Raw genomic sequence first — 71,450 nt, 5'->3', positions numbered from 1 at the left:
CAACGAGCTTGTCCATGGGTATCATGACTTGTAGCTCTTTTCCAAATGATCCAGCTCTGGGAAAGGAAAATGTCTCACACTGATGTGAGCTCAATGATTTGGGGATTTTGCTGTACTTAATAGCTCTGCTAATTGAGTTGAGTGGATAGACCATCTCCCTTCTGCTTCTGCTCCTCCTGTTCTTTCCAGGCCCAAAAGGAGGAGGTGAGGGCACAGCCCACCTCCTGTGCGAAGGCAAGTGAAAAGGGGAGGAGAGCACTCTCTCTTGCTTGTGTCTCCCATGACCCTGGCACTAGCAGTGCGGAGCTCGCGTTGTTCTTCCCCCTCCCCAAACCCAGCAATATTTCTGAGACACATTCTGCTCACCCAGATTTAGGAACTCCACACAGGAATAGATAACACAAAAAGAGTGCAACGGGGCTAAATTTAAGGGATCTTCAGCTTCCCCCCACCCCCAGTTTCTCAAGTTGGGACTTCATCCCAGATCATTACATGCTTAGCCAGGCATAGCAGAGATCAGCTCTTCCTTCCTGTTCATGCAGCCCTGGGCAAACTGGTTGTACTTTGTTCAGAAGAATAAACAGCAAAGAGCATCACAGTTAGCTTGTTTCTACCGTCATCACCGATCTCGATCTGTCAACTGCTTTTGCTGCTTCTTATTTGTTGGCAAAGACACTCAAGCCAAAGGTCCTTTGGGAGATGCAGAGACAATAGAAGGAAACATTTGCCTGATGTCTGATGTTACCGCAAAGGGCTGGCCAGTGCACATAAAAATATTGGATTTATGATGGAAAATTTCATGGGAAAATTGCAGGGATAAGACCTGTGCTTCTAAGGACCTATCTGCTCCCTGATGCATGCTCCAATTCTGGCTGGAATCAGCCTTTCTCAGCAAACTCCCACCCCTAAAGCTGAAAGGCTTTTGGGCTCAGGAAGGGCAGGGTACTAGTCACAGCAGCTCCCCGAGTCATTCCCTGTTTTCTATTCCCAATCCCATCATGTCATCCAGATTTCCAAAAAGGGACAGCTGTTCCTATCTGACTAGTCCTGATGTGGAGTACAATTTAAACCAAGACACCAACTGTCCAATCCTTCCTGGAGTTCTTCCTTTGGTTGCATTGTCGCTCTTCCCTCTTGCACCAGAAACACCCTAGTTCAGACACAAGCTGCAACTGTTCTGTGCAGCTGCTGCTTGTTATCGTGTCAGGTCCTTTCGTATCAAAGGAGATCCTGTCTATGCGTGAAATGAAACCTAGTTATAAAAGAAGAGAAAAATGTGGATTCCCTGGGGTTGGGGACGAGGCTGTGGGACTGTCTTAAACCCTGGGAGATTAATTTCTGGTTCTGCAAACAAGGTCTGAGTGGGAAACATTGCCTGCTGGAGCCAGCTTCTCCCACTACAACTAATGCATTGAGACTCAGCGTATGTGAAGATTGCATCTCTGGGAAGTACTGTGATAGACCACCGTCAGTGCAGGAAACCTACAAAACACTGCATGGTCAGCAGGCGTAAATTGGACAAGTCAGACTGTCTTCAGTGGATTTACTGTAGATTTAGTAACATTTCATTGTTATTTTATATATATTCAGATTTACTGATTAGTCATCCGAGCAAAGGGGTTTGCAATGGAAGCACCTGCAGATCAGGAGGACAATGTGTGTGAGTACCAGCAGAGCTCATGTCACAGCAGCACCAAACACAAGGTTACGTAATTTGGAAGTGTGGGTACCTGTCTCTCACTCTCTTGCACTAACCTGAATTTGTTTTGCAGAGGAGCACATACAGGAAAGGTCTGCACGGCTGTTTTTGAAGAGGAAAGAAAGAAGAACTTGTTGATAGCACAAGGACAAAGGCACAAACACACTAGAAAGGGTGTGCACGGAGAATTTAAAGATGGGTTCAGCAACAGATATTCAGATGTGAAGAAGAAATTCTGCAGTAAGCACAGGTAAGACAAGCTGTTCTATACAGGGAAAATCTAAGAAAAAAATGGGAGTTGAGAGTAACAGCACAGAAAGTTTTTTTCCAGAGATTTGGAACTAAAGGAGAGGAATTTGATATAGGAAAACCCATGGGTATAGAGCTGTCAGTCTCCTCCAGGCCAGCATTGCCACAAAATGGCATTTGGAAACTAGACAGATACCAGAAGCTTTCTCAAATACTGGGAATCAGCAAAGAGATGGCCACAAAGCTAATTTCAAATGTATCCAGGATGCTGTTCACATGGACAGTGAGGATACAGAGCTGGAAATTTGGGGTGCAAATATATGGGTAACAGGACAACGCAGTGTGCAAAAAGGACCTAAAAGAACGCTGCAAACAGGCTTAAAAAAGACATGGTAATGTACTGATCTCAGGGTCCAGAGGTGTCACTACGAAATAATGAAGTGCTGTCGCAGTTTTGCTGACTCGAGAACACACATGCAAATTACTCCAGGCTGTATTAACAAGCACGTGTGGACCTGGGACTACAGCAATGCATAACACATGCCAAGCTAGCAGCCAAATGTGGGCTCAAGAGTCACAGGGGGTGTGGGAAGACTCCGGGGCACAATAAGCTATGAGACCTTCTTGTTGTGAAAAGATGAGCAAAATTGGGAAGCACAAGAAAACTGTTAGCATTTTGCTGAGTTCTCAGATCTGAGCCTGCTAAATTAACGTTTTAAGTAAAATAACAAGATTTTATAATATGTTTCCAACTAGTCATTTGACAGCTTTCCACAGATGGTCTGAAGTATGTATGAAAATATAATACAAGTGGAAAATTCCTCGTCTAACTTTACAGCATCCTTATGTGCTCTCTCACGTGCACACCTTCTGCATGTCCTGCAGCAACAGTCTAAATGTAAAGACTTCATGACCATGGGTGGTTTTGAGGTGGTGAGATGAGGCTGGAGAATTGGAAGCAGAAGAAACCTAGCAAGAAAGAGTGATGTTCCCAGTAGGAAAACAGAGTGTGGAAATGCAAGGGACTGGCAAGGAAAAGCGAGGGGATCAGTGAAGGTGGTGTTACCAGCACTCAGTTTATCTAGGAGAGGGTAGAGGTTGGCTGACACACATCAGGAGTGGGGGCCAGCACAACTGTAGGTGCTAGCTGAAGCCCTCTAGGCAGATGAGATGGTCTCCAAAAGGTGTCCCAGGAGACATCTGTGTCCTTCACATGGGAGGAAGGAGAGGGCAGGGGTGCTGGAGACTCCCAGGTGGAGAGGGCAGGGCACAGACGGTAGCAAGGAAGGATGAACAGTGTGCCTGGGGTGGGGATGGAAGGAGGACACTGGGGTCCTGGTCCAAGGGGCTGTGTGGAAAGGGAGAAGGTGGCAGAGAGGAAACGCAATTCCGAGAGACAGGAGGGAATATGACTTCAAAAGGAATTTGCAGTCAATGGCATCAAAAGCAGCAAGACAGCCAGGGGGACGGGGATGGAAGAGTGAGAGGCGGTGAAACATGATGGTGCAAGCACTGGAATAAAGGTATAGGCAAGGATTGTTAGGCTGAGGGTGGAGTTGGTTGTGGTGCTGGCTGGAGTTTCGCATTCAGATGACAAGGAAGAAGAAAGGTAGGTCAGGGTGGGATTTGGGGACAGTGAGAGATTATAATGTGCTTACCTTGGAGGGCTTGATGAAGGAGCCTGCAGGAAAGTGAGGATTTGGAGAGGTAAAGGATGGAGTAAGGCTAGAGGTACAAGCTACTAGGAGGTGGGAGAAGATGCAGTTTCTGGGGTATTTGGATAGACAAGAGCAGAGAATGAGAAATGCTGTTGACTGTATGAGCCAGGGAGAGTGCAGGAGAAGAGCAAGCCTGGCTCAGACCCAGCAGAAGCTGGCAGTGCCCTGCACAGGGGTAAAAGAAAGAGAAGGACTGTGTGAAGGAGTAGCCTGAGGTGGTGGGCAGGCGGTCTACGGGGAAGGAAACTGGAGGAGAAGGACTGGCAGAGAGGGTGGAGCAAGAGGCGCTAGGGAAGAGCACAGAACATGTGAGCAGTAGGGAGGCGAAGAGGAAGAAAAGGGTACAGCAGAGCAACAAGGCTTTGTGTGGCTGAGGAGTGCAAGAGAAAAAGGGATGGGAGTCAGAGAGCAGAGCTAGCGTGAAGGTGGAAAGGATGGAGAGATGGAAATGTTCCAAGGTGGGAGGGAGGGGGAGAGACAAATGAATAGGCAAATTATAACTAATGCAATAATTAGCTGCTACAGCAGTAATCTGCTTGTCGCCCCAAAAAAAGAGGATGAGGCAGGGTGTTCGTGAGCGAGGGGGAGGCATGATCAGGCCGGCAGAGCAGGGAGGCAGAGGAGCAGAGGTGGGCCGAGCCTGCCTGGGCGCAGAGGCAGTGCGGCGGGGAGCAGCAGGCAGCAGATGCTGGGGCTGCAGTTCCTATGGCAACATACGCAGGCGAGTGCAACAAGTGTGCAAACGTGGCGGCGTTAGCAGGGGACAGCCTGGCGCGTTTCCATGTCACGCTCCTCAGGGTGGGAGCAGAGCCGTGCACCGTCCCTGGATACCAGGGCTGCATGGTACTGTCCCTGCGGAAACTGGCACAAGTTACTGGCATGTTTTGAGGCCGGGCCCCCTCACTGCTGAGAAATGGATTTCTTGTGCTCTTTCTTCTCGATCCTAGGCATCCCGAAGCCCAGCAGAATGAGAGCTGCTGAGCATCGTGTCAGCAGCGAGATGCATGTGTGCCGCATAGCGAGGAGGCAGCTCTGCAGCGCATGGCCTCTGGAGGGGGTGATGGGAGAGCAAGCATCCCTCCCTCCAGTCCCTCATGCCCATGCACCACGGGGCTGGGGGGTTAAATCTCCAGTGTCCTGGCTCAGCATGGCCTGCTGCAGCTGGCACATACCTCCGGGCACCTACCGTGTGTAGGTGCCTTCTAATGAGGCTGTCATAGCGCAGGGCCAGTCTGCTTATAGCAGGCAGAAATAGCACACATTTTCACAGGCTGGAGCCTTATTCTTCACTCCTCAGTAATTTTTGGCAGAATTTTCCCTTCCTCTCCTATTGTATCTCCTGTAATTAACCAGTGCTTTGCGTGTGCAGCTACTCCACAGCATTATGCTAATGTGCTACACTAAACAGCTTGAGACAGAGCATAAAGGCCAATTTTTCTGTCCAAAGAAGCAGTGTTTCCTCCCAACAGAAAGGACATCCCTGCGGGGTGCTGAGCAAGGATGCTGCTCCTTTTGCCTTCAAGAGGCGCCCTGGCAGAGGAGATGGCTGGCAGGAGGAGGCCAACCCAGCCAGGCCATGTTTTCCGGGCTGCTCCCCATCACCCCAGAGCAGCCTTGCTCCTGCATGAGTTGCAACAGCCCTCCAAAGCAATGCTTGGGCTTTCGGCTGGTTTACAGTCATATTTCGAAGTGCAGCTGCGTGCAACAGCAGAGGGAGCTGTGGGAGAGGAAGAACAGCAGAGGAAGCCCGGCAGGAGCAGCCCTGGGGAAGGAGGGAGGCAGGCAGGGGTTTGGCAGAGGTAACTGCAGGCAGCTCTGCTGCATCAGGTAGGGAGCTTTTAAACAGCGTAAAGGGATGAGGAAAAAAGGGGCCTGAGAGAGGGAGAAGTGGTTGAAAAGCAACCACCATGGAAACGAAATGCCAGAAGAACTTTAGGTATAAAAAGACATGAAAGAGGCAAGCAAACGAAGTGTCTGGCTGTTCTTTCTCTTGTAAGATGTAAGACTTAGGCTAACTTCAAGGTGTCTGGTGCTAAATAGCTCTAAGGGGGAGCAGGGTATCGTAGTTACTCAGGGATTGTTTTTTGTGTATTTAATGTTAAAAACGTCTGGCTACATTTTTTTTTTTCCGAGGACAATGCTCTGTGTTGAGCACTGTTCTCAAGTCAGATTCATTTCAGAAAGTTTCAGTGACATTTTGAGAAACTCTAGTGCCATGAATTCACACCAGGATCAAAGCAAAGCGGTGAATATGCCTTTGTGGCTGTATAAATGCATCCATTGGAAGATGATGGCCATTTCTGCCACACGTGGCAGGACAGGAATACCAACCGGCCACATCACAGCACCTACAAAGCCAGAGCGTGGATATGACTCTCTAGCCACAGAGATCTGAGCAGGAGAATAAGTATCCTGGTCTTTCCATCCCTCATTCCCTGTGGTCCCGGGTGCAGCACAAGAGCAGGCATGATTCATCCTACAGTCTCTGGGCAACCCAAAGGAAAACCGCCTGCTAATTTCAGTTTCTGATGTCAGAACGTATAATTAACCTGACAAAGCAAAACGTTATTTTGGGTTAAGGCGTGATCAGACCTTCCTTCTCCCGCTACCTGTTTCCATGTGGTGATAAAATAAGTTGGAGGTGTTTAGGGCTGGGGGACGTATATGTTTAGTTGTTTTGTGGTGGCTATTCAGTGTTGGCAGTGAATTCACTGCTGTATAATACATAAAAATTCTGTCAGTGCTTTCTCCAATTAATTTACACTCAAGGTACACACAGAGAAAACAGAATGATTGGGAGATTACAGTAACCTGCTTCCCTGCCACCACACATACGTGCAGTACTCCTCCCTTGTATATATCTTTGGAGCAGGAGATGAAGCAGGTTTTAAATGAGCGTGCTGACTACCATGGCAGCTGTGGATAGGAATCACAGGAATTCTTGGGATCTTTAAGGTGTGTCATGTTAGTGGATAGCGTGGTGCTAAACTGACAGTGGATATCTAATTGTAGAAGCTTTAGGGACTGGAATACTTCGGTTTATTGTCATTGTATTTGAAAAAGTATTGGGAAGAGGATTTCAGAGGTGGAGTTATAGCAGCCACATGGTATGTTTTCCCTTGGGCAGAGACTCCAGAATGGAGCGATTGATTTTGTTTGATCTATAATATGTACATGTAACTAGCAGAAGCTGCTGCAGTTAAAGTGAAAAGATTAATCTAGCCATTTCAAGCAAAATCAACTTCTCTTAGTGCTGTGTTGGCAAGCCTGGGTTCTGCAGGCTCCCAGGCACAGACACAGCAGTCCTGTTGCAGTTGTTGAGGTGGGAAAAGAGCTCCAAGTCCCTCTAGGTCCCTGATTAAGGATCCCCATTTTTAAACAAGCTTTCTCTAATCTCCTTCTACAGAATGACTGGTGGTTTCTTTGCTCCATGGGAAAATAGGAAGACAGAGAGAAGATGCAGCATGTAAGAAATAAATGATATATTATTCCCTTACCCCTTTTTTTTTCCTGCTGTTTTTGCCTGCCTGGTATTCCTCAACTTTTTTTTTTAATGGTTCAGCTGGGTGAGTCCTTAATCTTCAGCCATTTGAATGACTGGAGATCAGTCATTTGCAGGCTCTGAGCATTTTGGTCCCGCATATGTTCTTTCTCTTTCCTCCTGCTGCTCAGAAAGCTCTGCCCAGCTGTGCACCTCATTATGCCCTTGTGGCTAGGCTATTTTAAGACAACTTATTCTAAAGGAATAACAAAATCAGCAAGCTCTAACTATTGTAACTGTGGGATTGGGGAAGTAACGGTTAAGTGCTAGCACAGGTATAGCTAAGCACTCTGAAGATAACTGGCTTGCCATTTCTTTAAAGACCACCATTTTCCTAGATCCAGGTAGCACACTTAGGTTTTGTGTCACACCATTTGCACACAGAGCCACAGCCATTTCACTGACAAAGCCAATCGAGATCTGAAGAGGGAAGAAGGGTTTTCAGGTATGATTTGAAGAAAGAAATAACAGACTGAAATGTCCCAGGGGGAGGCAGGGAAATCGTTCCAGCGAGCTGGGCTGGACAAGCTGTGACAGTTGAAAGCTTCTTTTGGTCATACCCTGCTAATTCTGGTTATGACAGGTTTTTAGTTTTTATTTCCTATTCAGCCTCCATGCTTAGCATTTAGTATTTGTGGAAACCAGGGTAAGCAAAAGAGGTAGAGATCATAGAAGCAGTAAAGTGCAAAATTAAGAAAATAGGAAGAGCTAAGTAGATGAAATGGACTAATTCAGTCACAGACTAACCCTCCCTCCCCCCAGCCCTCTGGCTCTAAAGATCTGAAGGTACTCAACACCTCAGTGGTGGTACCCGGCGTGCTGCTGAGTTGGGATCCGAGTATGAAGATGCCATGTTACCAGGCACTACTTTTAACTAACACAGGCTCTATCTTGGGTTGACCAAGCAATGCACAACCTTATTCCTGCTTCTGCCAAATTAAAGCCCTGCTCAGGTGAGCAGCCAGGGTGAAGGGCAGGTGATGGTGTTTGTGAGCAGCACAGCTTCCTGCCTTCCTGCTGTGCCTCCCTTCCACCTCAGATGATGCTGTGTGTTTTGTGAATTTATAGTCCTTCATTGATAAGTACAGAATGAAACAGATTGGCCATCTGTTGGTATATCCACTGGATGAAAAGTGAAAACTCATGAAAACTAGATCTTCTGTGTAACGAGAAGCAGCCAGCAGAAGTTGTTACATCATTCCTGCCGTCACTTGAAAAACTTTGCTGAGCTGCAGCGTGACAACATACACTGCTTACCATGCACACCATGATGGCTGCTTCTCTTGTTGTTTCAAAATACAAAGGTACTTGCTAAGAATGAGGCCTCATCCCTCAAATCTCCATGTCATTTTTAGATGGCCGTATGCCACATTGAGTGACTGACTTTGTATTATTGCAAACAACACAGAAGAACTGGGGAGCACACTGTGGAGTTCTGGATGTAATTCTAAGGGGGAAGAAACTGCTTTTTATCTAACACAGTCATTCTGACATTGTAAGATACAGAGACTCCTCCTTTTTTCAGCACAAAGACAAGGTAAGGAGAGAGCATTTCTAACCAGGAAGTTCAGAAGCTGGGAAAGAGTCGCGGCTCTGGAGCACAATAGGCTGGCTTGCAAGGCCTCCAAAGGTCACCGTGCTTTTAACATAGAGGCTGCTGTGCCAGGTGTTTGAAGACAAGCATAATAGTGAAGCGTCTTCAGAAAAAGTGGTAACATGGGTCTGGATAATTATTCAAGATGGAGTTATAAAGTAGCAAACAAAGTTGGTTGGCATGAATTTAAAAAAAATAAATTGACGGAATTATAAATGAACCTAGCATGGTAGGGACAAAGTTTTGCAATGCTTTTTATAGTGGAAAAACATGCTTCTTTGGTTTTCTTAGATATCTTTGGGATTGTCAGTAAAACTGTTGCTAAAGGAGAATTGTCTGACATAATTTAGTTAGACTTTCCGAAAGCTTTGACTTTGTGTCCTGGTCACGGGGCACACTGAGCTGCAGCAGCCTTGCAGTGCGGACACACAGCCCTCGGGTGACAGGTTTGCCTCTCCTCTCTGGAAGAGCGGCGCCCCTGAGCCCCTCACCCCTGGGCTGGCTCTCCGTGCAACAGCCTCTCCACAGCCAGCTGCGGGCACAAGCAAAGCAGGCCCTTGCCAACATCATCTGACTGCAGGGCAATAAACCAGCTGCCAACACATTGCCTAATTTTACCTGGAAAGCCAGCCTCACCACTGCTGCGGAAGGGCGCGGGGCGCAAAGGTGGCACTAACAGCTGGGTGGGTGGCAAGTGGCAGATCGGGGCTGATAAGCGTGACTGCATTCCCAACCCCATCTTCCTGCCCACGTGTCCTGGATGAGAACCATGGGCTGAACTGTTCAGCACTTGGAAACCCTTTTTCTTGGGAACGGGTGGCCAGTATCCAAGTGAAGTGACTCACATGCATCATCCTCCTCATTTAAACTGGAATCTTCCCCTTCAAGCTTTGCCCGTACCATGAAGCCGAATTGCTGTGTTTCTGGAGAGAGGAAAGCCAGTTCCCTGCCTGTATCTCTCTTCTGTGTTGCCATCTGCACTTCTTCCCGAGTAACTACCTCATCTACCTCTTAATATTCCCCTTCATCTTAAATTTGCTTGGGAGAAAAATTTGTCAGCCCACTCAAAGCCAGGACTGAAATATTTCCCAGTATGGATTTTCCTTGCTGTTTTCCGAGGAACCACTGGCACTCGCTATTTTTGGCACCATCTCTTCCTTATGTTCACCTTCTGCTGGTGTCCCTCCTGCACCTGGCTCCCTTGGACTGAGCCTGGACACCCGCTGGGCAATGTCAAGCAGGCACATCTGAGATGCACAGGATGGCCGTTTGAGTGAAAGAAGGAAAGAACTGGAAAACATCTCAGAGTAAATTGTCAGTTTTTCCACCTGGCCAAAACCATAACTCTATTGGAGGACGGATATTTTCTAAAAATTTTTAATTATACGAGAATGGGGATAATGCCAAGGTAGAAAAAATCTGACATCTTTTGGATAGTCAAGGTTAGGGAATTTGAAAAATTTAAGCTAAAATGCAGTTGTAAAAACAAACAGGATTAATTTATCCTGTGAGGCATATGCATGCATCGCTATTGCTTGTTAATGTAATCACTAATTCAGTCCTCTGAGCCACAGATCAAAATAACAATATCAGTTTATTTTAATTGTAAAGGGCCAATGTCAAAACTGTGCAAGTGGAAAGAAGCCATTTTTCCTCCACTGTCTCTGTTTTTCTGGCATCTCTTTTATCACATGGAGTAACTTGGAGCTGGCTGACTTGTACTTCTGCTGAAACAACCCTATGGACTATAGCAGGTTAACAGAACAGTTGGGACATATATTTGCCCCAAACCGAGCTCTTTCAGGTTTTTAACTCCCCTCCTCTCTCTTCTATCCCACCTCAGCATGTCCCAGGCGGCCAGAGCCAGAAACAGCGATCTAGAAAGAGCTGCCCAAAAGCACTGAGACTTGAGCCCAGAGAAGACCAAACCTGAGACAGTGGGAGAGGTCTCTGCTAGAGAAGCTTGAAAGGAAGGAGCATAAAGAGTTCTAAATTAAAGAAAATTTGAGTTACCTTTAAATACATATCACAACAAGGGGGGAAAAAACCAAACCAAGCAACCCAGCATACGTTCTGTAGGAGGGAAGTCTTTCACATTTGCGTTTGCCCTGTCAGAAAGGGACTCTAATTGGATTTGGATCTACCCAGTTCCAGGTGTCTTCTGCCTCAGGTCTCCAGAGCTATTCATTTGTTTTGCTGGTGTGCCTCAGCTTGGCAAGGTGTCTTGATTGCCAAGTGAATGTGGATTCAGCTAGCTCTGACCAGCTCTGGCATTTGAAAAAATCCTTTTTCTTCCACTTGAATTTCTCTGCCAGCTGTCTGCGAGTCAGGATTTCCCAGCCAGCAGCTCTTGTTATTATCTGTTTTCACTTGCCTTGATGTTTACCAGATTGGACTGCTTTTATCTCTATTAACCCTACATCACTGCGGAGCCCCAGTGTTACACACCCTATGTGGCTTCGGCACTGGGTCAGAGCAAAAATAAAGAAATAGATAATAAATTCACCTTATTGAGGAAACAGTGAGGTCTAAAATGCTGGCCAAAAATAACACAAGTGTTGATGATCTCAGGGAAGAAAACAACTAAAAGGCCAAATGAAGGTTTTAAAAATCAAAGCTTAAAATAATTGACAGCTCATTAGACTAAATCTGAACTCTGCTAAAATTCTCCACCAGATGAAAACTCTGGTATGAAAATAGTGCTGAGCAGCTGAGAGCAGGACAAGCTGGCCTGATTTTCTCTGGTCTCAGAAGCTGAATTGCTGCTAAGAAGTGCTTTCATTTGTAACCTTAGATACATCTTACAGTCACTTAGACCAGAAGCTCTGATTAAAAATGCATCTAAAAATATAAAGGGGAGATTCTCAATCTTTAAAGGGCCATAAAGCTATTGTGAACAAGCACCTAAGGATCATTTCCCGACTCCTCCAGTTCCTAGAATCATGGGGATGAAGCAAAATCTGGAAGAAGATGAGCCAGTATTTTTTTAAAATTCCACTCTTGATCGAGTTCAATGTAGTTTCAAAAGTAATTTACATCCAGTTCTAGTTTAAAAAAAACACAGATCTGGTCACTTGTCAGGTCAGTGTTCAACAAAGACTTCAGGATATTGGTGCCCTTTCAGTTAAAGGAAGAAAAAAAGTTTCTAATGGATTTGGGGGCGAGGATCAGGTTCAGTTCGGCACCTTCCTCAGTGTGCTGTGCTCAGCCTCCGGAGCTGCAGTGGAGGGATCCGTCCCTGCGACCCAAACGGCTGCCACCCCTCCCCCAAGCTAAAGCTGCCTTTGACTTTCTGGTTCCCTCAAGGGCTCAAGATAGATGCAAGAACACTAACTTTTTCCCCAGATAATATTTTAATAATTAAAACACGTAGTTTGAACTTGTCGCTATTTTATTTACCTCACGTACCACATTTCATTTACCTGCACAGCGAGAACGAACCACTGGCTTTGCGACCAGACGTTTCGCTTTTATTGCCGCCGCTCAAACGAGCGCCCTGGGGCAGCGTTTGCTGCGCCCCGCAGACACCGCTCGGCGCCCCAGCACAATCCCCGCACGGGGGTCTGCTCAGGTCACGCTTAACAGCCCCCCCTGCCCCCGGCCCCGCCGCTGCGCCCCGAACCCCGCGGCCGAGCGCCGGCCCGGGCGGCGGCGGCCGCTGCGCGGCGGCCCGCAGGCACCTGAGCGCGGCGGCTGCGCGGGGGGCGAGCGGGCGGGGCCGGCCCGCCCCGGCGCGGCCCGGCCCGGCCCTCACATGCGCGGCGCCGCGGGAGCCATTGGCCGCCGCCGGGCCGCGGGCGGCGCTCTCGGCCGCGGGGCCGGCCCTCGCCGCCGCCGGCAGCAGCCGGTGCTGTCCGTGCGCCGAGCCATGCGGGTGCGCGCCGCATGCGGAGAGCGCGCTGCAGGGCGCTGCTAGGAGCCGAGCCCGCCCGGCCCGGCCTCCCCCTCCCCGCCCGCCGCCCGCATGGCAGCGCCGCGGGAGTGACCGCCCCGGAGGAGGTCTCCGTTCCCGCGGCACGCACGGCCCGGCCCGGCCCGGCCGGGCGGCTCTCGGGGTCCCCCCAGCCCGCGGGGCCGTCCCTGAGGTGAGGCGAGCGCGGGGCCGGCGGGCGGCTGTCGGGCAGGCGGCGGAGGGGCCGCGGGGGAGGGGGCGGCACCGGCACCCCCCGCCTCTCCCTCCTTGCGCCTTCCGTCGCGCTTGCCTTCCGTTTTTTCTTTTTTCTGCCTTCGGAACGGCCCGGGTTGGTGTGCTTGTATTGCTGCCAGCGCCGGTGTGCCTCGGGCGCACCTCGAGCCCCTGGCACAGCTGCTGGCGGGACCCCGAGGAGCGGCTGGGACTCGCCGCGGTGTTTTCGCCTGGGGGTGCACATCCACGCAGGACGTGCCCGCGTGTGCGGGGGGCGAGCGGCGCCCCGTGCGCCGCCGTACCGGGCGGCGGCGATAGCGGGGCCAGCCCCGGCTGCGGGTCTGGGAGTGCAACGTGCTAGTGGGAAATGCGGCTGAAAAAAGCGAGCCCCCTTCCGAGATTGGTGGTATTAAATCCATGTGGGGACCGCCGGCTGTGTGTCTTTTTGTACGGGGTCAACTGTTCTTGGTGTTGCACCACACGCAGATTAAAGGGGCCTAAACTGGTCAATAAAACACATCTTCAGGACAAAACCAGCCCTTGTCAGAGAATCATCTGTGGTTTTTTGAGGCGCGTCTCCTCCCTTCCCCCAGCTCCCCAGTACGTGGCAATACTGACTCCTGCTCCTTGAGGATCCCTGAGCCTGGCACAGCAGCTTCTCTGTCTTGCAACCTCCATTTCCCCCCCGTCCTCGTTACAAGTGCTGCCACTGCTGTTAAACAAACACGAATTCAGGCACAGAAAGCTTGTGACTTGCCCAGCATCCTTTAGGGAAGCTGGTCTGCAGTCAGTGGGGGGATGCAGGCTGTGCATTTACAGCACACCAGCAGCCCGTGGCAGTTTCTCCTCTGGACGCTCCCAGTGTGTAAGAGCCGTGAGGTGGGTTACTCAGACTTGAAAATGGAGGACGGTAGTGGTAACCAGCCTGTTGTTTGGTGGAGTAAGTCTCAGCAGTACTTCCTGTAATGGTGGTGCTGAAAGTGATGTTTTACTTGGCTTAGCTGCTGGTGCAGAGAGCAAAACATCTTCAGTACTAGCTTTGGGGTACCTACTACTCATAAGCATTATCAGTTACAGCTTTTTTTTTTTTTTTTTAATAGTGTAGAGAAGTATTTTGGTTTTTTCAGCATTATGTCTGTCAGCCATGATAGGAAAGGATCATCTTTTCTGCCTCTCAAACTGAAGGTGGGGAATGGCTATGCCCCCTTGCTTGGGAGAGAGGGCTTTAGGATGTGAGAAATTTGCAGGAACAGCACTGAGATTTTGATCCCACAGCTCTGAGCTATCAAAAAAGCACTCTCATCCCAGATGGGGTAGCTAAGTTCCTTTCTCTGTGTCTTCCCCCCGCCCCCCCTTTTTTTTTTCCCTCCCCTCTTGCTGGTGGCAGAGGAAACCCCCTTTCTTCAAACTTAGGGTAATGATTGGTAGTATAGAAGGTTAGTGTTATGTTATTTGCTCTTGATTACCATCTTAAATTAATTCACCAAGCCTTGCTCAGAGGCCAGGATCCTATTCATTCTTTGTGATTTACAAATCCCTTATAAACCTTTTATTGTTAGTTGAAATTGATTTATGAGGTCCTGACCTAGGAATATGCTACTGTGGCTATGTTTTCTGTGCTGTACACCGTTTTCTCCTATGTTTCTGAGCAAGCATTGCCTTTATAGTAAACTCATTTGGTGCTTTGCCTGTATCTTGTTTAGTGTGAAAAACACTTGTCTGTTATGTCTGCTGTATCTGTTTTCTTGCACATAATAGGGAAGGAATATTTAAATAGATACTGTTATTTGCAATCGAGATTACTTTGATAAAGATCCAAAGTTTACAAAGGCTACATGAGGTAACATGCGGAAGGGAGCAGCATTAAGCAGTAATTTATTTTGTAAGATGCAGATGTGCACAATAGATATCCGTACCAGTCCTGACATCCTTGGGGGGACGGTAATCTGTCCAGCGTGTTCAGACCTGGAGGAGGAATTCTAAAGCAGCAGCACTGGCAACAGAGAAGTCTGCGTGCTGCCATCACGGGGAGGTAATTATTAATAGGAACAGACCTGTATAATAACAATGCAAAGAGAGTGAAAGCACTTAGGTGCTTGCTGTGGAAAGATTAACTAGTGTACGTTGCACTAACACATAGCTGCACATGTGAAATATAGTTCTTGTATTCCAGTTCTTTCTTTCTTAGCCCTGTGTTCCTGTTGCCTCAGACAAGCCTCTTTCTCTTCTGTAGCAGTAGGTAGGTGGTGGTATGGAGATATCACAACTGTACATCCTGTATATGGACAGCTTTCTTGACTGTGTGCCTGGAGAGTAAGAAAAAAGCTAATGCTGTTGGTGATATGCTTGCAATAGGTCCTGGCAGTGACAGGAGGATAAGAAAATAAATGCTAGGGGATAAAAGGGTACATACATCCCTGTGGTCAAAAGCACTTGCGGCCATGTGTGTTGTGGCTTGGTGCAGTTTTATAAGAAGTGACTGTACTGAAATTTCCCGCCTTGAAGTTAGTTCTTTTAATTTCTCCAGGTCTTCCCGTTCCTTCTGTGTATTGAGGTCCCATTCAAAGTTTGTTGAAGCCAGTGGGAGTAAGTGGATTTTGAATCGGGTCCTGTACTACTGCCTGAATTTCTTTTCCCCGCTGTGTTCTCTGATGGCACCGGCTGCTGTGTCAGTTCCTCCTTTTGCTGCGTACCGGTGGGCTGGTTGGGATGTGTTGCAGGCAGAGTGCTGACTCGGCAGCTCAGCCCAGGGTCTCCCTTTGCTTTCTCGTGCACCTCTGAGAGCCAGAGGGGAGTTTTGATACAGGTACATGGACACTGTGATCACTGAGGATGAATTAGTGTCCTGAGGCATAAAGCATTTAATCAGTGTGGGGCTGGTTTACTGAGAAGTAGCTTGAGTCACAAATGATGTCATGGGGGAACCCAGTAAGCTAGTTTCTCAACTGGATGCAAACAAAACGGAGTTTCAGAGTTAGTGTTTTACCAAATAATGAACTCTGAAGGTTTTTAATTTCTTTTCAAAAAAGCAATCTTTATCTTCCAATTAATTCATAAAATTGCTGTAGATCCCTAAATATTCATAAAACACAATTAGCAGTATTTACGTTATACTCAAATGTTACTAGATAAAGTGGAAAGAACAAAACATGTTATTTCAGTTTCTGCTGTTTAAATTTCTCCATTTCTTGCTAGCATTGAAACTGGACTACACAGTTATCCTTCTGATTTTTTTTTTCCCCTTTCTTTCTGTTTTATTGTGTTTGTTTATTTGTTTTCTCTTGGTGGTGGGAAGATTATATCCTAGCAAAAAAAAAGAAGCTATTGATGTATTAAGAAAAATGGAAATAAGTTTCCTCAGAAACCTTATATTTAGATAAAGACTTGTCTGTGCTTTTGCATAACTGACATTTTAAACATTTTTTTATAACAAGCAGTCAAAAGTCTGTGGACTTCACCATGCAAAGACTTGTGCACATGACTAATTTTCGACGCATGTATAGTCTCATGAGCATGCATGCATGCATAAGGCTCTCTGGGGTCACGGTAAAGGTGCTTGATCTTGAAAGTGTTTATTCTTGGCTGTGATGTTGAGGTGCTGTGGGCCTACACTTGTAAGTATTTGCCAGACAAGGGCTGAAATATGGAGAAGGATGTTTGTGAAATATAGTTTTCTAGCAGCTACCAGCATTATATTTGTAAGAGCAATTGTAACTACTGTTTCAAAGCTATTCTGTACCTCTTACCTTGAGAACACTTTGAGCCACATTTTTTCAAAGTTTGACTTGCTTGTGTTGGGGATGGGTTTGGCTCAAGATCTTTTGGTCTCAGCAAATTGAGTGCAGTTTTCTTTTAACCATATAACAAAGAATAGGTACTGATTGCTTGCCAAACAATTTTTCCCCTCAGAGATTCCAAACAAAATTAGGAAAGAGCAAAGCCAGTATTTCTAGTGTTTAACTTCTTGAGAATCATCTTGGGGTTTGGCATGTTAAAAAGGAAAGTGCGTCACAAGTCAAGTTGGCACTTTCTAATACCGTCAGTAATACTCATTTCCACATCATTAATTTTAACTGACACTGCTTCAATCTTTCTCTCACCACAAATTTCTTTAATTGAAAGAATTGAAGCTCTTTTCACTTATTTCTATATTCTCTTCAGCTGTATTCTTAGAGTCTTGCAAGAGCAGGTTCCTATCCCCCTTCAGGAAATGGATAGGAAGAGAAGCTCAAAGACCTTCATGTAGCAGCTGCCAGAGTGTTCAGGGAGATATCCTTGGAAGGAGGAAGCTTGTTTTCTTGGAATCAAGCCAGCAAAATGCCGCTTTTGCTCAACACTTGGAGGCAAGCAGTAGTATGGGAAGAGAGTATGGCTGCACCAAGGACCTGTTTGTTGGCACTGTTTTAAAAGAAATACCTTCCCTTTTCTTCTTTCTCCTCTTCAAGTATAAGTCAGGATATGAAAACACGTTGTTCATGTAGTCTCAAAACTGTTGCTACCTATAGTTTTCCTTCTTTCCACTTGAGCTCTTTCCTCAGAGGTGAATTGTTCTAAGACTGAAGTAGTTGTGATAGTCAAGGCTTCAGAAACAATCGTGGTGTAAAATACAGCCACCCTTAGGGGAGGAGGAAAGTTATTTGTTGCTCAGATTTTTTTCTTTTCAGAGAGCCTTTTCTTGGTGAAGGTAACTCTGATGAAGAAGCAGAAAAAATAACGAGGCTAAAAGCATGTGGCAGCCAGCAGTGGGTGAGGATAGCAATCACCTTTATTCACCATGGTCCTGCATTTTGTATTGTGTGATCAATAGAAAAAGAAATGGACCAGTTCTTATGACCTGCCTTGCTCCTTGTTAGTGTTAAAAAAAAGAACCTTCTCTGTATATTGTCTTTTTGTTAAATGTTAGGCATCTCAGGTGTTCTGTCTTATGAAGGTCTCCTTTGAAGAACAGGAAAATGCAATGGAAGATTTCTCAGACCCAAGGGATGAGCATAACAGATAATTAAACGCTGTTGCTATCCTTTTCCTATCAAAATATCTCTTCAAACTGTTTGCTGTGCATTTAAATTTGAAAAAATTGCACAATTCTCAAACTGGAGTTTTAAAATCCCTTTCTATTCACTTACTCTGGATTTTTCTGTCTGAGTCATGTCTCCTGATGATTTCTCCTGTATGTCAAGCCCATGGGTGGGACTGCCTAAATACAGGTGTCTGTTGCTGTTTTAGATGTCTTGTCTGTGACACTCACATGGAGCTGGTAAATACGATGAGACCTACAGCAAACAGTGTCCTGGAGCATCTGCTAGAGACCAGTGATTCTCTAGATGGACCCCTTCCCTAGACTCATTATGTAAAGATGCACACAGAAAGGAAAAAAACACGAAGGCTCTTTATAGCCCTTGCAGTGAAGCAGCGAGGCAGGCTTCTACCCACCCCCATGCAACTTAATGGGTACAAAGCCACAGCCAAGGTGCTGTTTTGTTTTTTTTTTTTTTCTCCCTTGGACTTCATTCTTTACAAGTCAGCACTGAGATAAGTTTCTCTATAAAAGGTGTTCCTGATTGCCCTTGGGTTCTACAGAAGCCAGGGCTACCGCACCTCTAGTGTTTTCAAGTCTGGCCAGTGCCACAGATACCAACATGCCTGCTAAAAGCAGTGTTGTTTTTTTGGATGGACTTTGTTTGAAGCACTTTATTCTTGCTGCAGTGATTTTCTGACTTGGGATTATAGGTCTAAGGAGAAAAGAAGTGCATAGGATGTGTATATGAATATGACATCTGAATATCTACCTCTTCTTCAGCCATCGCAGGATAGGAAGGAAAGGAAACTTACACACTTTCAGCTGGTGTGAGAACTTGTATAAAGAACACCCATGCCTGGAATAACCCTCGTGCAGGCTTGCTGAAGCTGTGTGTGCTAGGGATGGAGGCAGTTCTATAATCTCGCAGTACCTTAAGGTCAAAAGAGAAGCTGGTAACCCCAGGGAGATCTTTCATATACCTTGATGTGTGCACATACAAAGTTGATTTTGTCATATTTTGTCAACAAAAAGTATAGTTTGTTGTTTCTCTCAAATACACTGATTAAAAAACCAAGCTTATACAACACTGATTTGCTAATCATTGGAAATAACCTTTCAGTTCAAAAGCTTCCTGTGTGAATATTAATATTTTATACCGAAGTATTATGTAATAGACATTTTGTCACCTTTGCAGTCCTGCACAGAGGAACACATTGTTAAGCTGATGTCATTTGGATTGTTCAGTATAAATTGTCCACTAAACCAATGCAAATGTCAGTGAATGATAAAAAATGTCCATCTTGCATATTTGTACATAGTGCTTTGTGTACAGATTGTGGAAAGGGAGGATAGGAATTATTTTGGTCTGACAGTCTCTGCATTAAAACCTGAGTGAGAAGTGTGAAAGACAGTGCACTAGCTTGCTTTGTTTTCAAGCACCACTGTGGTTACAAGCACTTTCCACATGCATTAGCAATTGCCTTCATCAAAGATGCACAGAGGAACCAGACTTCACGCTTAATCTGACTGGTGTTTAAAAATACAAACTGAGAAGTCTACATACAGGGTTCCTCTCAATGGCTGCCACCCAGAAACTTTCATGTACTTGCTTTCTGCGTAATCAAATTAAGAAATAAAGCGTAAACTACCTAGCTTAGAAGAACTGACAAAAGGGAAATGAAACTTTTCATGCATTTGAGTTTTTTAAAGTAACGTTTGCTGTTTTATAACCCATACTAAATTTCTTCACTGTTTTACCTCGTTGGCATTGTTAGCAGACAGAAAGGGAAGACTGGCTTGATAGTTTTGCTCCTCTCCTTTCCTATCCCTCTGACAACAAATCTGTTGGCTCTTGAAACAAGGAAGCGGAGGAATGCAGATACACAAATGCTCGTTGGTGCTGCAGAAATTGTGAGCTTGATCAGTGCTAGTGCCCTGATGGAAAGTGGGTAGGAAGGTGTCTAACAAGAGGATAATGGGAGAAGAGTCATTCTTGGAAGAAAAGAGTGGACTGAGAATGAGACAGAAATGTACTAATAATAAATCAGGAAGATGAAAAATGCAGTAGTTTGGACAAGACTATTTTCAGTGGTTGAAATTTGTGGTTACGCTTTGTTTATTTTTAGTGTAATTTGATTTAGGATGTACCTAAATTGAAAGGTGAATTTAAGGGTGTCCTTATTAGCATCAATCAGTTTAACCAAAACAGAATTTAAAGAAACTGCTGGGGCCAGAGTTACTTGAGAACAAAAATAGTAAAGCATGTAGTAAAGCCAGAAAATAAAAATGAGAGGCATGCAAAAATACAAAAGAAAATAGTAACAGTGTGGCAAAGGAAAGGTGATAACAAAATTGTTGAGATACATGTGAGTAAATATAAAAGAAAATCTTAAAGCATGAAGTTGTATGTACTGTTCTGCATGTGGAAAGTGTAGGAATTCTGTTCGTTTGACTGAGGCGCAAGTCATCTCCAGAAACAGGGCTTTCATACTCACAGCTGAATGGCCAAGTTCTCCCAGTTTGCAATCAGCTTGAAAGCATGTTGCAAAGTAACACAGACCCCTCTGTGGACATATATATTCATTATAGCAAATTTAATGGGAACCTATAAACTTACAGGTTGAATTGGTACAAGCCTGGTTTCGGCTGAATAATTTTGCACCTGCCTAATTTGTGTTGTAAAATTGCTGTCTGTCCATGTGCACAGCAGCCCAGAGCAGCCTGGTCACAACCAGTATGCAGCTGGTCAGTGCGAGGAGCACAGAGTGTTCCTCCTATGCTGTTTCTTTTGTGAATGAAGAGCAAATGGCAGCCCTTTGTGCTCTGCTAGCTGCTGATTTCTGTCACCTCATCCATGTTAAGTCTTCTTCATCCTCTGATTATTTACCTGCTTGCTGTCTGGACTTGTAAGGTCTTAGATCTGGCTTGCTATCTGCTAAAGAATGCAATACCAGAGCTACCAGCAGCAGCCTCCTCTCTTATTGCCTGTGGATCAAACAACAGGTTGCCTATAGCACTGGGAGATTTTGCCTGCTTGCCCAGCAAGGTTTGCTGTGTTAATGTCTTGGTTATATTCCTGCCTTCTGCGACAGAAGAGAGGAAGCAGGGAGAAGTTTGCACACAGCCCCGGCTCACAGAGAGGGGAAGAGGAGGCGGCCGCAAAGAGAAGGAAAGAATTACAGGGAGCTCCCAAAATAAAGAGGGTGTTGGGTGGCATGTGAAAAGCTGCAGTGAGGCCCTAGTATGGACAATGAACTCTGCAGGGAGTGGCAGTGGGATCCTGTAGGCTCCCATGGAGTAGGAGCAATGCCTAAGGTGCTTTCCAAAGGGAGTGTGGTTTCAAGACCAGCTGGAGCAAATTTGAGCTCACACTACTGTTGAAAGGGGAAGTCCTGCCTTCCTGCTCACCCGCTTCTGTCTTGGTGGGGCAGGACGCTTCTCCCAGGCACACACCATGGGAGAGAGTGGGAGTGTTAAGCAGCGGGGTGGCCACAAATCAGCTTAAGCTGATTGCAAAACCTCACTCAGAGGTAGCAACAGAATTTGGTGTTTATCTGGTTAGGTTACTTGCTGCTTTTGACGATACTTCTACAGTAGGTTTCTGTGCTGGTTTGGGGTTTTTCTTCTCTCTTGATGGCGTGACATTTTTCCTGTGTGGTGGTTTGTTGTTTTTCTTATGCAGCAACAAGGGAGGAAGATGGCATTTTAACTAAAGTGATTGTCAAATGTCTGCTGCTGGCTTGGTACTTGGAGATACATGTAGTACTGAGAATTATTCAGTTGTGCTGAAATTAAACTTCTGATGACTGGAACTGCTTCACTTATTTTATTAGTTGAGGTTTTTTCCCAAGATCTCTACTTCTTCCGCAAAATACTGTGATTTCCCCCCTTCTTTCTTTACAGAATTCATAATAATTTGCTCTGTAAGTGCATCATCTGATTTTTTTCAGTCTGTTAGCAGTGATTGTTTCCCTGTTAAATGCAGACTCTGTTAAGTGTAACAGAAGTAGTGTTCTCCTTAGTGGCAAAGATGTTTGATCAAGTGACTGTACAAATGAAGGCAGCCACATGTAGGCTACAGTATACAGGACGTGGTATTTGGAGGTTGCACGTGTTATGCCTGAAGTGCCAAGTCCCTGGCTGTGATTCAGATAAAACTGGCACTGGGTGATGCCAACACCCCAGTGTAAATGGGTGTAAGTCTTCCCCTATGCTGAAGGGGCCTGAAAGAAAAGAGAAGGATTAAAGGGAATGAGTGCCAGAGGGGACTAGGTTATAAGAGAAGTGGTACATGTGCTCCTTATTTAATCTCCTCCATACCCACTGTTCCACATACTGACTCTGTAACAGCGGGTATGTATTCTTGTATCAGAGCAGATGTTTCTGTAAGTAAGATGTTGCTTTGTTTTAATAAATTGAGGTTGTCACTTCAAAAATGGGAGGGGGAGCTGAAGGAAGAAGGATAAAGAGAGAATTCTTCAAATGGGATTTGGAACAAAATCCAGGAGGATTTCTGTGGCAAGAACTGTGGGGAAGATTCCTTCACTAGTCTTGGCTCTACCCAGGCATCTACTTATGCACTGATATGATTTATGTGAGAATTTCTGCTTTAGGTTGGTTGTTGGTGGTTGTGGTTTTTTGGGTTTGGTTTTGTTTTGTTTTTTAAACCAAAATCTCATGAGTGTGTTTTGTCATTTGTTTCCCTCCACCTCTCCTCCAGGTATGATCCAACTCATGCTCAGTCTGTTCTGGGAAGGGGAGGATGGTGGTGATGGACCTCAGCAGTCTTTCAGATTGTCATATAGCTCTTGAAGACAAGCTGACCTTTTCTTCCATGCCTTACCAAATGTGGTGGTGGTGGTGCTGTTTGGTCTCTCCTGACACCTTTTCTTAAATGCTGATGCATTTTCAAAAAACGCAGCCCTCCTACTTTGGAGGTGGGAACTGCTTTTGCCTTCTGTTTTCAAAAACTGTTTGTTGCCTTTGGGGTGGCTGCCGAGGAGGGGTTGGAGGGCATGGCGAGCTCTGCTTAGGCCCTTCTTATGTGGGTCTCTGACCTCATGAAAAAAAGTTACAGAAACAGCCAAGGTGAATGGCCCTGTGGCTGTGAGAGTTTTCTGTCGGAGCTCAAGTATGATCCAAAGGTGTGTTCTGAAACCTGCTTGCAAAGACCTTTGTAAAGTATCTAGTCAGAGCTTTTTTTCCCCCGTGTATTTAAAAAAACCAACAGTCTCTGAAAACTCCAGTTCCGGTGATGTATACTGCAAAAAGGGATTTAGTTCTCCCGAGAGCTCTTGACCACCCCGACCCGTTTGAAGGAAGACATTCTTTAAGATGCATATTTTTATTTGTGTATTTGGCAATGTCTTCCCCATCTCCTTATCCTGGATCTCTACTGCTGAGAAGAAACCTGGAACAGCAGGTTCCTGCTGACCTTTAAAATGCTCTCAGTGGAAAGCATGACACAGGGCTTGTTCCTGTGGGCTTCTGAGTGTCAGCAGGTGCCAACCCTGAGAAGGCCTCGGAAAATAAATTAAGAGGGAAGTGTGTGTGTGTGTTGGTTTGGGGTTTTTCTCCTGCAGTGGCTTGCGAGCAGCTCAGGTGGGTGAGCGCACTGTGCTTGGTACTGGGCACAGACCCTAACAGCAGAGCAGCTCTCCACTGCAGCCGCCGCCAATGTGGAAGCAATGGGCTGGTGGCTGAAGCAGGGGGTGCAGCCAGCTGTCCCTGGCTGCGGGGGCGTTCCCCGTGCTGGTGGGCTGCCTCCGTTCCTGTTGAGGTGCTGCTGCCAGCTGGGCTAGGGCTTGCCAGCCTTGCAGTGAGTACCCCGCTGTGCTGGCGTTTGCACCCTGGCAGCAGCGTGCAGGAGTCAGCAGCGCTGGGGAAGGGCTTGGACAAGCAGCAGTGCTGCTTGGGGTGCCGCCAGGGCAGGAGAGGCACGAGAAGGGCAGTGAGGTGGTGGCGGCCAGCCTGCTGCGCATGGAGAGGCGTGTAGTGTCGTGCCTGTTGCTAGGGGACTCATTTCAGTTATGAAGAAGCATCGGTCTACATAGCGGCTTTCTCGGTGTTTGTTGATTGGAGGCAATTACTGTAAAATACTTGATTTATAACGAGGCATACTTAATAAGCAGCAAACTCAAATAAATACTCATGAATTACCTGCTGGAGTCTGGCTGTTCGTTTTGCTGAGTTGTTGCTTTCCATCTGCAGGCTATGCTCTGCCCTGGAGCCTCTGAGTTGCTGGAGGTGAAGGCAGCTGTGCTGGGGTCTTGGCTGGTGGAAGTGTTGGGCTAAAGGAGGAGGGGGGAGAATCCTGTTTCTTCTCCGTTTTGTTCGTCCCAGGGATAGAGGTGATGTCCAGACAGCTCATTGACTCAAGGTGGGCTGCTTGCCTGGCATACTTCTGTAATGCAGCAGTTCAAGTGTGATCAAAGCGGTTGTGTGGAGCACGTGCAGGGTGCAGCTACCGTGTCATTGGGGTCTGGTCTGGCTTTTATGGTGGTGTAGGGAAGCGGTGGTGTAGAAACAGCAGTGCCCTTGGTTAAGTTTGGATGAGCCAGTATGTTTAAGAAAATATGTGGGAAATGGCAAATTGCTAGTTTGAGGGATCTCCGCTCTTCAAGAATAGGACAACTCATTTAGAGTATTTCTGAAATTATTAAAATAAGGGTGTGCTCAGCCTTCCCCAGAGACGAGGCGCTGGTGGCAAAAGGATGACTAATGATCTGCTTCCGTGTTCCAGAGTGGCGTTTCTCTGACACCCCGCTAGTGTCAACACTTTATTTGGCCACTTTGATTCACAGCAGTTTGTTTTTATACAGGAAGAGTCTGTGGCACTTGTCAAAATGAGAAAGTGACCGTCAGCGCCTGGCTTGGTATTCCTGTCACCGGAGCCTCCTGGAGCCAGCGCTGAGCCCAGCTGAAGCCGGAGGAGGAAGGAGGAGAAGCACAGCCTGATCAGGTACTGAGCAAGGAATGGGAAAAGTTGTCTGATGCTGAGTTGAAGTGAAGTTGTGGATGATCATTAGTTATGAAAATAGAGTTCTGTTCCTTAAAAAGTCTTGCTAACATGTGTGATATGATGGTGGCGCAGTAACGACAACCACATCATCTGTGGGCCTGGCATGGGTGCATGTTATATGCTTGAATTCTGTAACAGATCTGAGGTAAACATAAACAAATGCAACTTTGCGTTTTCTGGGGCATTTGATTTACACATCTAATGTGCAGTACAGCACAGTATGTGTTTGCCAATACCTGTATCCAGGCTCCATGTGAATTGGAAAGAATGGACTGGGAATACTCTTAGCAAATGTTTGAATATTGAAGAACAATTTGATGTCTTGAGGAAAGAGTTTTTCATCAGCTTTGTTCTTTGTTCTAATAGGGAGATATAAGTGTCAGCTTTCGAGGAGCACAATGATATGAAGCAACCATAGAGCACAGAAAGGTAGCAGACTGATGGGTTTTAAGACAAAACCAACTGTCAGCTTGCTAGCTGTGTTTTTATTTGCTGAGATTCCCATAACTGTTCCTGGAAACTGGTATTTATTCTTGCATTCACATCTTTCAGATTGTCATACTTAAGAAGACTTACTTAGGTTCATCTTGTTGTATGAAGACAGTCAGAGAAGTTCAAGGTTTTGGTTTATTGTATTTGATTTGTTATTTTTTTCTTACATAACTGTACTTTCCAGTTTATGTGGAACTCCTGCTCTGAGGACCATGTTCTGAAAAGACTTTGCATATTTTTATGCACCTTTAGAGATTCCTTAAGAACAGAGCTACTACTTATGTGTGCTCGCACAATGCTTGGGATGGCAGTGGCCGGCAATTCACTTATAGAAGGAAGCATTCTCTGAAGAGGCACAGTGTTTTTCAGCTCAAGTGATGCTTTCTCTCCAGAAATACCAGCATCCGTCCCTTAGACTGTCTGAATTTATCAGTCGCATTTTGATGTTATTTTTTATTTATTGACCCAGGTGGAAACAGTGGGGGTTTGTTTAGATAATCTGTTAAAGAAAATAATTCCTAATGTTCTAGGGGTAATTTCCAGCTCTATCTGATTATATCTTTCCTTGTGTGGTTAAAAAAGGGAAGTCCTTTTCTAGCATGCATTGGGAATCCTTCACTTTTTTGTCTTGGGAAATAAGAATCCGCATTTATTTGATTCAACAACCAGCTTCCTGCTTCCCAAGGAAGAGATAGTGGCTCATTTGCCTGCAAACATCCCTCCTGTGGAGAGTCTTTGTTGGGGAGTTAGAGGAAAGCTAGCAGCTACTAGTAAAATAGCTGCATAGCAGGATGAACAGGGATTATTGAAGCATTACTAGGAAATTCATGGCTGTGTGCAAGACCCTTATGTACTCCACAGACAAGCTGACCTAAATTCTGCAGCCAGGCCTTACTGGTTTCTTGCATTGATGTGATGTGGCAGGCTGGATAACCTGCAGCAGATCTGGATTTAAAAAAAAAAGGGAACAGAGAAGATTTATATTTGAGTAGAAGCACAGACAGGGCAGTCTTTATAACTGTACTGAATCTGTCTTAAACTTTTTTTGCTGTTTTCTAACCCACACTTCTCTGTTCTTAATATTGAGTACTTTTCATGTAGTCAGGATGAGTCTGCATTATAAGGATGCTCATTAGGAAGAGTGGAGAGGTTGTTTACTCCTAGATGTGGAAATACATGGATGTTTTTACTCATAAGAGGCTTTTACAGATGGTTTGGAGTTGATTCAGGTTTTAGCAAAGAAAGGGTGATAGGTATCTTATCAGTAGGGAAACAGTTAACCCGACTGACACTTGGTCATCTCTTGGGGAGGAATATGATTAGTATCTACTTGACATAAATGGAATGGCTTGCACTTATGTTTTCAGGCAGTCTGTTTCTCAAGATGATACACTACACACAAAACATGACACAAAAACCAAATAGAAAATGAAATGCCACATCTGTCAAAGTAAAGTTGGTCAGTCTGACCTGTGTGCAGAATTTTACTGCTGTTACTTCTTGTAGTAGGATTGTGACTTTGCAGTTTAGTTTCTGCTGCCACAAACCTGGTGTGATGGCAGTTACTGCTTCCTCCCTTTTTCTGTAGATGTAAGCTAGACTGATGCAATGCTCTCCTTTGCCTTCACCCCCCCCCCCGCGTGCACGCTTTTGTTACCCGGTCTTGCCACTTCCTCCTGAGGTGCCCCTACAGCTACGAGAGGAATTTTTCTGCTGGTGCTGCTTAAACCAGGTCCTATGAAAGGAACAGTTTATGCAGGCAGAAAGATTTTGCAGCCACAAGAAGGGCTTCTGCAGTAAGGTTTTTGCTGGCGTAGTTGGGAAGCAACCAAAAAAAAAATTATCTTGGCTGATACAGCTAAATCAGCAAAATGTTAAAGTGTGGCTAGGGGCTTTCCTGTGCAAGTATTCTGGTCTAGTTACTGTGATGGAGTGTGTATGTATATATATAATATATTTGTGTCTGGAAACCTCTTTCTTGGAAGCATAAGCTTTAAGCTATTTTGATATATATTTTTTTTTTAGAGGAATTTATGCAGCTGCAGGATCCTGAAGTGACAGGGGAAACAGTGATATCCTCAAACGTAGCTGGTTTATTTTAGATCACGTTTCACTGATGTGCTTTTGATTTGTTTTGAGAACAACTTGTCTGTATAAGCTATTTGTTTACTATACACACATAAGTGGCAATGCCGACCTCCTTCTGGAAGTAGGAATGAAGGGACCCAAGGAAGGGTGGATTTGCTTGGTTATTTTCTTTTCTTGTGTCCTGCTTTACTGGTGTTTTGGCATGTACCTCCTCTGTGCAGTGTAGGACAGTGTTTGTTCTCCAGAGGCAGGCAAATTGACAGAGTTACTTGCTATGCATCAGCTCCCTCCGTGAGTTAATTACAAAAATGTATTGATACCAAACTTAATGTGAGGAGGTAACCTGTCAGCTTGCTCTGATCTGCTCACAGAGTGAGTGCCAGGTGTAGCTTGTGCCAATGGTCTTTTGTATTTCATGTGTTTGAGCTGTGTGAGCTTGTGGCAGAGGTGGAGGGTGAGACAGGGAGTAGCTCGCTTATGAAAATAAAATCAATTTTTGACAAAATCAAAATCAATTTTTGACAACAGCTACCAAAGGGCAGACAAAAGATGGACGTCCTGAAGAGCTGTGTGTTTCGAAGCGTTCCCTAGCCTCTGGAGTAGGGTGTGCTGGTTCCAGACGTGTTGCAAATGGCAGACTTTCCTGGATGTTCGCCTGCAGATCGACTTCTAACTTAATACTGAGGTGTGCTCCCACCATGTTGTAGGGGCTCCCTGCAGCTCTGCCTGCTTACATATCGAGTTATATCGATGTTGGTATCGGCCGTGGTTGGCACGGTGTTGGCAGTGAGGGCTGAGGGAGGAGGGCAGGGCTGCCCTGCGCTGGTCACAGCCGGTTCCAGCCAGCTCCCCAGCTGACACAAGGGACCTGCTGTGTGCCAAAGGGGGGCCAGAAGACCCTGCAGGGACCGTGAGCGGCGGAGGAAGCACCACATGCCAGCCCCATTGCCTCCCTCCTGGGACCAGGTACGGCGAGGGGACTGAAAAGCAAGGGCACTGTTTCCCGTGTGTGTTTCAATACCAGAAGCACTAATTAGAAGTTTATTAATTGATGGATAAATTAAATTGATTTAAATTCCCCCCAAACTGATAAACTCTTTTTTTGCTTGCAACAATGTTATTGCCAAGGCTGCCTGAAGGCAGAAGTAAATTTTTCCTTAGGTGTAGATATAGATGTCATTTTGACTACCTCTTTGCAATGAAAAGGGCTTCTGTGTATCTCACTCCAATGTTACAATTTTCATGTCCAGTTATCTTTTCTTTCTTCCTGTCCTCCCAGCAGAATTTTCAATGTTAACGTTAGATACAGAAACTGGAAAGTAGCCCTACTTTGGTGTTTTTTCCACAGTTTTTGCTCCCATAATTCTTTGCCTATGGACAACGGGAGACTTGTCCATTACTGATAGCAAAAGCCAGTCCCCGCAGCCACGCGTCTGTGAGCTGAGCTGCTTCCAGCCAGCTTGTCCTCCTGCGAGCCTGAACCCGGCCCGGCTGCGGGCAGCGATACCGACTGCAGCACGGGGGGAGGAAGAGGACAGCGCTCATGGGTGTTTGTCAGTGAACTTGCTATAGCAGAGAAAAATCTGAGCGGGGTCAAAATGCAGCAGTGCTCTCTTTAAACCTTCAGTGGCATAATGTCGTGTTGCATGTTTTCATCCTACTGGATGTGTACCAAATTCAGTAGGCTGCAGTAATCTTAGCTATGTGTTTTGACACAATATGATGTTGTTTTGAAATATTTACCTGCACTCCATTCTCGACTGGAATCTCAGGAGGTGCGTTTTGGATAGATGGGAAGAGATTCTTAACACGTGGTTGCTCGCTCAAGCTTCGTCCCTTGTCTTCGGTAGGTGATGCTCTCTTCAATAAGGGAGCACCATCACAGTGTGCTTGTTCTCTTGTTCTCTTAGAGGCTGGCTGTGAACACTGGAGCACCAAGTCAGCACAGTGAGATTCAGCATCAAAGGGCAAGGTATGCCCATCCTTGTCCATACCTGATTTAGTTTCACAGGGAGGTGAAACACTTCCAACAATTGAGAAACCACAGAAGGGATTGGGCTGGGATGGGGAAGAGTTGGCCTTTCCAAGACCTGGTTTTCCTTGTGTACATGGGCCTAACAAGTTGTCTAGTAATGCTATATTTGCGCCTCTTGATGGTGAAAAGGACACACCATAAGAAGTTGGTGACATTATTGCCTGGCATCTCAGACAGTAAAGATGAGGGGGGAGAGAGAGAGATTTGCAAGGGAAAAAATGAACAAAAACAGCTGTTTCTTGCCCAATTATTTTAGTGCTGCTGTGGTTTAGCTGTAACATTGTGTTACTCTGTCCACAGCTTTTTATGGGCCTCTTTTAGAAAAATTTTAAATTTAAATAATACATTTCTCTAATTTTATTTATTATTTCAAGTGCTAGAGTTTGCTTGCAATTATAACATTCCACTGCCTCCGGTGACTGGATATATAAAATCCTGGCCTTTGTTGCTGAGCGATAAGCTCCCAAACTTTCCACTTACCTGACTGCATTTCATGAAGTAGCTGTTGCTCAGCGTATTATTGGAAGCTGTGGAAAAGTTTTTCTATGCGTAATTAGAATTGATTTGATCAATAAGGCATCAGTCTCCCATTCCCTTAACTCTTACATTCTGCAGGAGCTGGGCAAAAAAATGTGATTTTTCTGCTCATAAACTGAATCTGCTACCTTTTGAAGTAAAATGTTTTTCCAGGCAGGCTGCAAAACAATTTTTATGGGCAGTTCAAGTAATTACGTAAGGAATTTAATGGTTGTTAACATTACTGGTGTTTGAAACGTTAGGAGGGAAAAAAAAATTCATGAAAAGAAATTTTGTAAAAAAGGAAAACCCCAGACAGACCCTGCCCGCCCTCCCCCCCCCGCCCCCGCCATGTGTTGTTCTGAAGTCCTGCGATAGTCAAGGAGAACACTGCCCAGGTTTTTTTGCAATCTTTTCTATGGAGGATGCATAGTGGTTTGGGGCTTTAGAGGCAAAGCTCAACCACCACCACCCCCCAAAAAACCCAGATTGTTGCTTGCACCAGAGCTACAGTCTGGGGTCCGGCTGTAGTTTGCAACTGGATCTGGCAGTCCCGCATGCCTTGCCTTTTTGGCAGGTCATGTCGCGTGGTGACTTGCTGTCTCCTGTGACACTGGGCTGGGACGTTAGTAGTGCTGCCGGACGTTGGGGGCAGTGGACATTGCTGTGGCATGGGGGATATGGGGAGGGCTGTGGAAATAGGGGTGTTGCATGGGATTTTCTATAGATGCAGGAAGCAATGGGCTGTGATAGAGCTAGACAGTCCCATGTCAGGTTACCACCTTTTGGTTGATGAGTAATGGCTGTTTTTTCCCAAGTCTGTGTACTCACTAGTCCCTGGGCAGCAGCTGATTGGTGGTGACTTGCAGTCAAGATCCACAGCAATGCCAGTATTTCCTTTTCAGCTGAGGGAATGGGATGGGGAGCTGCGGGGAAGCTCTGCAGGATGTGGATGAGTGTTTGGGAAGGCAGAGGTGGGTGGTGGTGTAGCAGGGAGGTACCAGAAGGGACAGCAGTGTGGAGCAAAAACCATGGGTAATGTTATAGGAATGTATTGGTCTGCTCCTCTGGATTGTGCCGTCCTGGTATGTGTATTTAGATTGAGACAATCTGGGATAACTGGCTGTCAGCTTGGTAAAATAATCAGGTTGCCAAGAACTCTATCATCTTGTTAAGCATTATTTCAGATTTATGGCATATTTGTCCATCTTTAATGCAGCTAACTTAAGATATGCAAATGTGTTTTTTTAGCACTCTGTAGTTTCTCTCCCTACAGCTCATGTAAATTTTTTTGTTTGTTTTGGTTTTGCACCCCTGCTATGTCTCAACCAGGGTTCAGTCTGAAGGCAACAACTGAGAAACTCTTTCTTCCACTAAAAGGGTATGTCTAGGTTGTAGGGGATGGGAAAATGAGAATTGGAGCTCTCATTCATAAACATTTACCAAAGCTTATTTCAACAGCCACTTCTGTCTTTGTTATAATAGCTGGAGCTATGCCAACCTAAAAAGCCCCAAACCTGCTTTGCTTTGATGTTTAGCTAGATCCTTATATGTAATATCCTAATGAGGGGTAGAGTTACTTCTGTTTTCCTTGTATGTTGGATAGCACTTACATATATTGTTGGTAGAACTCGGCTGGTTTTTTTGTGGTGTCATTGAGTTTCTTTTGCTTGCGTGGGTTGCTCCCATAGCTGTGTTAGTGGGAAGACAAACACTTGAAATAGAAAAATATGATGAGGCAAGGGCTGTCAAGTATTATGCATATATTCTGTACCTTGCATGCTGAGGCCCTGACCTACTTGAGGCCCCTAGGTACTTCTGCAATATAAGTGTTTAGCAATGATAAACTGCAATGTCTGGCAGAGGTATTCAGTGTGCAAGAACAACACCTGAAAAAACAACCTTTAATCCTTTCCCTGAAATGAGCCAGTTTCAAGGTTTCTGTTCTTTTGGGAGGGGTTGGACAGGGTGCTTCCATTCAGTGTGTGCTGGCATGATATTCAGTGGCCAGCACCTTGTTTTAATACTTGTCAGCAAAGTAATATTGATAGAGCTGACTTATTTGAGCTATTTTTTTCCTGCATGTGTGCTGCAGTAATTCTTTGAATATTTTTTTTTTTCAGAAATAGTCAATATACCAGGAAAAGCGCCAGTCACCAGTAACATCTGAAAACAACAAAAAAGAGCAGAAGACAAGAAGGCCCCCAGATAGCTCATTTTGTTGTTGTTTAGGGACTATAATGTGGTCAAGGAGAGAGCTGCTTGCAGCCAAGGGCACTTGCTAAGGGGGAGATGGGTTGTGAAAACCCGACAGCTATCTTTGATTTTTGAGTGAGGACAAATGTAGTTGTGTTCTCCAAATAAATGCTCGGAGTAGCCATGTTACTTAGTGTTCCTTATAATATTAAATGGCTGAGTTTCACAGCTTGTCACAAAAGGCCTTGGAGCTTATTCTTGGCTTTCTGGACAGTCTGATCACAGATGATGGAACTAGGCAGGCTAAAGGGTCATGGCATTTTAGAAAGAGATTCTCTTAAAAATAACTCAATGACCTTTTAGAGTTGGAGGTATCCCCAAGATAAGCTGTTTCTGATTGATCTGAGGCTATTTCTTGCTTGTTAAATGCACCAAACATGGATAGATGTGTATAGGGTTAAAAGGCTGTGTGGATCAGCACTGGTTGAAAATGTTTTCTGAAGTTTGAATGGGTTAAACAGTGTTACTGACGTTTCTTGACACCATTTTTGGGATATCATCTACCATATTAAAAGTATTTAGGGGATGGACTTGTTTTCATTCTGTACAACCGGAGGGCACATAAGGAATGTGCATCTTGTTTTCAGAGCAGTCATAGACCAGTCCTCAGGAGCTGACTCACTGCTATTTTGTAAGCAGGGTTTGCCTTCTTTTCATGAGGTTCTGCATTTTTCCGCTCCCTAGTCCATGGTAATTTAGATCTTAAGTGTGCTGGTGTCAGAAAGCCTGCTTCCTAGAGTAGTGTCTTATCCCCATGTGCGTGGTGTGTACTTGGCCTGATTTGATACTAGCAAACGTAATTTTTGATTTTTTCATTTCTTTCTAGTTGAGTCTTCATCAAATTGTGGTACAAAGGCACTTTCCCTGCAGCTGTCTAACTTGATCATTAATAAACGATTATTAATCATTTGGAAGATATTGTATTTAGTCTGTTATTGTTATACTGTCTCACTTGTATGGGCTTGTTTTCATTTTTTTCTACACAATATTTGAGACCTTCCTGAGTTTCAGATTAATTGATTTGTTCTACTTGCATTTTAACTGAGCTTCACTATTGGGATGCCATGGTAGGGTGGGACTGGGAAAAATGGGCCACTGGAAAGAATCAGAGGGAAGGCCATGGCTCTGTACAACCTGAGCATTCAAGTTACAATTTCTAGTATGTAGCACACCTTAAATTATGACATTGGATTCCACTATTGACTTTGAAAATCACTTAAACTTAATCTCACACCTTAGTAACACTTTATTCATGGCAGGTCAGGTATTTTCCTGTGATTGATAGTAACTTTTTATTACTTCCTTTTACTTGGATCAATTAAAAAAAAATATTTTTTTTTTTTTTTACTGGCAGCCTAGGAGGAGGTAAGGTGCCAGAAATCGTCAGCACTGTCGTCATTTTTATTTTTTAACTAAAAGCTTTTCTGAAAATAACTGTGCACCAATGTGTAAATCAAACTCTTCCAAGAGGTCTGCTACCTGTGATTTCTTTATAGCTTTGCTAGGTTAAATTTGGAAGGTCTGATTGTTTTAATTTATGTTTTTGCAAAACTTGTGTGGCTGGAAAACTGACAAGAGTCATGCGAATTTCATGTTACTTCTGCATGATTAAAATCAAGGGCAGCAGTGTGGGCTGCCACTAGAAATATTCCCAGGAAAACCATATGGGAGAGAGAATGCAGCAGAGACTTCTTTTTCCTGTTCCTCCTATTCCACTGTAGCTCCAAGGCTGAACACAGTAAAAGGGAAAAATGGAAACCATTCTCATGGGAAAAGGGTGGAGTTATACCACTTTTCCTGATAGTAGCCAGGAGGCTGTGGAGAGGGGAGAAACAATAGGAAGCTTTTTGTTTCCTGGGTGGAGTTTTCACATTTGACACTGATAAGTGGGAGCCTGATAAGAAGGCATCAGGCTGGTAGAAAGGCAGCACCTTCACTGGGAGCTGCTGGACTTCAGTCTGGGTGTTCCTGCAGGAAACTCCACCCTCTCGTTCTATCTCTGTCTGGTACGTTTTCTAAGCCTTGATGTCATCATTTTGTTACTGCTGGCAAAAAGTCGCATGTGTGGGAGATATGCAAATGTGTTGTAATGTTCTGATATAATTTTAGTGCATGAAAAGAGCAAGCTCTGTACATAGGTAACACCAACTGAGCTCCAGTCTTGCAGCTTAGTTTATTTAATAGAGCTGTTAACTCTGAAAAGAGGTTTACATGGATGTGGGGTATAGGATCAAGTTCTTAATTTTGTAAGCTTAAAAAGCAACTCCTATCAAGCCATGCTTCCATAAAACTAAATTCCTTTACAGACAGTAGGAACTGTCTGTATGAGTGTAAAAGAATTGGATCGTTTAATGGCACGATTATTGAGGATTTCTGATGATGTGAATTCTCTCATTGCTTGCAGTGCATACCATCACCAGAAGAATACTGGCTTTGCTATGAATAACTGAGGTGGACTTTATCTTCTCTTGTTTCTCTCAATGTAAAAATTCTAAATACTATTTTGCCTTATGGGGTTTTTTTGTGATTTTCTTTTCAGGTTCAATGATAACATGATCTTTTTGTGGGAGAGAGGAATGAACCTACTAAAATCCTTTCTCATATGCAGGGTTAAGTATTGCACTCAGGAGGGTAATGTTCCAGTGGAATTGCAGTCTTCTCATAACAATTTAGACTTTGGTAAAAAAAGTGGATGAGTCATTGCCGGGGTTTGATGGCTGAAAAGACTGATTAATAATTAATTTAAAAACAAGAAGCCCTTTCCTTTGTGTCCCAGCTTTCAGCCATTCAAAAGATCATCAGATTCCCACATGTAGTTCAGCATTTGAGTACTATGGACATGTTTGTTTTGATGTCTTTCCCTGAACTGCAAATGTTGCTTTTTCTGTGCTTTTGCTTACACGTTATTTATAGAGATATAAATATCAAATTTGGTTCGAGCATTTTGATGAGGTTACAGCACTTTGAAAGAGCGAAATGTTCCCATTATTTTGGGGTGAGTGTTAGGGTTAATTATACTTGCTTATAACCTTTTTGGGTTGCACTGGTATACTAGGTGCTTCATGGGTAAAGGTATTCCCGTTTTTCAGTGTTTGTATGCTCTTGCGTACAGATTCATTTTCTTTTCCTCAATAGGCATTTGTCAGTCAAAAGCCTTGGCCTTATATTTCTACAGGTTCCTGGGTGTCTAACAGGAAACCCGACGTCCATGGTGCCTTTTTGCCTTTATGCTGGGATAGTGGTAAAAGTGGAGAATGCTGCAGACTGCAGTGTGACCCTGAAGGGATGATTCAAAACTGGCCCTTTGAATTCAGTTAAATTAGCATAAATAATTTCTGTTTGAGGAGTTTTTCAACTGCAGTAGGCCAAAGACAGGGGGTCAATCAAAACCAATTCAGGAAAGGCATGGAAGCTTCATTAACCTTTTGAAATCCTTGAAGATGTAAATTGATACCCTCTGGGGCAGATCTTTGATACAAGGTAGGTCTTGTGGCTCTGATCCTAGAAGAGGTAATAAACTGTGTTTTGGTTTTTTTTTTTAATTAAAACTATGCTATGTGCAGTCGTGGTCATTTTTGATACTGAATCTTGAATGTTTAGTGGGTGATGAATATACGTCAAGGCATTTGTTTGCTGACAGTGTACAAAAAGCCACTCTCCAACCCTTCTTTCATTTTTATTTATTTATAAATGTGAAAGGTGAACGAAAATGTGTAATAATTTTAACTTGAGCTGTCACTATCATTCATAATTTAAACCTGAAATGCTTCACATTTTCAGTTCAATGGTCTCCTTAGTCATTAAATCCTGAATTATGGCTCGGCTATAGTCTTCTGATCAGGCTCCTCTAAAAAGGAGATGGCTGTCAGATATTTGGCACTGAGATGTAGCTACAACCTTCTGGTGTTGGTGTTTGTGACATTGCATTTTGTCAGATACATAGGGTGCAGCAACTGAACCTTGCACTTCTCAAGGCCTGAGTCTGTGAAGAGTTGTCTAAATTTTCCAGCTTGCAGATAGTGATACACTTTGGCCTACTTTAACCGTGAACTTTAATTTACCTTAGTCAGAAGTTAAGATTTAGCTGCACTGCTGTATAAATTCTTTATAACACTTATTGTGTGGTGCAGAGTTACCATGAGTAGGGTTTTTAGAGTGGAAAAAGAGTGTGCAGGACTGCTTTGCAAGGATAGCATTGGAGTTGGACTCCAGTTAGTTTTGTAAAAAGAGGTTGCTTGACCTTTGTAATAAAACAACCATTTGCCTTGGTACAAAATATGGAAGGGGAAGGCTTTTTTTCTTTAATTTGTGTTAAAAGGATTGAAAGTGGGAAATGTGGGGATGATGAAGAAATTTTAGCTGCAGGGAAGGATATGCAATTTTATTGATAAAACTAGACCTCCTTGAATGCTTGTTTTACTCCAGTAAAACCTCTTTGGGTAAATGTCATGTGCAGGACTGAGTGGGTGTTCACCTGCTGGGTTGTAGAGAGAGGAGGACAGGAAAGCAGTTTGCTCTTGAGGGATGCTGGGAAGAAGTGGATGATTTCATGGCTTCAAGTAGGTAAAACTTGCTCTGGTGGCAGCATGGGCAGTGGAATTTGACAAGAAGGGGGAGGGGAGAAGGATATGAGTGACTAGGGTGATACTTTGCGTTGTGGAAGGAAGAAGCAGGGTCTGGAATTCGTAGTCTGACATTTCTGAATGTATGAAGTAAGCCAGAGGAAGCTAGTGGGTGTTGGGACATGACTGATTTGCTCCAGTTTGTAGAGTAGGTGTGGACAGAAGGACAGCAAGAAGTCACTGGGCTCTGTTTTAACCGAAGAGGCAAAAAATTGTGCAACTGCACTGGTCAGAAGGAAGTGTCCCAAGGCACCCTCGCTTGGTCTAGGTCCTGGTGTTTGAGCCTGGCAGTGCAGCTGTATTCAGTTCACAACTCCAGAGCTGCTTCGCTCTGGATTCCTGCCATTGGAAACCTCCTAATGTGGAGAAGGCCCTAAACAGAAGTAGTTGCAGTTACATTTGCTTTTCCTGTGGGATCACTGCAGAACGCCTGGATGAGATAGGGGTCAGAGATGATCTGTTTCCTCCAGACCTTAGTTTTTCCTACTTGCAGACTTGCCTGCAGAGAGAGATTTGTGGGTTGAGCAATGGTGCTGTGTAAGGGGATTCCGTGGCAGAGTGGGTGGATCTGGCTGTTGAAACTTGCTCCAAGCACCAGGGCTCACCAGGGCAGCTCACCTCGTATGCTTGGTCCAGAGCCTGTAAAGCAAGAGTTAACATACACAAAATATGTGGCTAGGCAATGCTTTTGCATTAAACTTTGGTAACTTTTGTAACAGTGTATCTCCTGGTAATTACTTCACTGCCCAATAGGTGAGAGGTGAGATTGGGTTTTTTCTTTTTTTTTTTTTTTTTTTTTTTTAAGCTGAACTGGAAATAGTCCCTATAGGTTTTCAGGCTTGGCCACAAGAACATTACTTGTCATATGGTGTCACATCAACTGAGAAATCCTCAGACAGTAAGCCTGCTTGGATTTTCTGACACTTGCCTTTCTCCTAGTCTTGTCACAATTCTTCCATCATTCAGACTGACTTCTCTTGTATGTTTGGTTTGGGGGGGTAACAAAGCCTGTGAAACATGACTATTAATGAAAAATAATACTCTGTAATATTCTTTCAGCTTTTCTAATGGGATCATTTTTCACGTGTACATTTGCATTAATAGCAGTTGGCTTCTAGTTAATAAATACAGTGCCCTGTGAAAATAATGGGTTATTAGGATTGGATGGGTTCCTATGGTGCCCTTAGTGCTGCAGCTTTCACTAGTTAGCTGTGCCTTTGCTTGTGTGCACAGCAGAGTTGTTTACATGTTAGGAATATGCTAGAGGCAAGGAGAAAGGAACAGCTTTAATGTGATGCAGCTTAGATGCTCTGTGGGGGAGGCCTCAGAATTGTTCATAACAGGATCAAATGTCGATCAGTGTTTCAGGAAGAATAAAGTTACTGTTCATGAGAAAATTGAAGAATAGTATATTAGATGCTTTCCAGCCATCTTAAAGCCATCTATTTTTGATCCTGTCTAGGAAAATGTCCCTCTCCTGTGGTTCTTTTGAATCCTGTAGAGTATCAGTGGTGCCTAGTAGAAGCGTCTATCCGGACCACTCCTGTTTGGCTCCAGCTGCTTCTCTGGGCTGCCTTCGGTAAGGAAACAAGTAAGATGCCAGCTTCTTTCAGCTCTTCCATGAAAAGCCTGGTGATCATGTTGTTGAGGGTGCTGCTGGAACATTGTGGCTACTATTAAATTTGTTTTAAAGGCAGATCTGGGGATTTACTGGCTCCATAGAGTAAGAAAACAGTTACTCTGACATCAAGCTATGAACATGAGAAAATGGCTTCTCCCTTATTGCAAGGTATAAAAGCTGAAAGGAGAGGACAAAGACAGAGGAAACGGCTAGAGAGGACTGGAGAAGAAAACAGCTGAAAACCTCCTCCTCTCCCTCCAGAGCTATTTTTTGTCAGTGACAGAACTGTGGGATGAGCAAAGCTGATCTGTATCTGCAGCAGGCCGTGGCTCTGATCTGAAAATGTATCCCCAGGAAAAAACAATAAGAGCCTAGCTGCGGGGGAGGGAGCATCCGAAGTCAAGGCACCTCTCTGCTGGATCTGAACCTGCAATTCCTGTTCCAGGCTGCTTTCTGTTGTATTCAGGTGATGCTTGAAATCTTACAACCAGGGGCTGTCACGTTTTGTGTTAGATTGTGCCCCCTGTGTCGGCTGTCGGGGCGGGAAAGAGCAGCTAGGGGATGCAGCTTGCAGAGAAAGGGTGGGGATGGGGAGGGAGGGATGGAATGGAGTCTTGGAAAATTGTATCAGAATAAGAGGCTTTTCAAACTAAGGCTAGGTGTCTGGTGGAAATGCTTCTCTAAAACAAACCTGGCAAATACAGAGTCATGAATTTATTTACCAGAATTCAAGCTTTTCTGATTGTGTGGTTTCTTGCATTCGTCTTAGAATGGTTTGATGTTGAACCAGCATCCTGATGTGTTGTGTTGTCTGGGCCTGTCTCCCAAGGGAGATATTTTGGACAGTAACTCCCGAGTAAATCCTGTGTGTGGTTCTGGAGTTAAGGGCTTGTCTTCACATGCCATTGAGAAATTATTCGAGTCAGCTGAAGGTGTGAATTTAAAGTGAATTGCTTCAACTGCCCTACATCTCTGAGGCAAAATAATTGAGAGTCTGTCTGATTCTGGAAAAGAGTGTCTGAAGAGGGTCTCAAGCAGTTTAATCAATCAATTTTTTAATTTGTATGGTTTTTGTCTCTTAAGAAGTAATCCAAAGTGCCTTATGCAGACAAAGCCTCAAAGTGGATTATGTTATATAGGAAGGCTGTTTTTAAGGATTTGGGAGGGTTTATGTGGACGCAGATGTATTACTAGTCAGGAATAGCACTTGTATTTTAAAGTCACTCTGTACTTTCATCTAAATTTAATATTCAAGCAACTCCTTCAGACTCTGCTAACCTTAAGCAGAAATTATGAGAGGAATGTGAACTGGCTTTAGTCTTTGCCATAGACCTTTGAAACACTATAATGGCATCTTAAAGCTGTCATTAACTGTGTAATGACTGAGAGTTTCAGCAGAAAATTCTAGTTCACATATTTAATCTTTTATAGTGAATGGAATGCACTACTTAGGTGGGTAAAGCTGCTGATTTCTTGTGAGATTTTCTAAGCTGCTGGGGAGGAGGATGAAGGAAGTTAAAGAGGAGTATGAGCCTTCCCAGCAAATCTTGGACTTCCAGCCCAAACTGAGATTCTTCCCATCCCATACAAAGCTTTTTTAGACATGTGTATGAAGCAGTGAACTTTGGGAAAATCTGGGTAGTAGAAAAAGGCTGAATGTTTTAGTATCTGAGGCTTTCGGTAACCTGCATAGTTACTTTTACCTCAGGCCTGAGAGGAGGGGACAGAGGAATCCAGCACAGGGAGTATACGCTTCAGACTGAACTGTCTGTGCAAACTGGTGGTTTTGAATATTTGCTGTCTAATTTAGGGGGAATTTGTTGCAGAAGGTATGGATAGGGCTCTCCATTTTGCTTTTTAATGTACTGCTACAATCTTTTTTTTTCCCCCCCTCCTTCACTTTCTTTCCCATTTTGCTGTTTTAATAAGAAGAGGAATGACTGAACTACTGTATGTATTTTTCCTTAGTCATTTTCGGTTGTGCAAAATGAGTTGCAGTGGCTGATATACAGCAAGAACCCAGGTTATTTCCTTTTCAGCTACTGAATTGAGACTCGTGCTAAACATCATAAGGAATTTCTACTCTAACTAAATGCATGCAAGTATGTGCTTCAGGAGCCATGTGGGACTCCTGATTATATGGAGAAGTCCACCATGTGTATTGAACTGCAGAATTACATCTGTAGACTGCTACCACCACGCTTCTAGGATACTTAACAGATCACTGTGTATGAATAGTTAGCATATTTATTTAAATAAAGTTATGAAACTGGAAGGTTCTGAATGTTTTTCCTACTATTGTGGCAATTACAAAACCAAATGTTGTGGTTTTCTTGCTGAATACATTAAGTTTTATTGCCCGGTGAAAGACTTGGTCCTAGAGGCTAAGGACTGATTCTGTACTAAAGTTTAGTCAACTGCATATGCAAATCCAGGTAGAGCGTAGATGCTTCCGCCTTGGGCAGGTAAGGAATGTTGTATCTACACTCGGAGTGCGTGTGCTTTGTACTGCCTTTGTTCTCTGCTGAGACTGCTGAGGAGCACTGCAGTTTCTGTGGTAGTGCCACACTGGGATAGGACTGAGGTCAGTTCATTTTGCCTTGTTCATCAAACAAGCAGCAGATGGCTGGTAGTATGCAGAAGGTATTAACCTGGGTGAGGGTCAGGCTGAGGAGGAGGAGCCTGAATGTGTTTGTTGTCCAGTCTGGTTGACTCACCAAATTGGTGACTTGGTAAATGCCTTACCTTTACAGTCAAGGAATAGGAGAAATTAATATAGATTTTTTTTTTAAATGCTTTTTGGAGATGTCAGAAATGGCCAATCAGCAAACATACAGGTTTGTTTCCCTTTATGCACTGTTTTCTTTTGTTGCTTCCGAGGTGCTGAACATCCTGTTGGCATCATGGGAAGGTGTTCAGTGCCTTGGAAATTCAGCCCGTTGCAGGTCAGCTCTTGTTTCAGCTCTTCAGCTGAGATGGCTACTGTGGACTTTGGTATCACACAACTGGAAGTTGGTGGTTGCCATGGGACCATCGAGTGTGACCCAGTTACGTACAGGATGGACAAACAGAGAGCAGCCCCAAAGAAATTATACTTAATGCTTCAAAACAGCATATTTGTCATCACAGAGAACTTAATGTTATTGTAGGAAGAAAAATGTGAATGGAAAACAGAGATCTCTATAAGAAGATACTGAATAGCCCAAAAGCTGAAATTCTGGTTTAAAGAAAAAAGACAACTACTACTCTAACAGCCCTCTGGCTTCAGGACACATTTAGAAATTTCAAAGTGAAATACAGTAATTAAGGGGACAATGGATACATGAGAATTAGAGCACATTAGAAGTTAGGAAGTAAGTTAGAGACTTAACTCTGCATATTTTCTACAGCTGAAGTATGTTAGGAAACAAATAATTCCAGTTACCAGATGGAGATAATAAAGTAGCTCATGCAAGAAAAGTAGAAATATTTGTTAATACTGTTACGTATTTGGGAAGGTGCAGAATGTGATACTATGAATGCCATTCCAACAGAGAATTAAGTCCATCTTAATGAATAAAGATTTATTACCTTCCAGGGATAGACATATGTAAATCAGCAGCGCTATGACTTGATTGTTTTAAAGAGCTTGCTGAAAAGTCTGTAGGCCTGCAGACAATTTTTAATAACTGTTGGTATTAAGGGTCTTAAAATTAACTGTGCAAAGTAGACAAAGGAAGGGTGGGTGACCGATTTAACCATATTCCAGCTAGCTTGACATTAATCCCCATCAAAATATTGGAAAAGTTAATGCAATATTCAATTGATAAAACATTAGCCAGACTAATATCGGTCTGTATAATTTCAGGGGAAGTATGTCTTAGCAAATATAGTGACATGCTGGAAACTTAAGTTTTACTTGAGAGAGGGACCTGCATGAGATGTAGTAAAGCTATGTCTTCAAAAGGCATCTGATGCAGGGGCAGGGAGACAGTCCAACCCTTGCGGTCCCCTACTACTCCCTAGCTCCTTCCAAGTGCCTACCTATAGTTCTCTTTCTCGGCAACAGCAGAGGTAGTCAGTTAGGACTTTGACATACCCCTTTAGGACTCGGTCCTGACATGTTAGTGCTCTGTGGTATTGCAAAAGTAAACGAATTAAGAACTGACTAACTGATGTTTAAAAGTTAGTCATTGGTGGTGAATCATTATCAAATGGGAATGCTTCTAGAAATCTGTTTTAAGGATTGAGGTGAGGCCAGATTCCATTGAACCTTTTCATCAAGTACCTGGAGACAAGGAGAGTATCTGTACTGATAGATTTGGCAGTCCATATCATGCTAGGCAGTGTGATAAGCGAGGACGAGGCAGCTTGTACAGAGTAATCTGGGTATCCTGGTGAGCTGTATCAATCAAAAGTGCATTTTAATATAGTCTGATGCAAGATCATGGGGCCTGCAGGTGTTGTACTTCAACATAGTGACAGAATAGGAGCTTGGGGAGAAGACTACTTGGGGGTACAGCGAGTAAACAACTGGACATGACTGCCCTCTTGCAGGGCAGCAAAGATGTGTAAGTTTGAGGGGCAATGGGCAAAAGAAGGTGAATTGTGTATGATTCAGGGTCGTGAGCAGCCTGTTGAAAATGGGAGTGAGTTCAGAAGAGTCAGAGCAGATATTTGAAGGCTGAGTGGTGTTCAGGTACCACAAGGAGAGCCTGAAAAGCTCATTCTGTTGCTGCTTCTGTTGTTTCTTGATAGATAAACGAGGTGGCTTGATAATTGGCAGGAAGCATCTTCTGAGGAAGAGCACACTGGAGGCTAAAAGGCTAACAGAAACAGGCGTAACACAGAGATGATGGCTGGGAGCTGAAATCAGGCAATTGGAAATAAGACATGCATTTGTAACAGTGACGGAGCGTAAGCGCTGGAACAAATAAATGACAAAGGAAAGTGGTGGATTCCACTTAAAATGTTCCCTGGGCTGAAAGCTTTTCTGGAAGTGTTATGTTAGGCAAACAAAGGTTTGGCTTACAGTTACATGTAGTCCTCTGGGCTAAATACAGGAATAATTGAGTATAGTGGTCTGTGGTGTCCTTCTGGCTTCAGTAATTCATAGATGGGACTATACAAACCTGCAAGACAAAATGTTCCTCCTATGCTGAATAATTGAGCACCAGCTGGCCTCTGATAGAAAGTATATATATTGTGTGTGTATGTATGTATATACATACATACATGTGAGGCATATACATGGATGGTGCCTCTTGACCTGAGATACATAGTTCCTCTGTTATATATTTCAAGAGCAACAGAAGAAATTGGAGTCCACAAGTGGTTGCCAAGAGTTTCCTAACCATGCATGTGGTTCCTCATGGACTCAAACTGGGAAACATGGGTGCATTTCCACTCTGCTTATGCTAGGAAGTAATTCCTCTCTGCAAGGTGGATCACCTTGTGTGTAGTGCTGTGTGGACTGTGCTCTTCTCTCTCTGGAACTGATCTTTCTTGCGTATAACCAGTTTTGGAATCTTTGTGCTGCTCTTCTCTTGCAAAGTAGTAGCTCAGATCTTTCCGTTCCTCTTCTTGAAGGTGCATCTGGAGAAGTGACAAGGAAAAGTAGAATGGAATGGAGTAAGTGCAGCGGGAGGCTCACAAGCAATAAGTTTATAAGCAACGTTTTTTAAGGGGTTTTTGGTGGGTTTTTTTCCTTTTTGTAGTGGACAATTAACCTCTGGAACTCGCTGCTGCATGGTACCATTATGGGTAAGAATTAATATGATTCTAGGAAGGATTAGACACCTCAGGGAGTGAAATTTAGTTTCATATAAATCTATAAAACCTCTTGTTCTAGGGTTTAAAAACATTTTGTAACAATGGGGTCTAACGTAGTGGGCAGATTATTCTATAATTGTTTACTAGGAAACTTCTTGTGCTGTAACATCTGTTTCTAGCTACTTTCAACAACAGGAACTGGTGATTCAGAGGTCTGTTTCTAAATTTAATATGACAAGGAGCTTAGTGCTGGTTGAAGGAACACTGAGGGCGTGTGTACGAAGGGGAGGTGGTGATAAAGGGAGAATGCACCCTGCATACTAAAATGTATCATTGTGCCTCTGATTGCAGGGCATACATGCTGATCTACAAACAGAATATACGTGGACCAGAGTAACAAACTGGTTTTGAGCATTCAGCTTTTCAGTGATCATACTTGTACGGTGTCCCTCCATTGTATTTAAAGTAATTGATCTGCAGAGAAAATGCATGGTCTTTATTTGAGGACTGATGTCTTCAGAAGTGGAGAGAGGAATGGAATGGAGCAAGAAGATATAAGATGTGGAAGGAAGAAGGCCTAGCTGTGTTTTTTGTCAAGCAAAAGTCTCCAATTTCCTTTATTAACTACCTCCTGACACTTGTTTTGGAGAGAGCTTCTCTCTGTTCTTAAATTGAGAGTTACAAATGTTTCAGTCTGCATTACTTTTTTTCTTTTCATTTTTTTTCCTCCCAAGGTTACATGCAGGCACACAGGCACACCAACAACTTTATTTGTGTATGACAATTGCATCTGGTAGATACTAATGGACAGAAATCATTGATGGGGAGGTATAGGTACAGGCATAATGACTGAGGGTTGTTTCACTGCTGCTTCCCTTTCATCGTCTCCAAGCACTGGGAGTAGCTGCTCAGCCTTTTTGGCAGTGTCTACCTCAGTACGTTCCTGAGGTGTCACTTGAAGAGCGGAGAGCTCTTCTGTGTTTGTCACTGTGTCCACACAGAAACACATGTACATGCTCAAAGAAAACCAGTCAGCTCCTGGATGTGTCTTGTGGCCCACATCTCTTTGCACTGTCTAAGAGTCTTGGTGAAAAGGAATCTGCAGAATTACAAATAGAGGGAGGGGAGTCTTAAAACAAGAACATCAGAAGAATGGTAATGTAATAAAAGTTTTAAAACTTGAGCAAATGCAAAAGATCAAGCATTTTAGCATCTCTGTCCTTGTAGGTGGGAATGGTTATTTTGTGCTCATGCCATTCGTGGTCCAAAGATGGGACCAGTGAGTGGACTTCCTTTGAAGCTCTGTGCAAGGATAAAAGTAACAGCTCAGTCCTACCTCTCTGGGCTGCCTGTCTAGCTTAATACAGCCCTAATCTGGCAAAGCATCAAGTAGGGATACTGGACCTTTGAAGAGAGGAAAATACAATGTTAAAGTCATAGATGCTATGAATTAGCTCTTAAGAGCTGCATGGAGAAGCACAGTTGATAAGTGTGATATTTTGTTGCTCTTGTATGAACGCCATGTTTTTCCCTGCGCGCAGTCATTCCAAAACAAGTTAAATTCTTTGTTGTAGAAAAAGCTAAATATTTTGGAATGCTGAGTCTGAAACACAGATGATATACTGCGGCAAAAGACTCCCGTGGGTTTTTTTACGAGATGGATTTTATTTGTTAAATGAGTTTTCAGTAGTTCTTCAGTACATGCTATTGTATTGCTTGCGTGATGTCTTACAGTGTCACTGGTCTGATCTGGACTGTGATGACTGAATAAATTGCATCATTTGCTAACTGTGGAAAGATGGCTTGATCTGTAAGACGCATTTGTGTATATGTGCATTTTGTAATGTAATTGTAAATCATAAATTAAAGATGTTCAGTTAATGCCAAATACAAGCTGTGTTCATAGCTCTTGGTGTTCTTGTGTGCTCACAGGAGTTCCAAGAGTCAGAGGGGATCATAGAGGAAACTGAAGCTGCTTTGGTACTTTGTTTGAGGGGGGGAAAGTAATGAAATAAGTTATGTAGTCTAAGACATCTGGAAAATGGAGACTTTTAAGTGGTCTTTGGGCTTCTACCAAGGAACATGCTGCTGGCGTTTTGGTTTTGTGCATTAGAGGAAAGAAAACACTAGAAATCCCTTGGCTTTCATCTATAGAGAAATAACTGCACTTTGCTGCTATGTTTTGGCTGTATTGGTTTTTGGCATGGTTGTGGTAATTTATGGTTTTATATCCTGTGGGTTTTCAGTGACTTAAATTACTACAAAGAAATAGTTTGTCCTGTGGTGGTTGGTGAGATGGTGTTACAGTTGGCAGGGGGACCTTGTCTAGGAGTTGGAGGATTCAGACCTGTAGTCTGTTGTGGCTTTGACAGTGACAGCTGTGTCAGAGGAGGACTGGAGAAGACTATAGTAGCTGGCTGTGGTGACATAACCTGGTTGATTGATCCTTGCTGACCTTTGCCTTGGACTATAGAGGTGTAGAGCTGCTAATTAAAAAGCTTGAATGCAAGTCTAACCTGGAAAGTTTGAATATTTCATGTTAACCTGCTTATGCTTTTGCTCATTGCTAATAAACTTTCATTTTGAGTCTGTGTTACAGTGAGGGGGTAGAAGGATCTTCATTCAAATCTCTGTTCAAATTGCAGCTATTCACAAACAGCAACTCAGAAGCAAGAAATGATTTTATGTAACTGGATAATTTCAAGCGTGCCATGATCACACAATTTTTTAAATTTTTTTGTTAACTGAAGGCAGTAAAGATTCCCTAATAAATGAGTCACAATAGCATTATTGCTCTTATTTATATAACTTGAGATCTTGTAGTCTAAGCCTGTTGGCCTTTACCTCTATGAGTGTTTTAATTTTTGATGGGGGTTTTGTTTTTGTTTTAAAGCCACTTCATGATTACTCATTTTGTTTGTTTCTTGTACATATACAGCCAGTTGTATCTTCTCCCTTTAGGGGTGGAAGTAAAGCTTTATTACAACTCGCTTCTCTTAATTTGACAAAGCAAGTATCAGTGAATGTGGCCAGCTTCAGCAAGTAAGTCTATGCAGAACGCTAAGAAGCGTTATCCCCAGATTAACTGTGTGTGGAAACCTCAGCTACACTCCCTGAGGAAGAGTTCCAATAACTGGAGAGAAATAGTTTTATTTGTGAATTGTACACCCACATGGAAATAGCAAAATTTCCTGCTAACTTATATCCTTCAATGATATCTTTGTTAAATCACTTTTCAGAATAGAGTCACATATTAAAGAATAATTCCAACACACTGCTAATACTTGCAAACTTTTTTAGGATGTCTTTACTTTGTGACTCTTCCTGTGGTCAAAGTGTTGCTAATGTAGAAAATAAAAGGAGATTTATTCCCATTTCTAGTCCACAGCATAGACTTAAAGGTTCTTCCTTTTATAACTGGTCAAGCTTGAAACTTTGTCTTCCTCAAATACTCCACCATGTTATACAGTGTGAAATCTGATGCAATTCAACTGAATTTTTGGGCTGTAATCTTTTTGAGAGAGGATTACACAATGCATAATGCAGTAAGGTTTTGATATAGAGTAGGAAATTGAACCTTTTATGCAATATAAATATCAAGTGCTAGCAGAGTCTAGCTCTTTGTCCAAAAATCACTTTTTTTTTTGTTCGTTTGAATACGAAGGAACTCTGATGAAGACCCAGGAGCTGAGTGCTACACAAGGAGCATAGAGCATACAATGCAAGTATTGTGAAAGGCAGTGGCATCTGATGCATGGCATGATGAGACAGAGAGAGGATTCCCTTAATGAGTCAGGAGCAGGATTGCCATAATGGTCTGTCATATAAAGAATGTTTTAACCCAGCAGTGGCTCTGCCTCTCGTAACAGAGCAAGCAGCACAATAAGCCATTAGCCCCATTTTGGGACAAGGCTGCAACTTTCCATCAAGCCTAAAGAACGATGTCTGTCTGACTGCCAGCCAGCTGTTGTACTGGCTCTTCCCTTTCTTGGCTTCAAACCCAAAATAACAGCCATCTCATGCCTGCTTAAGTGTGGTGAGCAAGGATCCAACTTTGATATTTCTGCAAAGGCCTTGTGATTCAGGGCCGCTTCAGTGTGAACACGGTCATGGCTGTGTCCATGTGCAAGAACTTACAGCTTACGGCAATAGCTCTGCAATCACGTGCCTTCTTAAAGTTACCATTTTGGGTCTGTAATGCAAGGTCAATTGGGCTGTGTGTGGATGTCCCAAGCTTTGTGATGGGAGTAGAGAACGGTCCTTCATTTTGGCTTCCTAAAGCAAGTCTGTTCTTGGGAAACTGAAACCAGTGAAGGCTTAAAGGAATAACTTAATTAAGTTTTGTTAATCCAAAGTTGCTTGATGGTTTTATATCTAAGATAAAGGTTTTTTATTGTTAGCCTTTGAGGAACTTGAAACGGAGATTACAATTGCTGTTTAGCCTAAAAGGGAACAAAAACTATCATAGAGTTCTGGGCTTTGATAACATTTTTCTTATTTAAAAAAAAATGTACTTGAGGCATAATTTGGCAGGCAAAATTCTTGGTCAAAGACAGGCTGTTACAAAACTTTATAATAAATTAAGTGGATGGTTTCGTTCATGTTTTGGTCTGGCCATGACAAATCCTAAACTCTTAACTGACGGTTTATGGGAATGTAGTCATATGTATATTATTGCTGTACACCCACATGCACAGGCAGTAGTCCAAGTGTGCAGATGAGGTAACAGGAACATATAAATAAAGTGGTTGGCTAGTTGTCCTAACGTTCTTGAGTAGATCCTTGTTAAAATAGTGCCAGTCAATCTTATGAATAGATCTGGTGTATCGAAGATTACTGGCATTCTGCTATGACGTGATGCGGGTCACTGTGTGGGCAATTTGTGGCCATTTTGTGGTTTTGTTTTGTGTTGAGTCAACAATTTGAAATGCAAACTGAGAGCTCAAGTAATTCCTGCTGTCCCCTGATAGTTGCAGGTTGCCTCCAGGCTACCCTCTTCCAAGAGAGGGGTGTTTGCAGGCCCATAGGGCCATGCCACTTGATCACTTGGGAGTGTGAGGAGGTCTCTGCATGCCCGTGGGAGAGGAACACTGTAGTTGTCCTGTCTCCCACCACCACCACTGCACCGGAACTGGTGTTTTCTGGCGCTGTTACAAGATAAAAACAACATTTGTTCCATTGTTCCTGCTTCACGTATGTGAGTAGGTGGTGCCCTGTCCATCACACATGCCAATAGAAATACTGCTGGAAATGACGTTAAAGAACAATTTGCCTTAGGACAAGTCCTGAGTCTCCACCTTGTTCTGCACAGGATACCAGGACAGCAAGGGGGACTGGACTGCACCTCTTTCTGAAAGCCTTGCTTTATGCTTGGTGGAAGGCGCAAGAGAGCCAGGACTCTGAAGTCAGTGGTGATGTACTTGCACAAGCTCAGACTTCCCGTTTCCCCTGGTTTTTTGAAATCTTGGCATGCTGGTGGAAGGGCTAGAAGATGATCTAGAAGGAAAGGACCCTTCTTCTCCCCGGTCAGTGTGATGCTTGTGCTGTGTCATGAACTTGCCTTGCTGGTTACCTGTGCTGGCACAGAACCTCCTGGGGACCTGACTGGGGCCTGCTGGAGGATGTGAAAATTGCCTGGTTTGGCTGTGTATTGAAACAATGGCAACAAGGAAACCTGACTGTTTTGTTTTCCTCCAGTTAGAGGGCAACTTTCCTTTTATTTCTGTAGCAGCTGGGGAGTGGCTATTGTGCTGCTTTAAGTGATGAGTAACTTGCTAAAACAAGTTCAAATGGCCAGCACCTGAGGTAAGGGGAAGCTGCCTGCAGAATAAGAAAAGCTGCCTCTGGACCGATTTCCCCATTTGGCCATCCAAGCAGATAGCATGTTGGCTGTAAAAGTCAGACAGACAGTGCCATGGTACATGACTGCATGTCTGTGAAGGTGGCTGCCAAAAACGTTATTGCGAGTGCGTGGGGGAGGCTGTAGTAATCATGGCAGGGTGGTAAGTGCTGGAGCAGGAGTGGCATCTGTCCGTAGATGAGACTGAATAAAATGTCTCCCTTCTGTATTTTTATTTTGTTTGAGTTGAAGTGAAGCACATACTCAGAAAGCTTCATTGTCTGTTTTAAAACAGATTTGACTGGACAGGAAAACTTCATTGTCTGTTTTACTGGAAAGGTAGGTTTCAAGAGCTGTTATGTTTAGGGCCTTATTTTTGAGATAGCATCATCCTCAAACCAGTGGGAAGCAGTATGGCTAAGTATATAGGAATGCTCTAACAGGAAACGGATTTATCTGGACATAACGTTAAGCTTTTTCAAAGATAGCAGTGTATTAAAATGTTAAGTTTGATTATACTTTTAATCACGCTGCTATCTCATTTTTTTCTGGTTTTTTTTCTGGAAGCCTGATGGGTTTTGGTTTTTTGCTTTGAATTTTACAGCCACAAACATGCTTGTCATTGCCTAACAAATAATCACTTTTAGATTGTAAGCCTTCAGGGGCAAGGGTTGTCTGCCCGCTCCCTGCTGGAAAGCCCGCAGTGCAGAGGTTACAATTCCAGCTGGAGCATTTGGGTCAAATCATAATATAAATTTAGCAATAGTAAATATTTAAATTGGAGGCTGTATGGATCTGTTGGTGCTGGTGAATGGCAGCAAGCAACACAACTGAGCCTTACTGAACCTTTTTGCAGAGCTGGAAGTTTACTTGTTAGAGCAGGAATGCTGCAGTCTCAGGGAAGACAGAAAGTCTTTTGGAACATTCTTTCTATTCTTAAGGCAACATTTTGAATGGGGTTTTGAGAAAATAAAGCATAAAAAGGAAGGAGGTGATCTGAACTCATCAGCAAAATTTCAAAACAGCAGCCTCCAAAATATGTGTTGTAGCATAATTCCTTTTTATGCTTAAGTACTGAGATTGAAGTACACACCCTGAACCAAACAATTATGGGACTAGATGGACTAAGTAAATAGCTTACCTCTTACAGAAAGCAGCTTAAGTTTAGAAGAGGAGAAAGAAATATAGTAAACTTAAATCTCTTTGAGGATAAATGCTTCAGCTGCAGGCATTTTTCCTGGCATGAAACCACTGGAGATTCAGCTATTGGAAGCTTGGCAGGAATGCGGTAACATTAATAAGTCATCCTTCATCTGTTGATCAGAGTTTTACGTGAGAAGTCATCGTTGTTACCCATCTGGCAGGATGTCCGAAGCATAGAAGATCTCTTCGCTTGATAAAAAGCAGGTAGGGTTGGGAGCAGGCTATCTGTTGTGCGGTGTCTACCCAGGGTGGGGGGGAGACAGGATGGTGGGAGGGGTGTCGGAGGCTGTTTAGCAGTTATCTCGAGTAGTTTCTGTGTCATGGCTTTACAGCTAGTCTTTGGCTTGAGTGAGGAAGTCTCCCCTTCTCCCTGGGGAGAAAAGAAGCTGCATGACATTTAAGTAGGAACATAGTTTGACTATCGTCCCATAAAGAGTTGGAGAGACTGTGTATTTGAAAACTGAGGGTGCAGCCTATTTATTGAGCTGTAAACTTGTCTTTTTTTTTTTTTTTTTTAAATCAGGGCAGCTCTATGTTGGCATAGTGGGTAAAAGGAAAGGTGGAATTAAAGTGTGCTTTTATCCTGATTCTCAGCTGCACTTGATGCACCTTCCTACTGCTCTTGCCATGGAAAAGATCTTGGCAGAAATAGAGGAACTCTGATGTGCGAGTAGGAGGCTGGTGTTTACATGTAGCTTCTTGTGTCGCTGGGTGCTTTTTGGTGGGGTTTTTTTGTGTGTGTGTTTAATTTGCTTTTGTTGTTTTAATTTTTTAATTTAAGTGTGACCTTTCCTAGATCGCTTTTAGCTAATGGATGTAATGGAAGTGTCACTGCAGGTACTTGAAAATACAGTAGCTCATATGTGTGCAAATCTTACACATGAAACTTCTGTTTAATGTGTAACCTAGTGAGAGTCACTGTGTTTGCTGTTCTGTCTGAAGAGATGAACCAGCTCAGATAGGGAACAATGGAGCCTGTTCTTTAGTTAAAGGAACTTTTTGTCTGCTCTTGGCTCTAGATCTTCGTGGGGATGCTGTAAATGTTCCAGTGCAAGGTCGCTGGCATGTCCATTAAAAATAAAGAGAAGGAAAGTATTCATTGAAAATAACTTACTTTAGTTACTCAGTAAACCTGCTTCCATTCTGATGGGAATACAGTTTAGAAATTAAGTAAACCTAGACTTCAGTACCATGAGTTAGGGTGGAGAGGTCATTTTGCCCTTAAGAGGGGCTATTAAAACCTACAGGAACATGAACCTCAGCAACACATTTCTTTGGTAGGCACTCCTTCCTATTCTTTAGGTATGTTTAGGGTGTGTAGTGAAAGGTACTAATATATCCTGTAATAAGATTTGTATCTTTACATTCTGTGGCTTAAAATCACCAAACTAGCAGCACTATGCCAAGTTCACTTTCTTACTGCTTTTGAAATTGCCCCAGTTCCAAGTGAATCCAGAACAAGATGAGACAGAGACTGGCAGCGTGTGTGGCTGTGGATAAGAAAGGAGTATTTTTCAGAGGAATTGCATGAGTCTCGGAGTGCCACCTCTACCTGAGATCAAGCTATTTCATATAACAAACTTTGTAGCCATGTGGACTTATTTATGTAAAAGCAAATTTAAATAACATCTCAGGGTCTGAACCATTTTTAACTGTTCTGTTTTTCAGATTTCTAAACTAAAAAGGAAATATAATTTTGTTATAATTTTTCCCTTTTTCTCTTCCAATCCTTATAATTATTATTTTTTTTTAAATTGTGTTGCTGGGCTTTTTTTAGTGATAAAAAGCAGCCTCTAGGGACTAGAGTTACCAGATGTGCTTTTATTTTGGTGCAGCTTGCTTTTGCATCTTGATAAATTCCTAAAGTGCTCTGGTCAGTAGAAGCGCCAGATGTTTAGTGTGTGCTCCTGTACTTCTGATAGCAGTCATGAAAACACTGCAGAAACATCACTGTCTAAAAGACAGGGGAACAGCGGATTTTGAAATGGCAAAGGGATTAAATGTTTAACACTTGAGCGCAAGCAGCTGTTAGAGTTTATTGGACGGTATAACTTTTAATTGCATTGTACATCCATGTCAGCACAGGCTGAATCAACTGCAGTAACTTTCAGTTGTGTCTGTATTTGAGTAAAAGTGCTTAGTGTTAAACTGGGGGTCTTGCACACACAAGTTAGACTGTCTCTTCAAGATTACCGGTTTGGGTGCGTTTTAGGAATTCTGTGAAATGAGATACAAAGTGTCCACTCACTGTTTTTGCTCTAGTCTGGCTAGGTAAAACAGAAAATGCTGTTGGAAATCTGGTCAGTCAGCCTTAGCGTTGCTACTTCGATCACTGGTGATGTGCTGCCTCGGGCAAAAGAAGGGTGAATCGGTATTGCGTAAATAACGGTGGTTGTAACAGCAGTGTAAGGTTTGGAGTGCACGTGCTGGGGTACACCAAGGCATGTTCTTTGCCTTCATCTGCATGGTCCTTGTTACTCTGCTGTAGGATTTCTGTTCAGGCAGTTGTGCTATGCAAGATTCATGTTCTTCCCAAGAGAAATTGCCTGTCAAATGCCTGTGCATTCATGTTACAGATACGAAAAGCGTAAGTTCAGTATTTACGCCTGCTGGGGTCTAGCCTCATTAGTCATCTCTCTTGATTTCTTGCATGTTGCCTTGCTAGGTGGTTTGTTTTATAACTGTAAAATCACATGTGGTTAACTGACTTGAACTGTAACACATAGTTATAATACCGAGCTCTTTATCAGCTACAGAGATGCATGCAGAGGGATGCTCAAGGACCACTCTCCTCTCCTCTCTTGTTTCCTGCTCCCATCTCTTCTCTCACGCCCTTTACGGTCTCCACTGCTACTAACCTGTGCGAAGTGAGGATGGAACAGTGTCGCTGAACATTCAGCTTAGGATCTCTCTGAGCTTTTCAAGGTCAAAAACTGACAAGTCGTATTCTGAAAGATACTGAGCGCCTGCACTGCACTCTGAAGCCTAGGGATAAATGTGAATAAAAACTGAAGCTTGTACTTTTGGTCAAAGCAGCCCTCTTGTAAGAGCATGGCTCAGGAGTACTGCAGTAGGCCAAGTGGGAAGTTCCTCATTTTCTGTGCCCTGTGGACACAGAACTCGCATGTGGTGAACAGAGTTGTGCCAATAATCTTTGGGTGCTTTGCGGAGCTAGTCAGAAGTACATTGGGCTCCTGTTTTCAAAGTCATCCTTAACCAGACCTCTCCGGTCATTTACAGCAAGGCAAGAATGAGGTATGATTCAAGAGTTTATTGTTAGGGAAATTATGGCCGCTAATACTGCTTTTTAAATATCACATTGATTACAAAACCATCTGTGTAGGAGTGGTGTATAGCACTAGACCTTCAAAGAGCTGGTAAACAAGGAAGATACAGTGTAAACACTTAAATAGCAGGATCCAAAAGTAGGTTAGAGTGTTATACAACCTGAAAAAGCCCAGCTTTGAAGGGCAGAATTTTTAAAGATTTAAAAAAAGAGAAAAGTTTTTTATAGATTTAATTTTTGTAAATGGGTACTAATTTGACATTGATTATATAAAAAAAGAGTCTTATTTTTGTCTCCAACTTACTGAAGCCTAATATTTCTGTATGCAGTCTGAGAGAAATTAGATTTTGATAATTTTTCGTTTACATCAGTCAGGTTAATGTTGTTCATAAAGATGATGATTCCTTAGTTGGGGAATTTATTTACAGTCTATATCAGAGATTATATATTCCCTTTAAGGGAAAGTCCAAAATTATAGCTGTGCAATTTGGGCAGTGGGATGGGGGAATTGGGGAGATGGGTTAGTTGTGGGGGTTTTTGTTTGGGTTTTTTTTGTTTCTCAAATAATGAGTGTATGAGTGGTGCTAATTAATCCTCCTTAATCATGTAAGTATGTTATCAAATAACAGCATCATATTTTTCCATATATATTCATGTAATGAGATTTAGTTATAATTAAAAGCTATTGTGGAACTCTTGTTCCTTAGTTGGAATGTTTTTCTCTATAGGAAATCTCCTTTCAGCTTTGTGTTCGTTGCTTTCTCCTTATTCAGTTATCATCCATTACGCCCACAGAGCATCTTGTGGTATACCGTCTCTGAAATACTGCCTTTAGGGTGACATGCAATTAATTTTAAAAAAGTTAAATCATACAGATAAATATCTCATCCCATGGAAATTTGCTTAGCCTGGAATATCAAATAGGCCAAACAAATAACAATTTGCTCAGTCAAGGGGTAGCCAAAGAAAAATAAACCAACCCAGATCTTGCAGATTGATCTAAAACTGGTAGATTTGGTCGCTGTCAGATGTTTAGGGAAGAAATAGTGAGTGGGAATTCTTGTCATTCTAATTTGGTGGAAGAAAATAATGGAAATCTTTTTCCATGCAGGTTCTTATGTTAAATCTGTTTCTGATCTTCCCAAGACAAAAGCACTCATCAGGAAGTATCTGATACCGTAAGCCGCACTGTAGTCCTTGCGTTCTGGTGTTAATGTTCTGCAATACTTTCCGTCGCTGAAGAAGTAGCAAAACACTTCATATCATAGAGAAACACTATACAAATACCTATTTAAAAATACCTATGTTGTATTTTATTGTGGAATGTTTCCTGAGCTTTTCAGGCAATAGAGGCACTCAATGTGCAAATTCATGCCTCGCTGAATTTGGGGGTTTGATTTGCAGGATGCTTGAGAAGAGAAGCTATAGTCACAGTAGTACCTAAAACTGGTTTTGTAACTTGAGTTGGGTCAGGTAGAGCAAAGCAGAATAATCCCCCGTGGAATAAAGCAGTGGAGAGTTAACTCCTCTTTTTCAAACAGGCTACTGCTTCTCTACAGCTATCCAGAGGCAGTGCCTCAGCCAGCATACTAGGAGCTGCAAACTGGGCTAGGAATAGTTGTAATATTCCCAGCTACAGTAGCAGGAACAATTTCCCTCTATTACTAGATCCCAAAGCCTACTGGTATTTTGATTAAACCTCCTTCAGTTTGTTTTAAACTTCTCTTAATCTCAGAAACTGAATAACCAATGCAGGTGATGAATGTGTCTGTATGCTCAGAATGCAAAAATTCATTCATAGGCTCATTTCTGAATGTCTGTGCATTATTTTACAAGGGCTCTGGGGCTCCTTACACTTGGTTCTGTGGGGAAGAAAATAAAAAGGATGGTGGCATCTTTTTGATCTTTGCAGATTGTCTGTGGAACAATTGGTATTCACAGTGTCCTGGCTAAGAGGAATCTCATAATCCATTCTTATCACATTAAGGTCTTAATAGGCCTGCCTTAATAGGATATTGCAGAAGTAGAAAAACAAAGGAAGTAGAAATGGTTGGTGGAAAGAGAGAGTAAAATATACAGCGGAAATAAATTTAAACCTATGGTCACTTGATCAAAAGGAAGCTAGCAAAGCCTTTTAGTTATGGGAAAACTTTTCTTCTCCTTAATTTCCTGTGGGAAGGGAGAAAACAATTTTGTCATGATAGCACTTTTTCTTTTCAACTAGAAATGTTTTTTTTGTTTTTAGGAAATTCTTGACCAGTTGCAGTGACAAGGCTAATTCAAGAATCTTTTTTTTTCCTGAAACAAAGTGGGCTTGTTCGGAGTCTTGGGAACCTGAAAGTAAAATGAGAGGTTCATGTGCTACAACTCTTTTTATTTGTTTGTTCTAACTTTGAATTTGCTTTAACTTTAAATATGCTTTTAAAACAGGAGGGCCAGTGAATTACAGGGGCAGACAGATGAAGTTTTTATCAGTAAGTACAGGAAGAAGTAGGATGTAAATAAACATTAGTGACATACCAATCTGCTGCTTCCTTTTCCTCTAACTTCTGTATTTAAGCTAGAACAGTTTCTTAGGAAATAACCCCAATATGTCCACTTTGTATTTCAGCATTTATAGTCTGAAATAGGTCAGAAAAATTCACCAGGTTAATCACATTCTGAGCTCTTTCTATTATAGCTTTTCTTTAAGACTAATGAAAGTATTATAATTGGGTAAGAAGTATGATTTATGAAATTAGTTGTTATCCTTGCTGATTTAACATGGGCATGTAACTTGGAACAATTGTATTGTCATTGTCAATTTTTTTCTTTTTCTATTCTGTTTTCACTGTAAATTATATAACTGCAAAATAAACAAAGTGGGTTTAGTTCTAGAGCTCCATATCACATTAGCAATGAAAAGGGAGGTAGTACTACTCTGCTTTCAGAACTTTAAGTTTTTCCACCTAAAATCTTAGAAGGTAGCAAGAAACAGTTGTGCTTAGAACAGTTGCGTTTCTTTAGGTTAAAGAATTTTATTGGGTTGGTTTTTTTTTTTTCAGGAGAAAGAATGCACCCAGTAGATAGCTGGAGGTAATGGATGGAGCTGGGAGAGGCTAATGTTATCCTAGAGCGTCATCCAAGTTACAGAACTGGAGACAAAGGGTTTGGGAGGAAAAAGGATTATTTGCTAAAATTAAAGGTCTTTCTTATTTTGTGTAGCTGTGCAGCCCTAAAGATCATACTGCAATAGGCTTGAATTAAAATCTGTGCTTATTAAAACTGACCTAAAATATGCTATTTTAAAAAGGAGACTGTGTCCTGAAATTCCATATTGGGAATTAAAAATTCTTTCTCTTCAAGAACCACAGTTTTCTAGTTTGGGTCTAGATCTCCGGTGTGTAAAAACCCCATGTTCTGCTGAGCCTCAAGGTCCGTTCAGTGCCTTGCAAGCCCTGAAAAGGGCTGAAAGAAATGCGTGTTTTCACCATGAGAAATCAGACATTTTGGCTTTTCAGCTGCATAGTACTTTGTTCTTCAGTTTGAGCCTATCTGCTTATAGACTTTTTTTGCATCGGGGTTGTGAATAGAGCATCCACTGGTTCTGAGGGGAGACCACCTGTGTGAGGGAATTGTAGGCTCTGCCTGCCAGACACAGACTGGCATTTACGTCTTTTTCTTTCTTCCCTTCTTTCCGTCTGTCCTTTCCGTCTGTCCTTCCTTCCATGTCATCACTGCAGCTTATCATGAAACCCCAACCCCAATCTGGCACCCTTAAAAGGAGGTGAAAATTAGCGATGAAAATACTGTCTACCTACTCCAAGGAATATTCTGGACAGTAGGCTTTAAAAGCAAGTTTTAAAAGCTTCAACTATGTTAAATTTAACCGTGGACTAAAGAAAACCCAAAAACATTACAATACTGTAAAGACCTGTTGTTCTGAGTACCTCTTAATAGTTTGATTTCTAAGCATCTGCAAAAATAAAATAGAAGTTAAATTCTATGATTATTAGTTTAGTAAAATCAAACACCAATACATGTAATGATGGATTTAAGAGAGAAAATATCAAATTTATTTGCAGCCTGTCAGTCAGAATGTGTCTTATACTGTGTGTAGGTTTATAGTTTTTCATTCTGGTTTTTAAGACTCAGAGCATCTAAATATTTTAGACATGTGAGGACAGAAACCTGTTTTAAGCTCCTGGAATTGATTTTTGCTAACTAGAAAAAGGTCTACCTCTCTTTTATGAGACAGAGTGTTAGACAGTAATGCCACAGAGGGGGGTTTTGTGTTTTATAACTGCTAACCTCCGCCAAAACAGCAGCTCTTCTGTGAGTATCAGTAACTTGAAAGAAAAGACGTGTTCAGAGCATTGAATGTGGTACTTCTTGGTGTAGAGCTCCTGTTACACCACGCTGCCTACAGCCTCACAAAGAGGATTACACGGGCTCTGTTGTGTCTCCTAACCTTTTTTGAAATCATTTTGTGTGTGTGCAAGACAGAGGTCTGGTAGAGGTGATTTTTAGCTTTAGCTCTTTTTATTGTTCTTTCTAAGTCTCTAGCTTGAACCACTTTGTGCTCTCTCATTTCTCTTCCATTATTTCCGTTGCTTAGAGCAGCCACGTCTGCAGCGCTTGGGTTTCGGTGCTTTATCCATGTGTTCTCATGGCAGAAGCAAAAAAATCACCTTCATTCTGTGAAAGGAATTCTGCAGGTTGTGCCCCAAACCGCAATGAAGTAACTTCCCACGTAATTAGCTAGTGCAAAGTTGAGGGAAAGGCTAGCCCCAGAGGAACGAGTACTAGCAGCGACTCATGTTTGTTACAGCAGTCATCTCATTCCTCCTTCCCATCCTGCTTGCCTCCTTCTCCCTGCACGTTGCATAGCTCTATGTGCAGAGGCATGGCTGTAGTAAGCATGCATGACTTGTCCTTGCTAAGCGTTTGGCTCTGTGCTCTCCTGTTCAACTATTGCACTAGTAACCTAGTGGACGAGAAGTTCTTGTGGCTGCCAAGGTGGGTGAGACCACAGTGAAAACAGCCTGGAGATCCATGAGAGCATCCCTTCCAAACAGCTTCCAAGAAAGAAAAAAAATCCATACAGGAAAAAAACCCCTCTGCTGCTGTTTTGTGGTTCTCCTGTCCTAGGCAGGTGGCAGTTGTGCCTTAGGAGTAAGGACGGTCCTTTTATATCTATCTGTTCACATTAGTACAAATGACTAATGCTATTCTTTTGCATACGGTTGTTATTTAAATGTCAAAGGTAGCAATTCTAGGGCAAGCAGTCATGCTGTGACTCAGTCTAGGTAAGCACTGGGAGACATTAACGAAAATGGGAGTTTGTAGCTAACTTCAAGTAAAGCACTGTGAGGCTTTGATAGCTGTGAGGCGTGTTACTGGTCTGTGTCCTTCAGCACTTCCTATAGCAACTACAGCCCTGGGGAGGTGCGTGGGGAAAGGCTCAGGAACCATGCTGCCGGGAGGGGGCTCTTGTGGAGCTGGGAGAACTGTAAGACCCCGACAACTTGTGTTACTGATGAGGGAGGAGTATTTCACGTTCATTTGCCCACTGGAAAATGAGAGAGAGAGCTGGAAGTTCCTTCTGCCCATTCCCTGACAAACTGGGCCTTAACTTTTACATTTGGGCAACTGTGCCAAGAGCACCAACTGCGATGAGTGCTGCAGTGAGATAAAACCCTCTCCTCCCTGGCTGCCTTCACTAAATCCCAGGCTAGGTATGCAAAACTGGTAAAAGCTCCTGGGAGAAGAGCGTGGGAGGCCAGGGGCTGGATCCCTCCCTGTGGTGGAGGAGACGCTTTCATCGTGAGCTCCATGCTGGGCTCTGTAACTGCAGCCGCTGGCCTTTCCTGGGATCATGGGAGCTGCTTGGGCTGGTGCAGGCAGGGAGAGGGGCTAATGCATGCCTTTGACCGTATAGGCAGTAGCAGATATTTGAGTTCTGCGTATAGAAATGTCTGTTATCTTCTTCAGAGAAATGTAGGCTAGAAATAATCAAACAATCATGTTGTATATTCATTGCCTGTGACACTGTCCTTTAGGGTTTGTAAGGTGCAGGTCTGTACGAATTGGTATGCTACAAGTTAAAAATAATGAATCTGGTGCATCTTTATACTGCCTGCTTTAATCTCCTTGTGCTCTGCTAAGCCGTTCTTCTCCCAACCAAAGGGAGCCAGACTCGGTGTGATAATGTACATCCTGTCTCCTTCCCCACTCCATGTGTGCACACAAGCTGCATATTTTACTTTAGAAATGGCAAATTTGGGTCACAAGTTCAGCAGTTAAAATGATGATTTTACCACATCCTGCTTGCACAGGAAGCTTATTTTTTAAAAAGCTGATAAGTTGAGTCCTCTAGATTTTGTCAAAACAAAAAGCAAAGCAAGCTATTTAAAGCTGCAAAGAGGTTTGGATTCATACACAATCAGTTTGCCACTTTGTCTCACAGTGCATATGTTTGATTTAAAGTGAAAGCCTTGCAGCATGCTTCTGTGCTACCTGGACTAACCAGCTTCAACACCAGGCTGTGACGATAATCTGAAAAAAATATTTTTTTAACATTGCGTTAAGAAAGAGTTGTGGGTTTTTCTCTTGGTTAGCTGGGTTGGATTTTTCTGAGGAAGGATTATTTATTCATTAATTGGGGAAAAAAATTTATACAGTACCATTTGGTCCAATGAGTAGGTGATAACTGTTTCTCACTGTAAAACATCCAAACACATTAAAAAAATTGTGCCAAATATTCATGTAGTAACTGCAAGACTTTCACTTGTGCAGTGGTACTTAAGGGAAAGGAGCCAATCAATCTGGTAAGCAATGTGGATGCTCAATAGTGAGAGACATTGACTGTTACTGTGTTAGATGAAAAGAAATAAGAGACCTTACTCATAATATAACAAAAGACCTAAAATGTGCTGTGCAAGTCATGAGCAAGGTGCAAAGCATTTAACAAATGCTATTTTGTTTAAATGCAAGGTACTACAAATAATGTTAGTGCTGGATTTTACATGTTCAGACTCAAGCAGTCATTTTTACAGAATCAGATTTTGTGCAGTGTAATCAGTTGTTGCTATTCATGTTATTAATACATATCAGCTACAGCACTGTACCTCTCGGATACTTCAGTTGCACAGAGCAGGCCGTGGTGCTTGTACTGTGAAGTGGCAAAGATACATAAATATCATCTGGCCTGAAGTGAGACTTCTGTTTTGATGCTTGAAGTAATGCATGATTTCAGTACATATCCTTTGAGAAAACAGTGTTGAGTGGAATGATGGACAATGTGTGACAGGCAACAAAACATAATGAAAACTGGAACCTTCTGAGGATCTGTATGTCATGGTGTGATTGTTATTAAATGGTAAAATAACCTGCTCACCAGTCAACAATACTGATTTTGTCTTTTTCTCTTGTAGGAATGTTTACCCTTGCAGAAGTTGCATCGCTCAATGACATCCAGCCAACTTACCGTATCTTGAAACCATGGTGGGATGTATTTATGGATTATCTAGCTGTTGTTATGTTAATGGTTGCCATTTTTGCTGGAACCATGCAGCTGACCAAAGACCAGGTGGTCTGCTTGCCAGTTTTGCAGTCTACTGTAAATTCAAAAGCACAACCCGGCACGTCAGGGAAGGCTGACTTTACCACTGTTGAAACAACCACTGGTCAAGGAGAAGAAGCATCAACGAGAACGGTTTCCTTCGGAAGTGCCCCTACTGTAACACCTGACATACCTCTGAGCAGAGCTACCTCTTCTCAGTATCAACCCACTGAATCAGGCCCGGAGCTGAAGAAGGAGCAGAAAGATTCTTCAGGCCGTAAAACAAATTTGGATTTTCAGCAATACGTATTTATTAACCAGATGTGCTATCATTTGGCTCTTCCTTGGTATTCAAAGTATTTTCCCTATCTTGTTCTCATCCATACTATCATTTTAATAGTCAGTAGCAATTTTTGGTTCAAGTATCCCAAGACTTGCTCAAAAATTGAGCATTTTGTATCTATATTAGGGAAGTGCTTTGAGTCCCCTTGGACTACAAAAGCATTGTCTGAAACAGCATGTGAGGACTCAGAGGAGAACAAACAGAGGTTAACTGGTGCCCAGTCCCTGCCTAAGTATGTTTCCACTAGCAGTGATGAAGGAAGCCCAAGTGCCAGCACTCCCATGATAACAAAGTCTGGCTTCAAATTTTCAGCTGACAAGCCAATGATCGAGGTTCCCAGCGTCACTATTTTAGATAAGAAAGATGGAGAACAAGCCAAAGCGCTGTTTGAGAAAGTCCGTAAGTTCCGGGCTCACGTGGAGGACAGTGATCTGATTTACAAGCTCTATGTTGGCCAGACTGTCATCAAGACTGTTAAGTTCATATTTATTCTCTGCTATACTGCAAACTTTGTCAACACCATTAGTTTTGAACACATCTGCAACCCGAAAGTGGAACACCTGATTGGCTACACACAGTTTGAATGTACACACAACATGGCTTACATGTTGAAGAAGCTGCTTATCAGCTATATTTCCCTCATTTGCGTCTATGGCTTTATCTGCCTCTACACGCTTTTCTGGCTGTTCCGAATACCTTTAAAAGAATATTCCTTTGAAAAGGTCAGAGAAGAGAGTAGCTTCAGTGATATCCCTGATGTCAAAAATGATTTTGCATTTCTCTTGCATATGGTAGATCAGTACGACCAGCTGTATTCTAAGCGATTTGGTGTCTTTTTGTCAGAGGTAAGTGAGAACAAACTACGGGAAATTAGTTTAAACCATGAATGGACTTTTGAAAAGCTGCGGCAACATGTTTCCCGCAATGCCCAGGACAAGCAAGAGTTGCATCTCTTCATGCTGTCAGGGGTCCCCGATGCAGTGTTTGATCTGACGGATCTGGATGTGTTGAAACTGGAGCTGATTCCTGAAGCGAAAATCCCAGCGAAAATTTCCCAGATGACGAATCTTCAGGAGCTTCATCTGTGCCACTGCCCTGCGAAGGTTGAACAGACTGCCTTCAGCTTCCTCCGGGACCACTTGAGATGCCTTCATGTGAAATTCACAGATGTTGCAGAAATTCCTGCGTGGGTGTATTTGCTCAAAAACCTCCGTGAATTGTACTTGATAGGCAACCTGAACTCTGAAAACAATAAAATGATAGGGCTTGAGTCTCTCAGAGAGTTGAGACACCTTAAAATTCTCCATGTGAAGAGCAATTTGACCAAAATTCCCCCCAATATCACAGATGTGGCACCACATCTGACAAAACTAGTCATTCATAATGATGGCACTAAGCTTGTGGTACTTAATAGCCTTAAGAAAATGATTAATGTTGCGGAGTTGGAACTGCAGAACTGTGAACTGGAGAGAATTCCCCACGCCATCTTCAGCCTCTCTAACTTACAGGAACTGGATTTAAAGTCAAATAGCATACGCACAATTGAAGAAATCATCAGTTTCCAGCACTTAAAAAGATTGACTTGTTTAAAGCTGTGGCACAATAAAATAGTCAACATTCCTTCCTCCATTACCCACATAAAGAATTTGGAGTCTCTTTATCTGTCCAATAACAAACTCGAATCCTTACCAGCCGCAGTGTTCAGTTTACAGAAACTTAGGTGTTTAGATGTAAGCTACAACTCAATCGCGTTGATTCCAGTGGAAATAGGTTTGCTTCAAAATCTGCAGCATTTTCACATCACAGGAAACAAAGTCGACATTTTGCCAAAACAGTTGTTTAAATGTGTTAAATTGAGGACTTTGAGTCTGGGACAAAACTGTATTACCTCAATCCCAGATAAAGTTAGTCAACTGTTGCAGCTGACTCATCTGGAACTGAAGGGAAACTGCTTGGACCGTCTGCCAGCCACGCTGGGGCAGTGTCAGCTTCTCAGGAAAAGCGGGCTCGTGGTGGAAGATCACCTCTTTGACACTTTGCCCTCGGAAGTTAAAGAGGTGTTGAATCAAGACACAAGCATTCCCTTTGCTAACGGGATTTAGGCTGAGGTGAAATGCTCTGGTAGCCGACTCAAAATGGCAAATGCTAAAAAGTATGGCAATTGTGAGACCATGCGTTTTAGAAAGCAGAATTCCTTGGAAGGCAGGACTACTAGCAGGATTAGAAGAGGTGTAACTGAGTGTTCAATGTTTGCAGTGTTTTAAAAGATTATTTCCAAAATTTTTGAGAGGATAAAGAACCTTAATAATCTCAATTCTTTTTTCCTTAAATTGTTTGTAACTTGGATGCTGCCGCTTTTGAATGTTTACAAATTTGCTTGCCTGCTTAAAGTAAATGATTAAATTGATGACCTTTTCTTACTATGCAAGTTATTCCTTAAGGTCTGGATTTACTTTAGTGCATTATGGGGGGAAAAACAAGGATAAATGTTGTATACGGTATGGTTCTAACAGCACTTGAAACACATGTTGATGTGTGTTGTTAGTGTTACTGAGTTGTTAGCCATCCTCAGCAAATGAAACCAGTTTGGCTGTGCTTTGAACTGCACCAGAACCACCATTTTCCTGCATTAAGGTATGTGGTTTGCATCAGGCCAAGTGTGTTTGCCTTCATTCTTCATCCTCAAGGCCTCATGTTGCTGGGTGAGATTTCTTCTGTGGTCCAGTGTGCTACTCCTTCACACCGGCAAAGACTGGTCACATTCCTGCAGCTGGTCTCCCCCTCAGCTTCCATAATGCTCCTCTGTCCCATGCAGCAGTGGGTGGTAAAAGGGAGAATACTGCCACTTGGCTTTCAAGTTGGGGATAGTTTTGATATTTGAACTATTTTGCAAGGTGACTTTGAAAGCCATTAAACACCAAGTGACTTTACTGCTCATGTTTTGCTCCTCTTCTGAGTTTTCATCTGGGAAACTCAAGGCGTTTTATGAGTTGGTAATTGGTTTGTTTCACAGCCCTTGCTTAGGAACGGGGGTGTCTGCTCCATTTACTAGACTAATGACAGAGACATAAGAGTTACGATTTACCCAAATGTGATTTAGCTTTATCACCTGTTGTGGTGTGTCTTCCACACCTGGACTTTAACCATAGGACCACCCTTCTCCCCCAGCCCAAGTAATTTGATGTTTTTGAACACTTACGCACTGTTAGAAAACCCTAAATGTCTGCCAGATAAGTCATCAAACAAAGAAAAAAGCAGACAGCAGTGAGCGTGGGATTTTTTTTTAGTTGGTTTTTTGGTGGTGTTGTTTTAACTGAGTTTGCATTGCCAGAACCATTAAAGAAATATAATCCATTAAATCTGCAAAATCATCAGTTGTAAATCTTGGCCATTTACATTCCATGTGTGCAGAAAAGAAGTACTATGCTGGGAGATGATTACATGATTACTCATGGTTTAAACACAATTCCCTATTGTAGTGCGGTCAGGACTGAACTAGTCTGTAGTTCAAGGGACTGTTCTCACACAGAAATCCTCATGCACAGCGATTTCTACTGTAACTTCACCAGAGCTGCCCTGACTTACACCACGATTAATGAGGGGATAGTTTAGGCCTAGGGGCATTGAGCAGTGAGGAACATTTCAAATACTGCTCTTACAAATCTTGCACATTTTATTGTTAATCATTTACTGTTAGTCATGCTGGGAGGACTGTTCTCAGCTGTAGGTAGCAGTCTCTGAATACATAACCTGCACTGTATGTTTATGTGTATCAGAAGACCAGTTTATGAATAGTGGTTTTCCCACTTCTTTTGGGGATACAGTCTGCTTTCCACTTGCCAGCAGGTAGTAAACTTGGGATGTTGACAGTTCTGCAACACCAAGTCACAGGTTTGGCAGAATACTTGCAGTTACTGATCTATCCTCCACTGGGAAATTTAGTGCTAATCCTCAGAATTTTTTTTAAGTAGAAGTTAAGGCTGCAGTGGATTTTTTTTTTTAAGAAACTCTTTCATGTGTTTATTTTTTGCACATAGATCACTTTAAAATTGCTGGACTATTGACTCTAGAAAAACTGTGGAATATACTATTGGTGTATGCTTTGTATTTGCTGTTGAGTGTCATTTCAGCTTCCAAGAAATTGTGTGTAGGAGGGAGGAAGAGTTGGAGGATGACAAAGTAATTAAAATATTTAGAAAAATAGTTCTATTTTTCATCTTTTTTTCCTTATTTTAATAGCAGAGTCGCACAGAATGCGGCCACGGATTGATCCAGCTTTTAAAAGCTTTTTTTGGTGTTTCTGATTCTCCTACTGTCCCTACTGATGTTCAAACATAAACCCATGTCCACTTCATATAAGTATGGTATACATAATTTAGACCACTGTTTTGACTAGTTATTAGCCAACTGTACTTCTTTAGACAACTTCCCCAAAATAAGTATATGTTAAAGTTAATTTCAGGCTTGTGATGCTTGCTCAGCATTAAACTCCATTCTTGTTTTTAGGAGAGCTTTCTCAGAGTGGGGAGGAACTGCCCATCATCCCCATGTCGCCTCCCCACAGTCCTTCCTCCTCTTTGTGACTGTTTATAATGTTCCTATTTCCTGCGTGTCAACTGACACAGTCTTGCTTTAAAGTCTTGGAAGTTCATCTCTTTTCCATGTAAGGCATGTGAAATATATTTTGCATTTCTATTTGATTTAATAAATAAGATGTTTATATCTTCCTCTAATCTATTTTTTTTTCATGGGGGAAAAGTGTGTTTGCGTAGTAAAATCTCTGATTTCAAGTATCTTATGCTGAACTTGTTCTCTGGTGCCTGTAATCTAAGCAGAGGTATGAGTTGCTGCTCCTAGTAAATCCTGTACGTATAGTTTCTAACTAGAATACAGTACTTCAGGATAGTTTTTTTCTTGTTTTCATATATGTAATCTAAATGACCTTCCACTGTTTTTATTTGGCTAATGGAGTTTTGCAGAATATATGTATGGCCCTGGAAGAAAAACTACTGTGTTCATTCAAATGAGAGAAAGTAGGAAATTGCGCATTCTGTTTCTTCCTGCCACTGTAATGCATTTCTGTGAAGACCCTTTAGTTTTCCAATAAATTCTCCTTTTGGAAGATGCTTCCTGTGATGCAAACAGAGCTATGGCTGTCCTGAGCAGGCATCAGGCCTCTTGGTGTAAGGGAGGATGCTGACACTCGTGAAAGGCTCTCTGCTGCTAAATAAATGGCGCTGCAGTCCTGAGCTCCCCTCTCTGGTAGCAAAGGGGGAAGCCCAGACACTGTAAGTCATGCCTGGTTGTGGGGGATCCGCTTTGTGGACTGTATTTTTAATAAAAATCGTACAGAAATAGCTGTTCTGTATATTGTGTTTCCATGGATGTGCACAGAAATTAGTGGTGTATGGTTATGTGAAGGCAGTGGGGCTAGACTGTGATTCCTGTACTTAAAGTCAAGTTAAACAAATGAGGTGCTCCTATAGCTGTGGTGTTGACCGTCATTCTGATTTCTTGCAGGAACAGATTTTTGGCTTTCAGACTTCTTGGTTCTCAAGATGGGGAGCTGTGCAGGAACCTGACAGTCCCAAGTGTAACTCTTCTGCAGCTTGTTGTGAACATGAAAAATGAGGCTTCTGTCAGGTCTGTGGGATGTGAACTCGTGAGGGTGCTAAAGATGAGAATAAAAGCCTTGAATTTGCTGGGGCATCCCAGTGTTAATGGCAGAGCCAAAGGGCACAGTGGCAGTGGGCTTGAGGGTAGCTTATCTGGGCTGCTGTTGCCCAGTGTGATGGGATCATTGCCTGTGTGACAACTGGCCTTGAAGATGACATGGAGTATGGCACTGCTCTTCAGTCCAAAGCAAGGAGGGGGGCTAAACCTGTGACTTGAGACCTACTTTTGGTTTTGACACAACCTTCTCCTCACTTGGGGAAAAGGACATGAAAAAGATTTTCATTTCCTGTCTATAAACTGGGGATTCTTTAATGGAGGTAAAATGCATGAATGATTGTGAAAAACACAAATCCTGTAGAACTGAGGTCGTGTAGAAAGATTCAAGAGGCTCAGGCGGTCTCATCATTAGCTGCATGGCAGAGGCCTATCAATGCGTTTCTAATGTGTGATCCCAGAACAATTTGATTTAGACAGCAAATTATCATAGGCAGGACTAGAAGATATCTCAAGATGTCTTTAAGCCTGCCGCCCTGACTCATGCAGAAATAAGGTTCCCTAACTCATTCCAGCCGGATGTTTGGCAAGATGTAGGAACGGGTTAGACAGTGATGGAGATTTCAGCCTCTCTAGGCAAGCTGTTTCCTTAGTCATCTTCCCCGTTGAAGAAACACAGCTAGAACCTTAGCCAGACAGCCACTGCTGATGCTCTGTTTAGGCCAAACCAAATGATTAGAAATGTATTAATCTATTTGCTTGCAGAAGTACAGACTGAGAGGGACTTCTGTGTGGATGCGTTGCATCCCAAGCAGCTTGGGAGGACTGAAGTTTGGGATTCCTTTGAAAAGAGCTCTGAGGGACAGCTAGCAACAGTTTGGTTACAGATATTGTGCAAAAAGTTGTGTTCTCCAATGACGGCAAGGCCATCGGCAACCATGGTGCAATGCATTTATGGCTGGTCTGCCTCATCTTAGGCTGGTGGTTGACATCCTTGCCCTTGCAAAGCCTGGGTGGTCTGTTTGCTCAGAAAGACATTTGTGAAGGCATTTAAATAAAATGTTTCTCGAGCAAGTTTGCTGTAGGAACATGCAAGGTGATCCTTAAAATTACCAGAATTTAAAGAATTGAGACAAATTCTATAGTGTTTTTAACCTTGGCATTAACCCCTTGCCTCCCACTGTGACTTGATAAAATTGCTGCACGAACTACTGATTAGCTTACAGGGTTCCCCGAATGACTGGCAATTTTAGCACTACAGAAGAGTTCCCAGTTCAGGCTGTCCACTTGTACAGTGTGTTCAGCACTTAAACTGAAGGCATCAGACATCGATGTTGCAAGACCCTGCGGGCTTATGCAGGCTTATTTCCCAGGACAGCAAATCATTCCCCATGCTGCTAAAGGGAGAGGAGGCTGTGTTACTGAGTGCAGTTGTTTTCTGTAGCAAAGATGAGGCTTTAGAATTAAGCTCAGAAACAGATTTTCCAAGCTGATTACAAACACAGACCCATTCCACGATAAAAGTAATGAGAGGTGGCGTTTCTGGCAGAGAGATGCTGAAAATAGTTCCTGTAACTTAGCCAGGCATGGGTGCAGAAGCGGCAGCTCTTTAATGCTGCACATCAACACAGTACAACTCAAGTGAGGATCTTTAAAACCACATGCACTGGAGTTCGGCCAGGCTGCATTGCTCTCCCTTCCCTGAAGAGAACAGCCCCTAAGCCCTTTTGCAATTACTACCGCCAGGACCTTTGTTGTGTCTTGCCTCCAACAGCACGTTGCCCCTTGATGCTGGAGGTAACGTAGGGTTATTGGTTTAATAATGACTGTTTGGGAAGAATGCCATCTTCTAAATTAACACCACAGTCGCTTGCAGGAAGTCTTCCAGCACAGAGCAGGTCTGTTCCCATAAAATGAACATGTTGTGCCCATAAACAACAAAATCTTGAGTTGGGACTGGGTTGCGTAGACCATTAGGAATAACTGCATGAACATGTTGCTGTTCTGCTAACCAGTTCTGGGTAGTTTCGCTCCTTCAGGTGGTTTGTAAAAGTGGATTTTAAGACCTTTTCCCTAACACTGTCCTGCAGTGTCTGTGGAGCCAACGTTGCTGGCCTGGGGCAGGCTGGCTTGCCCAGGGGATGTTGCTGGGGCTGCCCTGGCAGAGCTGGGGTGGGAGAAGGCCTGGATACTGTGGCTGCTGCCAGCACCCTGTAGAGGCTCCCCTCGGCTGGGGTGGCCAGATTTATCTTGCTCCTCCTGAGGCGCCATCTGTGAGAGATGCCACACGAGATTGTGTCCTTAGCTACAAAATAAAGGGAACGCTGTTGAATGCGACCTATTGCCAAGCAATGTGTCTGAAAGATGGGGATCATGATAATAGGAGGAAATGCAGAATAAGGAAAAAAAAAGGGGGAATAAATAGTCCAGAGAGGAGGTAGAGCCCCCACCCCCAGCTTGCAATTTCAGAAGTTTGAGAAAGTGTAAAATCTGGAGTGCAAATTACAGCCTCTCCTGCCTAGAGCCAAGCTCAAACCCTCAGGGAACGCTATGACTCTGTCTTTTTTTTTTTTTTTTCTTTTTTTTTTCCCTCCCTTTCTTTCTTTACTTCTGTCCCCCCTGTCTCTCAGACAGGACCTTCGGGTGCCTGTGCAGCTGCTGCTTGTGGGCTCTCCTTCCCCTCCTGCTCCTGTGCAAGTATCTGCGATAAGCCCGTCCCTGCAGAACTGTTAATGCTTATCCCAGAGCGGCCATACCCAGGGCTGCCCCCCTGCCCTGGCTGCGCACTCAGCAGCGCTCTGCAGGGAAACCCTGGGCGCTATCGAGGGCCAGAGTCTAATCTTGGAGCTGCAGCTTGCCCTCATGAAGGGATTCTCCCTCCTCCAGCTGGCAGGCGATACCCGAGTGGAGCAGAGCCCTGCCAGCACAGGGAGGCTGAAGCTCCCTTCTGGCTCCCAGCTTCCCGCTCCAGGGCCGCTGCATGGAAGTGCTGCAGAGCGGGTGATGCTGGGGCTGGTGGGGTCCTGTCCACCCCCAGCTCTCTCACAGCCCAGGGGAACCTCGCTCTTCCTGCAGCCCTCCGAGGAAAGGGTTTCCATAACATCCTTAAGTTGCAATTTCCATAGGCATCCCCACGGCTCCTGCTGTTGTGTGGCCTAACAGCCTCCCCTATATTTGTTGGAAATGGGGTTGTGTGTTTCTTACCTGCTTTGTAAAGGAT

The 71,450-nt window shown here is 43.3% G+C and overlaps 1 protein-coding gene across 2 annotated transcripts; it reads left to right on the top strand.

Moving 5' to 3' along the window:
- Window positions 1–12,833: 12,833 nt before the first annotated feature.
- Window positions 12,834–66,423, top strand: LRRC8D (leucine rich repeat containing 8 VRAC subunit D). 2 transcript variants are annotated; one of them, XM_050901267.1, is made up of 3 exons: window positions 12,834–12,886; window positions 24,766–24,905; window positions 62,090–66,423. In XM_050901267.1, the coding sequence occupies exon 3, from the start codon at window positions 62,092–62,094 to the stop codon at window positions 64,660–64,662; it is 2,571 nt and encodes an 856-aa protein (XP_050757224.1). In that variant the 5' UTR covers window positions 12,834–12,886; window positions 24,766–24,905; window positions 62,090–62,091; the 3' UTR covers window positions 64,663–66,423. The 2 variants fall into 2 exon arrangements, with proteins under 2 accessions (XP_050757224.1, XP_050757225.1); XM_050901268.1 differs by lacking the exons at window positions 12,834–12,886; window positions 24,766–24,905 and adding an exon at window positions 38,496–38,553.
- Window positions 66,424–71,450: the final 5,027 nt, after the last annotated feature.

Source organism: Gymnogyps californianus, chromosome 8 (genome assembly GCF_018139145.2).
Source record: "Gymnogyps californianus isolate 813 chromosome 8, ASM1813914v2, whole genome shotgun sequence".
Taxonomy (NCBI): Eukaryota; Metazoa; Chordata; class Aves; order Accipitriformes; family Cathartidae; genus Gymnogyps; species Gymnogyps californianus.
The sequence above is the reverse complement of the archived record's forward strand: the minus strand, read 5'-3'. Positions and strand labels throughout refer to the sequence as shown.

Coding starts and splice junctions, on each gene's coding strand:
- LRRC8D (XM_050901267.1), top strand. CDS start 62,092: ATGTTTACCCTTGCAGAAGTTGCATCGCTCAATGACATCCAGCCAACT.